We start from the raw sequence: 68,746 nt of genomic DNA on the forward strand, positions 1-68,746 counted from the left end.
GGGGGAAGATGCTATCTAACGAACGTTTGTATATTTTACTTCGATTATTGAAGTTTTCTTATCACCATCATATACAAAACTATAGAATATTGTGGATTATTTAGTTCTTTCCAGATCAGAACCTTTTTGTTTTAGGGTACGAATTTATTATATTTAATCAACCAACGAGTATATACACAATCATATGTATATCCTTATAATATAATATTTAGATAATATACATATAAGTACTATGGTAGCTCCAAAAATAATGATGGTATAATTAGTAATGTAAATATACTGCGAATTCTACATAACTTCCGACAACCGAAATATAAAGGAATTTTATTCATGATATCCAAAAAATTAATGATGGTATTAGTAAATCCTTTACCATCATGATTTGGTGTACCCCTTTTACTTCATAATATAGTGTTATGATTTAGAAATTTAAAATGTGAAATTCTACTTTTTAACTCTTTTGTACACCTTTATTTCATGTATATATGAACAATCGGAAAATTTAAGATTGAAAATAAAATATTTGTAAATTAACTAATTATTTATTGAGCTTTAGTTTTTTTACGCGTTGGTGTGAATTATAGTGTATACTATCTAGTTAATAATATATTGAGTGTAATTTCATAAGTGAGATTTTAAGAAGATATGCACGATGTACGTAAACATTATCTTATTTTTGTGGGGTAGAGAGGTTAATTTTGATAGACCATCGTCTCAAAAAAAAATGTAACTGATCGATGCAGGAAAATAAAAAAGAAAAAGAGACATAAAACAAGTGTAGCAACATATATTAATATATATATTGGAGACAAAGAAACTATGTGATACCTAAATCATATTACTAGAAGTACGTCAACATTCGACAACCTACTAATCTTCTATCCTATTAATACTCAATCAACATACTTTCATTTCTAAGGTCATGTCATTAATTAGCTGAAGCTATGAAATGTCCTTTCTAATCACCCCCTCCCCCGACTCTTCTTCAGCCTACTTCTACATCTTCTAACTCATGCTCCAGCCAACCTACTCTCGCGCCACCTCACACCTCCTTTTTATATGGCTAAACCATCTTAGCTTTGCTTTCTTTATTTAGTCCCCCATGAGATCACTCCCACCTTGTCTCATATAATTTCGTTCTTAATATATCATATTTCTCCAAGTATGCTCACTCATCTATTGAATCATTCTCATCTCTACTATCTTCATCTACTGAATGTGGACGTTCTTAATTGACCAATACTTTACTAATATAATGGTATTGATCAAACCACCACTTTGTAGAACTTATTGCATCATCAGGATATCAAACAAAAAAAAACTACAAGTAATTAGTGTGCTTAAATTATAAAGTTTGAAATCTTGAAATTAAAGTAATACTAATTAATATTATCTATTATAACAGATAAAAATAAATCTAATGGTGCAAACATTATTTACACTAATTATTTATATTACTTAAACTCTTATTTAATTAAGTCTCTTTTCATAATTACATATGATTTGTCCATCCAAAGAACAAGAATAGTATCTTTAAATTTCATGAGACATTCTATTATTTTGTCCGCCTAGTTATGTCTGTTGATAGTTGCCTCTTCACCAGAACACTAATAAAATAAGACAAAAACTAAGAATCATTACTTTCATCGATTTGTTATAAATGTCTATGATTAGTACTCCATGATGCCTCTCAAAATCTTAATTTCACATTACATAAACCAATAACATTAAAAAGTTTATCAAATTAATGTTGTGACATAGTATATGCTCATGATTTCAGCATTTTAATTAAATTTACCCCAAAATAAATTAAAGAACCTAGTATGCTCCAAAGTGATTATGATTCCACCCATGCTTTAAATAGAATGCGATTATTGTGTTTTAAGGTAAACTTGGGGATATTATTTTATGAACTATAATAATTATTACAATAATAAACACCATACAATTATGTGGCCACATATAGTGAAGGTTATACTTCTTAATTATTAACACATATGGTACGTACAAAAAAAATTAATAACAATGCTTTTAAAATTAACACATTTATTTAAATTTAATGTTGAAATAATCTTTTTCAATACTCAGTCGAGATTATTGTCTAACCAGGCTGGAAGCTGTTTAATTATCTATGTAATTTTTTATAAAAATATATTTCTATGTTATTTAAAGAAGGGAAAAGGTAGAAGTACCTCCCTAGACTATGACTCAAATCCCAGAGACATACTTTAACTAAACTAGGTCATATTACCCCCTGAACTCATTTTTTTTTTTGTAATTTTGTACACCCTTTGGCTTATGTAGCACACCCCGTGACTCCACGCAGTTGAAAAGGTGTACAAAATTACAAAAAAAAATGAGTTCAAGGGGTAATAGGACCTTAGTTTAGTTATAAGGTATGTCTCTGGAATTTCCCTCATAGTCTAGAGGGTACTTGTGTCTTCTCCCTTTAAAGAAAAAAAAAACTACTCCATAATGACTTAGGAGGATCCAATAAGAGGGTTGTTGAGATCATAACAAGTACCTTAATTTTGTGCCTAGATCGATAACATACTTTGTTTATGGTTTTTCAACTAATATTTACTAGTTTTTCCAATACAAATATAAGATTCAGTCAAAAATTAATGTGTTTCCAAAAAACTCTCACATAACTTCTGAACCATCTATGGTATGATAATGTTATGGACATATCTAACTCCTGAATCCATCTTCGTTAGCAGGATATACAATGGTAATTCATGTAAGAATACGTTGTGTTATCAGTGATGAAATAAGAAGGTGTTTTATAATTTATAGTAGCATTTGGTGAAATCTTTTTATTTTTTATTATTAAATAATTTTGTAAAAAATAAAAAAATAAAGTATTTAAGTGATGGATGAAATGATTACAAGAAGAATGTTTTGCGTCGCTCTCAGGCTCTGACTCTTAGGTCTCTAAAGAGGGCCCCAGTGTATCTGCACGCGCGCCAGCCGCGTGGACCCATCGTTGACCTGTTAATTAGACAAAACCAAAAAGTCAAAATGCGTAAAATAGCATTTAATCGTGATTTGACGCCGCCGATTTTTGACCGATAGAACCGGTAACCGGTCTTCCTCCACCACCTGCCGCCTCACTCCGCCACTCTACTCTCAACACGAAACTTAATTTCTACCCTAACCATTAAAAAGAAAAAAGATTTATATTTTATTCTGAATTATTGGAATAGTAATATTTTATTATAGTTGGATATCTCTTGAAATAATTACTCCGTTAAAAAAAAAGAAGTAGGAATAGGTTATACACATAACTATCTCTAAATTTTATTTGTGAAATTACACGGGACATATTATTGTTGTTGATTCGAGTAGTATTTTAGTTCTTTTTTTGTTTTCCACCTGATGTTCGATCTGCATTAAAGTTTGACTATTTTGAATTCACGCTGCGTAGAATACCATTCGAAGAAAAACACTTTCTAGCAAAAACTTTTTCATACCCAGAACTCGAACCCAAAAACAATCTCATCCACTATATTAACCACACTAATATATTCTTCTGTGTTTCCCATTGTATGATTATGCCTTTTAGGTACATTTGCCACATGTGTATAAGAGATACTAAGATTGAGATACATAACATATCGGATATACTGAATTTAATTTGGCCTAATTATATAGTCGTACACTACATTATCACTCATGTGACAATCATCTGTTTTTGTTTTCTCTGAAAGAGACAATCATATTATGTTATTATAAGACTTCTTGTTTTAGGTTTGAAGCCAAAAGATTAAATAAACAAAGAATTTTTAAGTTATATATATAGTCAATATTTGAAATAAGAAACTTTGATAACAATAGCTTTTGTTCATTAAAAAACTATGAATATTTATCTTAATATTGAATCTAATTATCATTATATATTAACTTGAGATTGATGTAAGATTAAAACGTAGAAATTTTAAATTATAGATCCATCTCGAAAACGGGGTGTTCTTCTTATGGCTCCTAATGTACTAATACTTTCGAAGATAAATTTGGGACATGGCTACTCATAGAACAACAAAATGTAGTGAGTTGATGTGTCAGCATCGTGTTATTATTTAATTTGAACCAAATAAAAGGATATGATTATATACCTAGCTAGTAGTCCATACATGATAAATCTTCTTGGACACTCCTTCATTTAAATTTACGTTTAAAGGATTCTCCTTTGTTGAGAACACAATATTATGATATTCAATTATTCATGATGATGGCAATTGGAAAGATATATACAAATGAATCGTTTTGATGAGGTTTATGAATGTCATTATAATTATATTGATGATGAGCAATCACTCATTAATACGCGCATATTGGAGAAATATACTAAACTCTAAGGATGTGTTCAATATAAAAAAAATAAGTTGATTTTTTACTTATTCTCTTGTATTTGGTATATAATTAAAAGATATTATTCTAATAATATTTGTATATAATTTAGATAAATACAGTATGGAGGGGAAGCGGTGAAGATGGGTGTGGGGTGTTGAATGTACTTATGGTTCTTGTTTTCCTAGTTAATATATATTTAAAAATCTTTAATCAGTCGAACATGAGAAAATTGAAAACATTTCATAATGCATACACCCTAAGTTGTAATCATCAAATTAAATGTTTGGATGAAATATAATGTATAAGATCTCTCGTTTCTTAATCAAAAGATTTGAATTTGAACCCTGTGAATAAAAATAAAAAAACTTGTAGAGGGCTCTACCTTGCACAACACGAATTCATATTAATCCAGATCCAAAAATATGATCCAAAGTAAATATCAAATATCAGATGAAAAAAAATACAAAACAAAAAGTAGGTGATGCCTAAGATTCACTCATTCACCTACCAAGCTTTCAAAAGCTAAATAGAGTACCTTCCGCCATTGAGGATATATAATTAAGAGCCTAAATGTCCTTTATAATTCCCTTACTTTATGTAAGCTTGTTTTCATTTTAATATATATGTTTCAAAAATAAAAAAATTATTCTAAATTTAAAATGATTTAACTTTAATACCCTTAGATTGCTACCGTAGCTCAAATTCAAGTTGCTTGAGAAATGACATGATGGACGGTCTTAGGAGGTTATATTTGATGCTAAATTCATTGCAACTACCTTTAAGATTCAGAGAACATAATTTAGATGATGGCTTTTGTGAACTAAAATTTGTGGCAAAAGATATTTCAAGACATTGACTTCCACTCCTAATCCAAAAAATGAAAAATAAATAAAATAGAATAAAAAATCTAGTCCTTTTCTATAACAATTGTAACTTTATTAATTTATCCCACTTTTGTTTTGCTTAAAAAATAATTTTGTCCACATCCACGTTCAAAAAAAAATTATGGTGTGACTTAATAAGAGAATATAATGAGCGTTTCCATGAGCTTTATGTAACGACAACACAATATATAAGTATAATCTTACGATTTACGATAAGAATTTGAAGAAAATAATACATTACATACGCTATCTTATAAAGATAAATAAGAAGAAACAATGTTATTTTTAATTGATCCTCTGATCTATTCAAATTGTTAGTTCATGAATTGTGTAATTAATAATTTTTATAAATTATACCCATCGGCCAAAGATTATAGTGGTGTGTGACGTGTACGCTTTTGTCTATTACTATCAATGGTATATTGACTCGACAGAGTATGAGAAAGCTTATTTGGCATTGTTAGCTTTTTTGAAGCAAATATATAACCCTCAAAATTGAAAATAATTTAAAGTCAAAAGTTAAAGTGGGAGTAATAAAAACATTAGTGCTGCTGACTATAAAAGATAATACTAAAAAATTAAAACCATAAACAATTTATTCTTTAAAGTTACGAGTGATAAAATTAGCTCATAAAAATACGATTCGTCCAATTCGCCCCTATTTGAGTTGGTAAATGAACTCATCCCATTTCACCCAAAACCAATTTCTGCTCATAAAATTTGAGCTAATATGTAGCTCAAATTAATCCATAGGAAATCTTATTAAAATATCTTTTTATTATTTTGATATTTCATATAGTGTCATAGTAATACGAAAAAACAAAAGTTTTATTAGGTACTAATTTTAAAAATATACAAGAAATTAAAATTTTATACTCCCTCTGTTCATATTTATATGTCACCATTTTGGATTTCAAGTGCACTAAGAAACTAAGCAAGTTTACTATTCTATTCTTATTTAACTTTTTGAACCTCAAGTTTTCAATCAATGAATATGAATTGATTTTTTTGATTAATTAATTTAACCAATGAACATGAATCATTTACTTAGCTTTTCTAAGTTGGTCAAATATATATTTTCAAGGCTAATAACTAACAAGGGTAAAAAAGGAACAATATGGTAATTTATGCATTGATTTTATGAAATGACAAATATTATTGACGAACTATTTATAGAAAGGAATGACATATAAAAAGGAATGAAGATAGTAAAAATTAAGTAGGTTGAATCATGACTCACTTTTTAGTCAATTTCAGCACAGCTCATTTCAAGCCAAGTAATTTTAGGACAGATGAATAATCTGTTAATTTATTAACTCATCCTATTTTAACATGACAAAATTAAGCCAAATTCACCTATTTAACACCCTTACCTAAAACCAAACAAATTAAATAAATTCCGTTTGGCTAAGCATGAAATTAAATTTTTGATTTCTAAAAAGGTGTGTAACCCTTTCATTTGTCTAATCAGTCACAAAAAAGTCAACCAATATATTGTGGTCATTTTTGAATTTCATTAAACTAGGGGTACTATAAATAGTCATATGCAGCGAAACGAAGTCATTTCATTTTTCTGTTTAATTTTCTTTTCCAATTAAAAAAAAACACACACACACAAGAACCAAAAACAAAGCAATTTCCAGAATAAGAATCTATCTCTACTTGAAATATATTTGGTCAAGTTGGAACATATTAAAAAAAAATATCTCTTCTTTGTTTTTCTTCCTTTTATTTTTTTTCGATAGAAAATCGCGATGGCGGAAGAATTTCAGCTAGGTAGAGGAAATTGGTGGGAATCATCAACTTCAGCTTCATCAACAACAACATCATCGTCTAGAAATAAGTTTATCGATAGCGGAATTTCATCATGTACAACGCCTTCAGCATCGAGTACAACCGGTCTAAGCAGCATGGCAAGTAACTTTGTTAATTGGCCGACAGAAATTCATGAGGATATTAAAGTTAGATCCGAAAATAGTTCTATGGTTTTTTCGGGCACTGATTCCCATAAACGTTACGCCTCCGAATCCTCTGTTGGTGGTGGAGGAGGAGGAGGAGGAGGTGGAGGCGTGGGGCAAGGCGTTTTATCTGTTGATGATCCTAATTTACAAATGATGGGGTTAGGTTTATCTTCTCAAGGACTTGATTGGAATCAACCTTTCTTGTAAGTAGTATAATTATTTTCGTAAAGTTAATGTTTTTTGTTGGTTGGTTTCTATCATAAAATCGAAGCCAAAATTAGCTTTGATTTTAAGATGTAGAACTTATATCGAATCATCATATGATATAGCTATTAGAATTGGGTATATGATTTAAATTTGATAAATTCGGTCTAAAAAATTAGTGATACTCGATCGAACTCATTCTACATAAATTTTTGTGTTCCGACCATAGGAGGCGATGAACCCCTTTGTTGAAAAATTGAACTGTATATCTATATATATATGTTTAATTATTTTTTTTTAAATATATATATATAGTATATGTTGAATCCTCTTGATTACTGATACGATTTTTATTTTTTTCTTCAGTCGGAGTGAAAAATCCGGGAGTGGTTTCCGTTCGTTAATTCAAGAAGGGTTGAGTTCAAATGCAAATTATCAACAAGAAGGAACATGTCATGAACAGGATCATAATAATTGGAGTACGCAAAAAATATATCATGGGAATTCTGATGATTCTTCAGTAGATGATTATAATAAACAATTATTTAGTGGTCATAATAATAATCTTGAAAATTCAGCAGTACCTTATGGAAGTCCATCAAATATGTTACAAGGGTTATTAATTTCTGACCTTAATAGTCAACAACAAGAATCAAATAATTTTTCAAGTGTTAGTAGATCTTTATATTATAATCCTTCATATAATAACCAACCAAATTGTGATGTCAATATTCCTACTTCTTCTTCATCTTCTTCTTGGTCTAAATTTCCTCAATTTCTCCGAACATCGGATCCTTCAAAAGTAGTACAACAATGGTCACTCTCACAGCCGCCACCACTATCTCATAGCCAGTTGTCACATTTCTCTGGTGGCACGCCTTTTTGGAATGCCACATCAGCAGCCGCGGAGGACGTCCGATCGGGTTTCGTCCCTCAGCTCCCCAGCAACCCAACGGTTGATGAGAAACCAAAGGTAATTGAATTAATTTTTACTTTCTTTTCGCATTATTTTATGTGATTGTGTTTGATTAAATTCGATACCTAAGAAAAGAATAATGATTCTTGTCATGTCCTAATATTTCGTAGAGATAAAACATGCACAAAAAAAAAAAGTAAATATTTTTTCTTTAAAATTAAGAGTTCTCTTAAATCTAGAATTGTTCATTCTTTTTGTATTAGACTAAAAAAAGTAAAAAATGTCATACAAAATGAAATAGAAGAATGCACTACTTGAATTTCAATTTAGGTGATACTGTTTCACTAAGCAAGGATAAATAATTTGAAAGAAATGAGATTTTTAAAAACTATTGGTAGAAAACCAAACAAGCCTTAATTAGACACTTGAAAGTAATCTAATTGCGGAAAAATGGAAACTCTAAGGTTATAAAATGGTTCCAAATATAAAAAGGTATAGTAACATTTTCTTAGGAACAGACTATAAAAGAAAGTGTATCATATAAACAACCATCGAAAAAACAATAATTAAAACTCAATTATTATTTTTTTTGCTTATGTGTGGATTTTGATTTTCTCAATATTGGTGCATTTTCTGCAACAGCATACAGGTGAAGTTAGGAATATAAGCACAATAACAAAGAAAAATATCAGTGAAACATCAAATAAGAGACCAAGGAATGAAGCACCATCTCCATTGCCAGCTTTTAAGGTATTTGAATTAAGTTAATTAATTAATTAATTAAGGACCAAATGGGACATTTTGTTTATTTGTTTATTCGATCAGAATTATAATTATGAGAATATGTTTCTTTGTTCTTGATATTTTTATTTATTTTTAGGTGAGGAAAGAGAAAATGGGAGACAGAATCACTGCACTTCAACAATTAGTCTCACCTTTTGGAAAGGTATATATATATAATTACAAAATTGCGCCTCAATATTTTTTCATTTTCACTTTAATAGAAAGGGTTATATGAGCTCTTTTGGATTTAAATGGAAAGTAATTGATAAATTTTAGTGTTAAAATTGATTTTATGAATAAGCATTTATATATGTATAAATAGAAGTGTGAAAAAAATATTTTGAAAATAGAGAGAAAATATTATGGATATAATCGAAAAATACCTATTCAAACTAAAAGTGTTTATATAAGTTTAAAAGCAATAAGTTAGGGATTATTTTAGACTTTTGTTTGATGTTGAATTATAAGCACTCTAAATGTTTTATTTTTTAAAAAATAAAAATTTAAGCTAGTCTGATCAACTTATAAGCTTACCGGCTTAAACATTATTTATAAGACTATATCATCAAAGCTCATCATCCTAATCTCGACTGCCTTAATCCTATCCTATCATCTGTATAATGAAATTTATCATTGACGAATTTTTTGGAATTTTTCTTTCTCCTCTATATATATCCAGAGACTTGAGATTAATTTTCTGAAAATACAAAAAAGACATTTTATTCATTGATTAGATTTCTATTTTTTTTTAATTTCCACAGACTGATACAGCTTCTGTGCTATCGGAAGCAATCGAGTATATAAAGTTCCTCCATGACCAAGTTAATGTAAGTTAGTTTGTTAATTAACTATTTAATTAGAGCCCTTAATTATTTGTTTTATAAATTTTGTATCGCCAATTAATTAAATAATCCATAAGGAAAAATTCAATAAAATTGGAGAGTAAAAGAAAATATTGCATGTTATATATAGTGAATTAACGACTTCTTAGGCATTAATTAATTCTTTTTTATTTTTTTTGTGTCACATAACAGGTATTAAGCACCCCATACATGAAAAGTGGAGCTTCCATACAACATCAACAGGTAAAATTACTATTTAATTTTTCAGTCTAGCTTAATACCAACATTATTAATATTGTATATTTTATTTAACACATAAAATTATCATGTATATACGTAATACTTCATAAAAAGTGAATTCAAAATCTTAAAAATAAGAGGTGTTACCTGTTATACTTAGTAAGAACATGTGCATTATATTTTATTTGTGCAATGTCGATGTATAAATACTGACCGTGTAAAAATAAAATCCATTAGCCATTTACTTTTACTTGTTATAACATGTCTTATTTTCCAGGTTACTGATGATGACCTCATATATAATGAAATCTATAGTTATTTTTTTACGTAATCTGATAGTGTAAAAATTATTCGATATATTGTGCAGAGTACTGGTGATAAATCCAATGTAAATCCAGAAGGAGGAAAACAAGATCTTAGAAGTCGAGGATTATGCTTGGTCCCAGTGTCTAGTACCTTTCCAGTAACTCATGAAACAGCAGTTGATTTTTGGACTCCCACCTTTGGAGGAACATTCAGATAATCAAAGACAAAGCATATTATAGTTGTACGAGTTTAAGTTATATACATCGTCAGTACAAAGAATTTTTTATACTATCAGGTCATTTTTATTTGTTATAGCAGATAATTTGTCTTGTTTTTTTCAAGATTACAAATGTAAGGGCGTACGCTTACCATGTAGGTATCTTTTGAATCATGACCTGATAGTGTAAATGATTCTTTATGTATACTGACGATGTATAAAACTTAAAATTTTTTGTTATCAAACCTTAGAAAAGTGGGGGATGAAATGAATAAAGAGGGCAAAAAAGAAATTATTTAGTATTATTCCAGGTCCATAGCAGGCTGATGATGATGGAAAAAAGAAAAAGAAAGAAAAGAGAATGATAAAAGAGAGGGAAAAAGAAAGGACCAGCTCAGGCAAAATGATGCAGCTTTGGCCAATATTTTTGGACCACTATGTCTATATGTGAGTATGCAGGGGTATACTGTGGTGCAGTGGTGGGACTACTTCGTCTTTAATCAGAGGTTTCGGCTTCAAGCCTTGATATGGAGAAACTCTTATTGGGAGCGTCACCCCCGAATTGGTCCTGCAGTGCACGATCTGAATTTAGTTAAACTCTAATACGGATTTTGAACACCAGATGGGAAAAAAAAAACGTTAGAGGTATGAAAAAAGATTATTATTATTATTTTTGGCTTAATAATGCTAGTTATTAGTTTACAAAAAGGAATTTTGTTTGTAGCTAAATTTAGTTGAAATGAGGGATAAAAGGAGCTTTTAAAACTAGCTGTTTGTATCTATTATTTGTGCATATAGCTGGCACTAGTTTACTTTAATTTAAAACAAAAGAAATGAGAGGAATAATTGAAGTTTCAATGTGAAAGATATATAGATTATTTGATTGGAAATATAACTTTTCATTTGTTTATATGTGTCTGGAATAAGTTAGTGGAACTTTTTAGTGAGTTTCCACTTTTTTTGTTTTCTATTTTACTATATTGATGAATGAGTAATGGAGGGATGTAGGTGAAGGAACCATATATATATATATGCTTCTGTTTTTATAATCACGTGTGAGATTACACTGAGTATATTGTGTTTTTTTTCAAACGATTACGATAACTGCTTCAACTTGAGGGAAAAGAGAAGTTAGAATGATGAAATCGTTCCGCCTTTATTATCAGAAGTTTCGAGATTGATTTTTGACATGAAGAAAATCTTTATCAAGAGTATTTCACCTTAAATAATGAGTCATATATATGCATGACATGAATCTAAAGTAGGCGAGCTTGTGAATTTTGAAAACCATAAGATTTAACAAAAAGAAAAGAAGAACTCAATTCCTCATTCCCCTTCTCCTTTAACTCTTATTTAAAGAATGAAAATAGAAAAAAGAGTAGGGAGAAAGTCATAAAAATCAATCTAGAACTAGAGGAAGAAAATGCAAGATCTAACTTCTTTTTATTAAACTGTGTGTCTAGCTAAATATCACAATATAATAACGAAAGAGGGAGAACTAGATGTATGTATATTTGATCACAAAAAACAATATCTATATAGAATTTAGAAAGACTAAAACAAAAAAAGAAAGAATATATAGGAAAATAACACATATGTTAAATAGGTTTTACTTGGTGATTATCATAGTTACTTAGACTTGATAATGTATTATAATTTTAACCTAGCTAACACTAGCATATTCACAACCTTGGTGATAAATAGATTATAGGCTGCTTTTAGCATTGTCATGATGTACTTTGGAATTATCTATATGAAAAAATGTTTAGGCAAACATTATTAGCTTTACTTAGAAGCTTAATAAACACAAAAAGATAGCATCTATGCAATCATCATAATCATTGTGCTTTTGTGAGTGACAATTTTCATATTCTTATGTATTTATCCAAATTCTCTGTTTTACTTTTATTTTCCAGTGTAATTTTTTTTCTTCTTTTTAATCTTAGATAAATATTATTGTATCTTGTCATGTAGATGCTTGTTCTCTTGTTCCTCTCCAAAAAGCATGGCTCTAAAGGTACATGGCATAAATTCCATCCAATTACGTACCACAAGTCCACCTAGAATAAAAGAACATAATCAAATTCATATATCAAAAACTATGCTAAATTTTGTCATGTTATGTAATTGATAAAAAAAAAGTCCTACATATATGTTTTTTTTTATTTCTCTAGTAACTTATGGATTTTTTCAATTTTAGATCACATCTAAAGAATCCTTTTAAAGCAAAACCAAAAATTGAGAAAACGCTAGACAACGACAACAATATAGAAACACAATAAAATTTCACACAGAAATCTGAGGAAAACAGGTGTTAGGTGAACAGACTTTTACTCATACCATGGAGATAGACACCCTAGACTCAATGATGAGAAAATGATAAATTAAAGAACGGTCTAAAATTTTGTAGAAGTTAGACGTCAGTCTAATAGTTTGTCAATCTCCAACATTTTTATTTTAAAATAGGGATGTTCGACCTCAGTTTGTACTTGGAAGAAAACAGTTACAAAATTCTTCTTTAATTAAATTTCCTACCAAATTAAGAGCATAAATTCTTGTTGAAGTTTAATTTTTTGTTAAAGAATAAAAGAGTGCTCCACTGCATTATTTGAGTAAAGTCAAAATGTAATTATATATGTCTATGCAGAAAGTATAGTAAATTAATAGCGATATACGGTGTTTCTATCGTGTAAGCAAAGACATAAGCAAAGGATCATTACTTTAATGAGGCTTAATTAAACACCTAATTAAGCTAGTAAGATGCCACTAACCTGATTTTTTAGCATAATATTAAAATATCAACCTACATATGCGCAACTTAGCTATCATTAATATTCTCAATTTATAATTTTAGCCAACTGAATATTCATTTAGTTTGATTTCCCACTTGATATTCATTACCCTCATTAGAGTCCAATTACATTCAGATTCATGTATTGTAGAACTCAATCTATAGACGATACTACCGACACNGGTGTTTCTATCGTGTAAGCAAAGACATAAGCAAAGGATCATTACTTTAATGAGGCTTAATTAAACACCTAATTAAGCTAGTAAGATGCCACTAACCTGATTTTTTAGCATAATATTAAAATATCAACCTACATATGCGCAACTTAGCTATCATTAATATTCTCAATTTATAATTTTAGCCAATTGAATATTCATTTATTTTGATTTCCCACTTGATATTCATTACCCTCATTAGAGTCCGATTACATTCAGATTCATGGATTGCAGAACTCAATCTATAGACGATACTACTGACACATTTTTTTTTCATTCTCAAGGTTCAAATCCAAAATGGCTCATTATAACTGGCGAAATTCCAAACATCCCATGACAATCAAGTAGGGGTGTGCAAAAACCGAACCGACCGATAAATCGAACCGAAAAAAGTGTTATTGGTTTATTATTATTGGGTTATTGGGTTAACGGTTATTTAATGGTTTTACAAAAAAAAATTATTGGGTTATCGGTTCGTTATTGGTTTTTAATATTGGGTTAACCGATAACCCATTAAGAATATAATAATTTACTATTTAAATTTTTAGTTATACATATATATAATATATTAAACAAAAAATATTAATATAATTAGTAGTATATTAGACTAAAAATATAAAAATCCTACGCAATAATTAGCACTACTTAACAATTAACTCTCCTTTCTACTTTTAGTTATTTAACCTTTAGGTTTTACTTTTTAGTAGTACTTATTTACTTTAGTTAGTTTATAATTGACAAATATTAGCTTTTGCACGATTGTAAATAGCTGCAATTTGATTAACGTCAAGAATTTAGATTGTGTTTTTTTTTTTTTAGAAAAATAACGTAAGAACTTCATTTAGTTACCATAAGCATGGCCTCATTTGCTACTGTTTTGACTTTTGTCTATGATTTGGTTTTATTTGATTCTCTTTATTGCATAAAGGGGACCTTGTTTTATATATTACGGTGATCGAAAATTGACCAATTCTTTATTGTGATGACCAAAATACAACAAGTTGGTCCTTGTTGTCCCGTTTGGAATGATTATTTCGATGTATGCGTATCACGTCAAATTATTGGATAAGTCATATATTTGTTTTTGAAAGCATTTTCTTATTGGTTAAACCGAAAACCGAACCGTTAAAGACCTAAAATCGATAAACCGAAAACCGATAACAAATATCGTATTGGTTTGGTTATCGGTTTAGCATATTTAAAAACCAAAAACCGATAAACCGAACCGATAATACTTATAACCGAACCGAACCGATCGATACACACCCCTACAATCAAGGTTTGGTTAAGAGAATATTCATTATTCAAGAGGAATAATGTGCAAGTTGGACCGTTAGTTTTTTAAATATTGAAAATAGACTAATAAAAACACAAAGGAATAAAGAGTTCCTCAATGGCTAAAGATTTGTGGCCTCTTAATAAAGCACATAATCTTAGATAGAAAATTGAAAAGTTTAGTGCAAACATTTAGGGTGCATTCGCATGAGGAAACTATATTTTTTTCATGATCTATAAGCAGGGGCGGATCTATGAAGGGGTGTGGGGGTGCCACACCATTCTCGAATTTCGATGGAAACTCTATATATACATAGGTATATATATGATATTTATATAAATATAAAGTGTGCCACCCAGAGAACAAAACTGGCTTGTGGTGCCACGGTAGGAGGGCAACTTTAGAAGGCTAATGTTGCGGGTACGAATCCCATTTGTAACTATTTTTTTGAGAAATTTGCTGCAGACGTTTTTTAAGAAAAAAAAAAAAGGCTCCAAGCACGTTTTTACATTATTTATTTATTTTATAATTGTTATTGACTTAAATTAAATTAATTACATTATTACTCCTTTGACTTCTCACTTGCTTATTTACTTGTAAAGTTGACTTTGATTTTACCTGTTGCTACGACAACTGTGGAGAGAGCATCTTCGTCAATGAAGCACATAAAAAATGAAGTGCGGAATAGTATTGGTAATCAATATTTAAATGATTGTCTAGTGTGTTACATAGAGTGTGATGTATTTATAAATGTTAGTAATGCTGTCATTATCAATCGTTTTCAGAATATGAAAACTCGTCGAGGACAATTGTAAATGAATGATGAATATTTATAATTTTAGTAATATTATTGAAAGTTTTAAATTTGTTAACTTCATGCTTTTAGTGTGGAGTGTGGATTTGTAATATCTTATTATTTATATTTTATTGATTGATTTGTGATATATATCGAAAAGACAAATAATTTAATCAAATATAAAATTAATTTAATCGATAACTCTATTTGGCACCCACGGACTCTAAATCCTGGATCCGCCACTGTATATAAGTGATTTTAATTTCGTATTTATTTTCTTGTATATGATATGTAAGCAACAAATAATATTCCAAAAACATTTTTTTATAATCTAGACAAACACAATGGACGTTGAGGTAGGGATAGTGTCAGGTGTGGAGGGAGCCGCCTAGGGTGCGGGTGAGTGGGTAGTGGACTAAAGAGTACTATTGAAGGATGGAGAGGAGACAATCAGTATTCGATCACTTATGAAATTTGCTTTCCTATTTTTATTAGAGAAATTTTTCTCTTCATTTTTAAGGAGCTCTTTTTCTAGAAAAAATATTCTCAAAAAAATTGATCAACTAAATAGGGAAAACCGAAAAATGTTTCCCTTCCTATCAAACACACCCTTAATGAAAATTAATTAAATTTGGACTGGACTGAGTGAGAGAGGCATGGGCCTAGGATGCTGATTCATAAAGCCCGTGTAGAAGACCAAATAGCTCTATTTAGTGAAAAGTCCAAATTAGCAGAAGTCATGTTTTGTTTTTTTTTCAAATTGTTGATGACACTTGGGCCGACCAAGGTCCATTAGCTAATCCAGACATGGAATGACATAGGGCGTAGTCACACATAACTCAGGGTGGTCAGTCAAACAATCATCGTCAAAAAATTATAATATATATAGAGAAAACTATACAAAGTATATAGATTTAAAATTTTATTCATATAGATATATCAAATTCCGGACACCCTTAACAGAATTTTTGATTTCACCACATAGTTGATGTATACCATGGGGCAAGTACACAAACCACCGTTTCAAATTTCAAATATGTGAATCTGAACTTAATCGGTCAAAGCATAACTTCAAATCTTGAATTTAGACTTCAGACATAAGAGTTTGAAGTTACGCTTTGATAGAAGTTAGAACCCAACTTCAAACTCATATGTCATAATTTGAACTTCAACTTTGAAATATAAAGTTAGCTTCTAAGTAAGATCAACTTCAGGCTCGAAGTAAGCAACAATTACAATTGATTCAATATGAAGTTTGTCAAAATTGTAACAAGCCAAAACCTAGTGCAATCCCTAAACTATTACCTCTTGGGCTTTAGCCAAATAAAAAGATATAAAATTATTAGATACTTTGGATGTAATGACATTAACTCAGTTATCGTTAAAGGAAAATTTTGTTGCTACTAAATATATCTTTTATCGGAGTCATGTCAGTTTGTAAGAATGTGAATTCTTTGACTTCTAATCCATGTTTAATTATATCCAATATTTCTATTGAATAATCCAACTTTCACATTTTATATTTGTGTTTTAGGTACACACATTTCATTTTTTCTTCCTACAAAAATCATGGAATTTGAGTGCCTAAAAGAAATAAAACCCTACATCTCACCTTTTTGTCATTAATTACTCATATTATTTGTTTTAAAGTTGCTTTCAAAGATACCAAACCCAACTAAAAGCAAACTCTTGGAAATCTGAGAAAATCTCAACAGAAGTCAATAACATCCTTTTGATTCTCCACAATTTCCCATCCCCACCACAAAAAGAAAAAAAAAACCACTTTCATTTTAATTTTATTTTTAAAAAATTAAAATTAAAAACATTTATCACCGCAGAAAGAAATCTTTAATTACCTAAACAATAAGAGCGTCATATAAGATAACATAGAAATATATATATTTTTTTTGAGAATTAAAAAAAAATATATATATTTCTATGTTATCTTATATGACGCTCTTAATATATATATTTTTAATGAATAACATAAAGTTCTAAGTTTTTTTTTTCTTACTTTGAAAGTATCTAAGTTCTTGTTAATGTATTAAAGTTCATGATTATCGGTGTGATAAGATGGATAAGATTCATTTATCATTAATTAGAAGTTTCAAATTTAAATTCTACAAATGAATCTTTTTTTTGATAAAGGCATTTCTCCTTAAATAAATTCTACGTGATGTAAATCTAAATTAATCGGACTAGCGAATTCCATGTATAAGATGGCTAAGGAAAATAGTTGATGACTTAGTCATATACTCAAGAGAGTCAAGATTGGTTATGCAGGTCTCTATCAATTTGAGTAAAAGCCAGAGGAGCAAGAAGATCTTTAATGTGCATGTCATTTTATTATATACTTTTAAAAATAATCTTAACCTATATAAGCAATACTATTATTTTCATATGTACCATATAAATTTTCGACAAAACTCATAACATTAGGGTTGAAGTGAAGTATGTTTACCATCTGAATAACTCCCTCTTGTCTAACGATAATAACTTAATTATTACTACTAAATATGTTTTTTAGTTACAATTAACCTTCTTCGTAAATGTCTCTAAAACCTATAATAATATTAAATTTAATGATGCTTAACTAATATCGATAAAAACTTTAACACTTTTATAAATATGCATATATACGCTAAAATTGTTTTTATCATAGTAACTCTAGTAGACCAAATATAGAAAACTAAGAAGAGAGAATGGTATAGACAAAAGAAAACACGTGTTTGACCAAGTAAAACATTTCCAATAAATAGGGGATATATTCCGAAAAAGATGACTATTGCGTGATTCAAAAAGTCCAATAATCTTTAAACATTGTGCTAATAAACTTAGAATTATAATTAATTAATGTACTAAAATTCCGCCACTGATCACATAGTTGAAAGCAACCTATTAGCATATCAAGAGTTTAGACGTGGCATAAAAATCTTCTTTTTTTAAAAAGAAAACATTATTTTATGTAGAGCTCCAAATAATTAAACCGTAATTATAGAATTGGAAGATTCAATGAAATTCCACTTGGGCATTTTTCGTTTATGAGTCGATTAGGTTGGATGATAATACACGAAATATTTAATTATCAATTTTTCAATGCAATCAAATATTTGTTTTATTTTATTTTATACGATATTATTTGATTATGCATGAAGTTGAACAAGTAAAAATAACTTTGCCACATATAAAAAGTACATGACATAATATTTCTACGACTATAAAAGCATGATGTTACGGGCAAAATAAAAAAGTAAAAGTTAATTTTTTTAGATATAGGATTATTTTTAGAAAGAGTAGCACATCAAATGAGTAAGCATAGGTAAGCAAAATTAATTTCTCTCTTTTGGCTATTATTGACTAAAAAATAAAAGACTTCATCTCACTAAATATAAGTATGAATAAAATAAAAGAAAAGTCTAGCCAATCATTTAAGTTTTGAATTAAATAGATAGGACAACAAAGTAGATGGAAACTCTGTGACTATTATTATACCTCCAAATATTTCATATTACATACTATTTCTATTTCAATATTTATGTGTAGTTTAGATTCAAAAAATAATAATTATTTCATTTTTCATGAATAAATATAAAATCTTTAACTTTTGAAGTGGAAATTTTCATATTTAGAATTTACATAATAAATATTCTCTCATTTTAATTTATTTATCTTAAAGAATGTTACTTTCCTTTTTAAACAACTTTTAATTTCAACTTCTCATTTGACATACTTAAGATCATAAATTTTAAAAATTATTTTGATATAGTCAATATATCTTTAGTTTAAGACCATAAGATTTAAAAGTCTTCATTATTTTCTTAAATTTCGTATCAAATTAAAACCAGACAATCAAATTACAAAAAAAGGTACTCTGAACATTGTTACATAATTTGAGACAAAGTGAGTAATATTCTATTTTTTTTAGTTTTCCACTCAGTATCTGATATTCACATTGGAGTCTGACTAATCGGAATTCATACTGCGTAGGGCTTCATTCGGGAAAAATGCTCTGTACCAAGAACTTTTTCATACCTAGAGTTCAAATTCGAGACCGCTGATTAAAATAGAAGCAGACTCATACACGACACCGCATCTTTCGCTCAATAATATTCTGTTTAAACCAAACAGCATAGATAAGTCCTAGTTTGTTAAAATAGACCTGTTTACACAAAATTCAGAACCCAAGTGCCCTTCTTTTGAGGGATATGTACTAATCACCATCTCCCCATAACTACAAACACTAGATTTAGCCAAGTGTAATTCAAGAAGTGGACAACTTTGTCAAAGTTCAAAATTGTCCAAAATCTTGCAAACCCCACTTTGTCTTCCAAGTAATTCAGTCACAAAAATGAAGTCTTGGTCATATTGACATGTTATCACAGCACCAACACCCTTTTAATATTTTTAAATTTTTTTTTGCCTTATTTTGTATAACCAAGAAATGAAAAAGGGCTAGTAGCTATGGAGAAATTTCTACCTTTTTTGCTTCTTTGCTTTTTAATTTTTCTTTTAAAAGTTAATGGACAAGGAGATATGATAACTACCACTAAGTTTATCAAAGATGGTGAAACTATTGTTTCTTCTGATGGAACATTTGAGTTGGGGTTTTTCAGTCCTGGAAATACTTCTACAAATCGTTATGTTGGAATTTGGTACAAGAAAATTTCTGTTATTACTCCTGTTTGGGTTGCTAATAGGTTGGTTCCACTTACTAATAAATCCGGGGTTTTGAAAGTTATTCAATCTGACGGTGTTGCTCTTCAAAATGTTACAAATTCAACTATTTGGTCGACAAATTCATCGAGATCCGTGCAAAACCCCGTTGCGCAGTTGCTGGACACGGGGAATTTTGTGTTGAGGGATGCTAATGATACGAACCCAGAGAATTTCCTCTGGCAGAGTTTTGATTACCCTACTGATACGTTGATTGCGAATATGAAACTTGGAAGGGATTTGGTTACTGGGTTTGATAGGTATCTTAGTTCATGGAAAAGCAGTGATGATCCTGCTCCGGGGGATTACACTTATCATTGTGATCCTACGGGTTATCCACAAGACGTTATGCGAAAAGGGGCTGATGTGATTTATAGAGCAGGGCCATGGAATGGTTTAAGGTGGAGTGGTGCACCTAATATGGTGAACAATTCAATCACTTCGTTTGGTTTGGTAATGAACAATAAGGAAATTTATTATAAATATGAACTTGTGAACAAATCCGTTGTTTCAGCTCTAGTAGTAAAGCCTAATGGGAACACTATGCGTTTGATTTGGATTGCGAAGACTCAGGGTTGGGTTAATTACCATTCTGCTGATGCAGATGACTGTGACACTTACAAATTATGTGGTGCATATGGGACTTGTAACATTTTGAGTGATCCTGTGTGTCATTGTTTAGATAAATTTGAGCCAAAGCATCAGGATGATTGGAATAGGGCTGATTGGACGAGTGGTTGTGTCCGGAAAATCCCATTGAATTGTACTGGAGATGGATTTATTATGTATTCTGGTGTTAAACTGCCTGATACACGAACTTCTTGGTTCAATGTGACCATGAGTTTAGATGAATGCAGGGCGGTTTGCTTGAGAAATTGTTCGTGTATGGGTTATACTAATCTGGATATACGCAATGGAGGAAGCGGGTGCTTGATATGGATTGAGGAGCTGATTGACATCAGACAGCTATCTCAATCAGGACAGGATATCTACATTAGGATGTCAGCTTCAGAAATAGGTAATATGCAATTTACTGAGGTTTTCTTTATCACACAATGCTTGTTATCAAGAATGATGTATTGAATAGTTCAATTCTATAAGGCTGATTAACGAATGAAGAGTAATGCATTTACAGGGAATTTAGGTGTAAACATCCTCAAGCAATGGATCCTTTTGTTGAGAATAAGACTTATATGACCATCTTGTTCTTCAATAAAATAATTTGCACAGGATTTAAAAAGTTTATCGGAAATTCTAATTCAAACAACTACCTGAAGAAACTTTTGGATGGAAAATGTTGCAGGTTCTGCTGGATCAAGTTCAAAGGGAGATAAATCTGTTATACTTGCAGTAGCTTTGCCACTATTGTTTGCGTTGATTCTTCTAGGTTTAGGTGTTGGCCTGATTCTTTATAAACGGAGAAGGAGAGAGGATCCAGTGGTTACGACAAGGGGTAAGTGAACATAACAAGTTTTTATCTGTTGAAAAGCCGGAAGTAATTAATGGTTATTAGTTCTGTATTCCATTAGTATCTCTTTTCAAGCTCGTCGTTTGAACAAAGTCTGCTTGGTTGTTCAAATTGCAGGGAGATTTAGTGGTCACAACAACAAGAACGATAACAGTAATCAAAGTCACCATGAAGATTTTGAGCTACCACTTCTTGATTTGCTTACATTAATCAACGCTACTGACAACTTTTCAATTGCGAACAAGATTGGAGAGGGTGGCTTTGGACTAGTTTACAAGGTAGAAACATTTGATCCTTGAGAGCACATTGAAACCTTAAATCGATTTAACTTTTTTGGTTGAAATGAAAGTAAGTTCTACTTTTACAGGGTGTGTTAGAAGGGGGGCAAGAAGTAGCAGTGAAGCGGCTATCAGAAACATCAAAGCAAGGATTTCATGAGTTCAAGAATGAAGTTAACTGCATTGCTAAACTTCAGCATCGAAATCTTGTAAAGCTTCTAGGATGCTGCGTTCAAGGAGAAGAGAAGATGTTGGTCTACGAATACTTGCAAAACAAGAGCCTTGATATATATATATTTGGTTAGTCTTTCACATCCAGTGTGCATCCATTTCTTTCAAGTGAACTTCTGATGTGATTTCACTGAGCTTTGTTTCATGTTTAGGAGAAATTATAATAAGTTGAAAACATTTGGCAGATGAAGAAAGGAGCGCATTACTTGATTGGCCAAAGCGCTTCAACATTATCAATGGAATTGCTCGTGGACTGATGTACCTCCATCAAGATTCGAGGCTCAGAATCATCCACAGAGACTTGAAAGCTAGCAATGTCTTACTTGATACTGAAATGAACCCAAAGATATCAGATTTTGGGATGGCTAGAAGTTTCGGAGGAGATGAGACAGGAGCCAATACACGTCGTGTTGTTGGAACATAGTAAGATTTAAATCTTTGATTATACATATAGTTATGCACATTCACACATTCATAAAAATAGCTGGCTTTGTCCAGAGTAAAAGCTCCTCTGCCCCATTTAAGATTAAACCCACCCCACTCCATTGCCATCTCTAAATATGTAATCCTGTCATTTCTTTGTTGCAGTGGTTACATGTCCCCGGAATATGCAGTCGATGGGATATTCTCAGTGAAATCAGATGTCTTTAGCTTTGGAGTATTAGTACTAGAGATTGTGAGCGGAAAGAAAAACAGACGATTTGTTCATCCAGACCACCACCTCAACCTTCTTGGACATGTAAGTACTGTGTCCTAACTCCTATGTGTAAAAGGACTTCACTCAAAGCATCTGTTAATGAGTTCAAGGGTAGTATATAAACTATTGACACTGTCAGTAACTTAAATCGTTTGTTAACGGATGAATCATTATATGCAGACATATATGCTACATAAAGAAGGAAGATCATTGGAGCTAGTTGATCCAAAACTGGTGGACTCATGTAATATATCAGAAGTACTAAGATCAATCCATGTAGGTTTATTATGTGTTCAACAAAATCCAGAGGACAGGCCAAGTATGTCAACTGTGATTATGATGCTGAGCAATGAAGGCATTTTGCCATCAGCTAAACATCCTGGCTTCTTTACTGAAAGGAAAATTGGTGATGTTGATCAATTTTCTTGGAGTACACAAACACCAAGTTCTATTAATGAAGTTACCATCACATTGTTGGATGCTCGATAAGAAGAATGTCGAGTGATTTCTCAGATGATCATTCAACTAATAGTTACTATCTTAGAAAGTCACTTTCTTTGTTGAAAGAACATTGAAATGTGATTTTAAGAGATAACAACTATTACTGAGTAACCATCTGAGAAATCAACCAGAAGAATGTCATAGTTGGTTCCATCTTACATCATTTCGTAGAATTGTATTAAAATCGTCTCCTCTTTTCTATTTTATTTATTTAGTTAGAAAATTTTGTATTACAACAATATACACAGTGTGATCCCATTTGTATTCTTTTGTAGTGATATATTTGTCTACATTTTATGTTAGATCTCGAGTTCAAATTTCTACTACTTTGTCCCTCATTCCTACATTTGATCACTTTTTGCTTTCATTAGACCTTTTCATCTAAAATTACACTCATCGTTAGTAGAAAGTCTTTGTTTTTATCTCTTGACCCGAAAAAGAGCTTCAACCTGATTGAGATATTTTAAGTCATATTCAAAACTTAAGGGGTACATTTGGACTTTCTGAATTATAAAATTTGATGCGTGAGTCCACCTGTACGCTCCACTAGCAACTATAATAAAACACAATTTGCTAACGTCAAAGGTATGATTGAAACAAAAGTTCAAAGTAGAGACAAAATTAAAGAACTTGTAGGAAGATCTAGCAAGGACAACAAATTTGTGTAAATCTGGTTTTGTTTGTCATGGTGACGTTAGTCCCACGTCCTAAAAGAAATATAACAATGAATAATTTGATATCCATAAAAAAAACACATAATTTTTTAAAATAAAAAATAAACAACTAGCTAGAATCTTCCCTGTTAATTATATTTCCCTTTTTAAAAAAATACCAGATAATATTTTAAAATAAATTGAGGCAGAAAGAAAGAGGAAAAGTGTGATAGGATGGTGGACTCTATAGCCATGTGCATCTTTTACTATTGTCGTCATCCATTAATTTCTTAATTGACCAAAGTTTATTTTATTATTGATATTGATAAAATGACCAAATAGAATATGTAATTAGTGTAATAGTTATTTAACATATATTAAAAAAAAATGTGGCCAATGACGTTGCATTTTAATTTTGTTCCCAAAGTCTTGCTTCAATAGAGAAGCCAACGTCATGAACTAAATTTTGTTCAATAGACATGTCTTCAAATTCACACACTATTTCTATATTGAATAACCACATTGAATTTTTTTTTATTAATTAAAAATATATCTAGTTTCGCTTATCTAACCCACCAAACACGTAGAAAATTATAGTAACTCAAGTTGATTAATTTCCTACTTTCACCTTGTTGTTGTGTTCATTTTTCTCCATCTAATCTCTCTCATCATTCGCTTAAGATTTATTACCTAATTCAACTAGACTTATTGTTTTTGTGCTTTATTTAATTCGGTCAATCATAAGTTGGTTTGAAAATCTTTTTCATAAATCATAACTTGGTGTTAAGAGCAAATTACTTGTTTATTTCACCGAGAACTTTATTTTTCTAACACTAATTATAAAGTGATAACGTTTTAGGACTTTCTTCTCACTAGTTACATGATGGTTTACAGCCAAATATTTATTCATGATTTGACCGAATTCAAAAGGGTTCGTTGAGTGAAAAATAAAAAAAATGCGATTCCTAACGTCTCCTAACTTAGCCTTAAATAAAAATGCATATTTAAAGAAAAACACACCAATTGGTTGCCCCGACCCGTTATAAATCCGTCTTCGCATTTTCAACTAATTCTCCCGCCAGTATGTGTTCATCTTCCGTCTTAGGGTTTAAAATTGGTGTAAAATTCTGTACTCGGAGAGTCCAATCGAAATTCGGTGTTCATCTGAATCGTAAATCGGCGTCGTCGACGGCGGGGACTTCGAGGTACGATTATTTTTCTTCCATCAATGGCGAAATGCTATTGCTATTGGTCCATAATTTCTTAAATTAACGTGAATACAGGTGTTAACTGTGATTTGTTTCTCCTTCCTTCCAATTTTGATTTATGTGTATGATATTAGTGATAATAGAAGGAAATTTAAATAATGATAAAAGTGATACTTGTTTGATTAAGAAAATTTCTGATCCGAGTTTAAAATCAAAATAATTTTAGCGAATTTGATTTATTTTAATCTTTTGATTGGTATAAAATTTGAATGAACGAATATTTCAAACTATGTCAGATAAACTGGGATCGATGGAGTACACTAGAAGGTGAAAAAATGGATTGTAGTGACTGACAAAACGTGTGGAGAAGTACTAAAAGTAAGTCAATTTGGGGATAGATTGAAATCTGTAGATAATATTGTTGTAGTTAAGAACAGTTTTAGGGACTGGCGAGGCTTCATTATATTTCATGAATCTTGTGTTTGGATTTGAGATTGTTGTTCTTGAATTCGATTAATGTGATTACTCTCTTGCTACTCCGACAGTGTTTTTCCATAAACTGATTGCAGCATCAAATTTTGCTTGAGGTAAATATCATGACTCAACTTATATTGGAAGTTACAAAAAACGAAAGCAAATTATTCTATCAAACAAAGTGATGCCTTAGTACTAACTATTACATATGACAAGGAAACAAAATTTAAATGAGATTGAGAAGTAACAGCCAATTAACACTTTCAAATTTACATATGTTTGAAATAGCTGATATACCAAATATTTTTTTACCACATTTCTACAAAGAATAAAAGAAAAGATTTTTTACAACTGCAAGCTTGTTGAAAGCAAGTGAAACAATATTTTCTTATCGGTCTACCAACATTGTGATGGGGGTCTCAGTATGGCTAGACGAGAGTTCACCATCCGGTGCATCTGTTTCAATGTAAAAACCTGGCCGTTTAGCCTGTGGCAATACACCTTTATTGTTTAACATCATAACCACAGAAGACATACTTGGACGATCTTCTGGACATTGTTGGACACATAATAGACCAACACAGATTGATCGTTCCACTTCAGGTGTTGAACAAGAATTCCCTAGGTATTCATCAAGTAGTTTTGTTGACCTGCCTTCTTTATAGAGTTTCCATGCCTGTAGATTACACGATTTATTAACACTGACTAGATTTGCAGATATCTGTTACTAGAAGATAACATAAGACCAAAGGATAAGTAAAATGAAACTCATCAAATCTTACAAGTCCAAGTAGATTAAGGTTGTGGTCTGGATGAGAGAATCTTCTGTTGCTTTTCCCACTCACAATTTCCAATATTAAGATACCAAAGCTAAATACATCTGATTTTACTGAGTATCTCCCGTGCAATGCATATTCCGGTGAGAGGTACCCACTGCATAGAAATGTAAACAAAAAATAGAATTACTAATGCTGGAAAACGTACCTAATATCTCAAAACTCTTCTTAGGTTCAAATTTCTAGCTATCAAGTATAAGGTTCTTACTGTGTTCCAACAACTTGGTTTGTCTTGTCCCCAATGTCATTCCCATCACATATTTTTGCAATGCCAAAGTCTGATATCTTTGGATTCATGTCCTTGTCTAACAAGATATTGTTAGCTTTCAGATCTCTGTGGATTATCCTCAATTGAGAATCTTGATGCAGATACATAAGTCCCCGAGCTATGCCATTGATAATGTGAAATCGTTTAGGCCAGTCTAATACCTTGCTTTGTATGTCATCTGCCAAATAATGTTGGGTCATTAACACACTAAATAGGTTTAGTGGAAGGTAGTATTAAAACCTAAAACAAAATCAGTTCCTTGCTGATGGAAACATATTACGAGAAGTTTGAACTACCAAGTATGTAATTATTAGGCTCATATACAACTGGGGTCTTAGTTCTCTCCTTACATTTTTTTTCCTGCTTTATGGGGATTTTGAAGTTGGAAGAAAATCAGTGTATGCCTATAGGCATCAATTCACTGAAATGCAATTATTATTCAAATGCATGATATTGGATTGAGAAGTTGTACCAAATATAAATGAATCAAGACTCCCATTTGGCAAGTACTCATAAATCAACATTTTTTCTTCCCCTTCAATGCAACAGCCAAGAATCTTCACCAGATTCCTTTGCTGAAGTTTAGCAATATATAAAACTTCATTTTTGAACTCTTTTTCTCCTTGTGTAGAAGTTTTAGACAACCGCTTGACGGCTATTTCCTGTCCTTCAAGTATGCCCTAAACATCACAATCTCTGCATGTTAATATTTTCAATACCTAAGTTGATCAAAATCTCCGTTAACAAATTTAGGTCAAATGTGCCAAATCTCTATTATAAGTTCATTATATTTTAGTTTAGCCCTAAGATAATCTTCTTTAAAACTAAAACTAAAGTCTATAAGAAATATTCGCCCTTTTGATGCGGGAACAAGTTGCCACTTGTCACCATGGAAAGATGAACAAATAAATGACTACAAAGAACAAATGACTCTCTTCTTAAACAAACTATATCCTCAACACTTTAATCTGCAGTTCCACCCAAAGGGTGATGGGTTACTCTTGCAGCACTTTCTTGAAAATGCTAAAGGCTCTATATTGACTAACTTGGGACAACACTTATTGAAAAGCTAGACTAGTGGTTCTTGGATACATTCTGAGAAGGATATCCCCCATATCCCAACCTTTCTTCCCTTAGCTATTGTATAGGTCTCCTTTTGGTTTCACAAAGCAAAGGCTTATACCTTTGATCATACAACTCCTATATTGTATTTAAAGAAGAAGGTTTACTCTGAAGACCCAGGTCTTAAGTGTATATACCTTGTAAACAGGTCCAAAGCCCCCCTCTCCAATCTGTCTGTCAATTGAAAAGTTATTGGTAGCCTTTGCTATGGTAGATAAGTCGAACAGTGGTATTTCAAATTCTTCAGTGCAATTGCCACGGTTGTAATTCATCTTGTAATTGCCACTGTATCCTGACCTTCCTGCCAAAACCAAATGACATAATTTTGCCTATAAGAGAAAGCGAATGAAGTGAAAGTTCTTTTCAGTATAATTTAAATGTCTTTTCCTCTATTTTGCTTAGACTTTAGATGTCAAGAAAAAATTAAGGGGTATCCAGCTTACCTTTGTTTTTGAGCTCTAAAGCCTTCTTCCTTCTTCTATGGTAGACCACCAGAGTAAAGAATACCAGAATCAAACAAACTGATAATGGTAGAATCCAGAAAAGTACTTTCCTTTTCTTTCCATCTGATTGCTCCAGACTATCTGCAAGTATCAATTCAACAAACATAAATAATAAATTGCAATTATCCTATCCATCGAAGATGATTTTTATTTTGAGTTTTAAAAGGTTCTGCAAGCCTTTGGAGTACTGCACATCCTTTTTAGTTTGTTGAGGTTGAGTTGTCAAGGTTCTTCAATTCCTTGTGTAATGCAAGTCATATCAAATGCTTGTTCTATAGTCATCATGCTTGCAGATTTGGCTTATAAATTCATACCAACTTCACTCAAAAATAGTTGCTTTCTGTACTGCTATTATTTGGTAGTTATGGGCTATATATGGTAGGAGTTGGCAGTAGATAGTATCATAGTAAGCATAGGCACAAAACTACAGTCTGCTTTATTAAAGTGCCTGCAACCTTAAATTCCTTTACTATCTTCAGGCAATCTATCAAAAAAATAAATAAATTAAGTTGCAACAAGCCAACCTGATTCAGAAGAAGCCATTCTAATGTAGATATCTTGCCCTCCGTTGGGCCCCTGCCGAATGTCAAGCAGATCCTTGAACCACAATAAGCATCCACTTCCTCCGTTGAGTATGTCAGAATTGGAGTAAGCCATACAAGAACAATTTTTAGAGCAGGTATTCTTGCATTCTTCTAGTGTCATAGCCACATTGGACCAGGAATTCCGTGTGTCTGGCAATTTGATATGCGAATACTTCAAAAATACATCTTCTTGGAGGCAATTTAGTTCAGTTCTCCGAACACAGCCACCTGACCAGTCTTTCCTCTTCCAAGCATCACTATTGTTGGGCACAAATTTGTCTAAGCATCCACATTCTGGAGAATCTTGACTGTTGCAGCTGCCATATGCGCCACACAACTTATACATATCACAGTTATTAGCGGGTATTAAGAGGAAAGGGATCCAACCTTGGTCTCCATCACCCCAAGTCCAAACCTGTAGGACTCCATTGTGACTTAATGTCAACCTCACGAGAATTGAAGTTGTGAGGTTATATCCAAAATACACCTCTGTCTTACTTGAATATACTCCAAATGTATAGGAAGGACCTTCTCTTGAGTTTTGGTTCCCACTGAAAGAGCGACCATTCCATGGTCCAGAACGGTATACTACATCCGAGCCCTTCTTCAGGATATTCTGTGGGTAACCAGAAGGATCACAGTGGTATGTAGAATCACCGGGAGCTGGATCCTCATCATTCTTCCATGATGACAAGTACACCTCTCTGCCAGTCGCAAAGTTCCTACCAAGCTTCATGCCTGCTAATAGCGTATCCGTTGGGTGATCAAAGCTCTGCCATATCAAATTCCCCGGGCTATCATCACCAGCTTCTTTGACAATAAGATTTCCAGAATCTAGCAACTGCGCTACAGGATTCTGCACAGATCTAGTGGTATTAGTTGACCACACAACATGGCTAGTGCCATTGACAAGGACAAGAATTCCTGGCTTGATTATTTTCAAGATACCTAATCCACCAGTCAAAGGAGCTTCTCTGTTGGCAACCCACACCACTGTCCTAACAGATGTGTTCTTATACCACATACCCACATAGCGATTTTTTGAATTACCTGGACTGAAGAACCCCATTTCGAATATTCCACCAGTTGAAGCAACATTATCATCACCATCTTTCAGAAAATGAGTTGTAGTTATTGTATCTGTAGCGCCAAAGCTTCGGTTGATGAAACACAAACACAGGAGCAAAGATAAGTAAAAACTTTCCCTTAGTAATGCCTTCATGCTTTGAGATCCAATTTTTTTCTATGTCAAATGCAGCATAGTAATGACACTTTTAACTTGTTTTCAGACAGTGAATCTTACAAGAAGAAACTGAACAAACGAGTGTTAAAATAGCCATCACTTGAGCTTTCTAACATATGAAAGAGTATTATTTGAAAGGAGTGAAAGGTCTATGACTATGAAAAGTCTTAGCTTTTTAATGAGAGTTGAGGCTGCTTCAAGTCATGGCTGCTTATAAAAAAAGTTAATGGCTGCTTTTGGTGGACTTTTGAGTATATATTTTACGATTAATTTAGTAAAATGCATATCTGCTCTGAGCAGTATCAAACATGAGGAAAATGTTGCTGCAGTTCAAAGATAATGGGGTCTTCATAGATTGCTATAAAATCTGACTGGATAATAACCAAGACTAAACGGGGGCTGTTGTGGAATTAAGAAATATTATAGGTGGTCAATAGTTCTTGACTTTTTGAGCATGAAAGAATTAGATAATATTTTAATATCTTGTTAGAAATTGTAATAATTTTATGTCCTAGCAAGTTTTCCGAATAAAATTTCAGAAAAAAGTGAAAAGTATTCGTGGTTAAATGGGCATTAATATAAAGGACTATATTTTTCTTTAGAGGTACCTTAAAATTCTATAACATTAATAATTGAATATAACTCGATCGGCCTTACATATTTCATTTCTTTCCTCCTCTCTCCCTATGTATAACTATAAAAGGCTACTAACAATTTTGATCTAATTATTGATAAATTTTAATTCTAATTCTTGTGGTATTTGACGGCACATATTTAACTTTCAATTACTTGAAATGTGCACTATGATCCCTTAGCTTGAGAATAGCACAAAAAATTGAAATTATTAATTTTTCTATCATTTAATTATTCATGTGTTGTGTTAAGAGGATGATATGCCTTTAAAAAAGTTCAAATATCCATATTTCCTACGTAAATAAATCAAAATCACACATTTTAGTCAACAAGATTAAATGTGTTGAGAGTAATACTCACCCCGTTCATTTTTATTAATTCAGTTGCATATTCTTCAAGAAATAATGATCATGATTGACTTAGATTATTTGATGACAATATCTATATTAATTGATGTTTAGTTAGGTAGCCTAAAACATTGAAAATATAAGGACAAAAATGAACGGCACCACCAGACACCTGTTCGCATGAATTACGCATCAGTGGAGGGAAAATCCAACTAAACTCCTCATTTCCCTCTCTTTCGTTTTGCCCGATCATCAACCCTTTGTCAAATCCCCTATCATTTTCATCTAATTCTACTGCCGATATGCATTCATCTGTATCTATGAGGAAGTTCATCTTTGATTCATAAATTGGTGTAAAGTTGTATAATTGAAGTTGTACCTCCATTTCCTTTTTCAGTGCTCGGCGCAGACGAAGCTTTTTTAGCTCATAATCAGGCGAATCCAATCAAAATTCAGTGCTCCGAATCGGCCAACGCTACCGGCGGCTAACTCGTGGTACGAATATTTTTCTTTTATCAATTACGAAATGCTATTGCTACAATTAACGTTATATATAATCTGTGCACATTGTAGAACAGGGGTTAAGTACCGAAACTTATTGCTCCCTCGTTCCCCTTTAAAATGATTGGACATGGAGTAATTGTGATTTGCTATAGATTATAATATGACAGTCCATGGCTCCTTCAGTGTCGTTTTTTTCTTTTTCCCTGAGAAGAGCGTCTATCAGAAGCAACCTCTCTATCTCGAGGTAGGGGTAAGGTATGCATACATTCAACCCTTTCCAGATCATGTTGTTGTTATTATAGTAATGACAATAGAAAGGAAATTAAGTACAAGTAATGACTAAAATGATACTAGTTTGATTGAGGAAATGTCTCATCAAAGTTTAAAACCTGAATTTGATTTATTGAAAGTTGTGAGCTGTATAGAATTGGAATGAATGGACATTTGGGAACGTTTCAAACTATAAAGATGTTGTATAAATTGGGACAATGGATTACATTGGAGAGAGAAATACTGATTGTAGTGACGGACAAAATCCATTAGTAAAGTACTAAAACTAAAACAGTTTTGCGATAGATTAAAATCCATAGATCATATCACCATGTTAAGAACAGTTTTATGGACTGATGTAACATTATCTTTTTCTATGGAGCTTGTGTTTGGGTTTGAGGCTAATGTTCTTGAACTTGATTTGTTGGTTAACCTATTCCTTGTATTGAGAAGAAACAGCCAATCAGAAAGCTTTCATATTTACATATGTGTGAGTCAGTTTGACATAGTTAATACACCAATAAGGCAAAGCCATACACAAAATTTTCACCACACTTCTACAAAGAATTAAAGAAAAGGTTATTAAAACTGCAAGCTTGTTGTGGAAGCGAGTGGACAAATATTTTCTTATCGGGCAGCTAATATTGTGATGGGGGTCTCACTCACTGTATTCTGTGCATATAATTCACCATCTGGTGCATCTCTTTCTATGTAAAAACCTGGCTGTTTAGCCTGTGGCAATTCACCTTCATTGCTTAACATCATAACTGCAGAAGACATACTTGGACGGTCTTCTGGACTTTGTTGGACACATAATAGACCAACACAGATTGATCGTTCCACTTCGGTTGTTGAACAAGAATCACCTAGGTATTCATCAAGTAGTTCTGTTGACCTACCTTCTTTATAGAGTTTCCATGCCTGTAGATTACAAGATTTATTAGCATTTGACTAGATTTGCAGATATCTGCTACTAGGAGATAACATAACACCAAAGGATAAGTAAAATAAAACTAATCAAATCTTACATGTCCAAGTAGATTAAGGTTGTGATCCGGATGAGAGAATCTTCTGTTGCTTTTCCCACTCACAATTTCCAATATTAAGATACCAAAGCTAAATACATCTGATTTTACTGAGTATCTCCCGTGCAATGCATATTCTGGTGAGAGGTATCCACTGCATAAAAATGTGAACAAAATATAGAATTACTAATGCTAGAAAACATGCTTAATATCTCAAAACTCGTCATAGGTTCAATTCCTAACTACCCAGTTGAAGGTTCTTACTATGTTCCAACAACTCGGTTTGTCTTGGCTCCATTGTCATTCTCTTCACATATTTTTGCTATCCCGAAGTCTGATATCTTTGGATTCATGTCCTTGTCTAACAAGATGTTGTTAGCTTTCAGGTCTCTGTGGATTATTCTCAATTGAGAATCTTGATGCAGATACATAAGTCCCCGAGCTATACCATTGATAATGTGAAATCGCTTAGGCCAATCTAATACCTTGCTTTGTGCGTCATCTGCCAAATAATGTTGGATCATTAACACTCAAGTAGGTATAGTGGAAGGTACTATTGAAACCTAAAACAAAATCAGTTCTTTGTCGATGGAAAAATAATACGAGAGTACAATTATTATTCAAATGCTTAATATTGGATTGAGAAGTTGTACCAAATATAAATGAATCAAGACTCCCATTCGGCAAATACTCATAGATCAACATTTTTTCCTTCCCTTCAATGCAGCAGCCAAGAATCTTCACCAGATTTCTGTGCTGAAGTTTGGCAATATATACAACTTCATTTTTGAACTCATTTTCTCCTTGTGTGGAAGTTCTAGATAACCGCTTGACAGCTACTTCCCCTCCTTCAAGTATGCCCTAAACATCACAATATCTGCATGTTAATATTTTGAATATTTAAGTTGATCAAAATGTCGGCTCACTATAAAGGTTTAAGATGCAGAAGAGAGAGATAATTTAACTCGGAAAAATAGATCCGGAGAATGTTTAGATATGTACAAGTTCATGCACCATGCACCAGAAGGATATCCCCCCTAAAGACTCTAGACTGACTAACTTGAGCTAATTGTCAACAACACTTTGGAAAAGCTAAGATAGTGGTTCTAGGACACATTCTGAGAAGGACATCCCCCATATCCCCACCTTTCTTCCCTTAGCTATTGTATCTGTCTCCTTTTGGTTTCACAAAGCAAAGGTTTTTGTCATTACACCTTTGATCATACAACTCCTAAATTGTGTCTAAAGATGAAGCTTTACTCTGAAGGACAAGGTTTTAAGTGTGTGTATACCTTGTAAACAGGTCCATAGCCTCCCTCTCCAATCTGTCTGTCAATTGAAAAGTTATTGGTAGCGTTTGCTATGGTAGATAAGTCAAACAGTGGTATTTCAAATTCTTCAGCGCAATTGCCCCCACATCCTGTCCTTCCTGCCAAAACCAAATGATGTAATTTTGCTTCTAAGATATAGAAAATGAAGTGAATGTTGTCTAAGTTGCGAATATCAGACAACTATGAAGATCTTTTTACTAATATTTAAATGTCTATTCCTCTATTTTGCTTAGATGTCAAGGAAAAAAAAGGGGGATCCAGCTTACCTTTGTTTTTGAGCTCTAAAGCCTTCTTCCTTCTTCTATGGTAGATCAGCAGACTAAGGAGTACCAGAATCAGACCAACTGATAATGGCAGAATCCAGAAAAGTACTTTTCCTTTCTTTCCATCCGATTCCTCCTGATTATCTGCAAGTATCCATTTAAACTAAGACAAATAATGGATTTCAATCTCTCTCAAATCCATTGGAGAGATGATTTCTTATTCTGAGTTATTAAGGGTTCTGCAAGCCTTTGGAGTACTGCATATCAAGTGCTTGTTCTATAGAAAACTAAGTGCTTACCAATTAGTTCTAAAAAATTGAACAGGGTCTAACCAGTCATATGCTTGTAGATTCAGCTTATTAGTTCAGACCAACTTCATTCTAAAGGAGTCGCTTTCCGTTCTACTATAATTTGTTAGTTCCTGGCTATATAAGGTAGGAGCTGGCAGTTGATACTACTAGATGTTTACAAGCATAGGCACAAAAATACAGTCTGCTTTATTCAAAGTGCTTGCAACCCCAAATTCCTTTACTATCTTCAGGTAATCTATCAAAAATCTTTAAGTAGCAACAAGCCAACCTGATTCAGAAGCAGCCATTCTTATGTAGATCTCTTGCAGTCCGTTGGTTCCCTTCCGAATGTCAAGCAGATCCCCGAACCACAATAAGCATCCACTTCCTCGTATGTCAGGGTTTGAGTAAGCCATACAAGAGCAATTTTTTGAGCAGATATCCTTGCATTCTTCTAGTGTCATAGTCACATTGGACCAGGAATTCCGTGTGTCTGGCAATTTAATATGCGAATACTTCAAAAATACATCTCTTTGAAGGCAATTTAGTTTAGTTTTCCGAACACAGCCACCTGACCAATCTTCCCTCTTCCAAGCATCACTATTGTTGGGTACAAATTTATCTAAGCATCTACATACTGGAGAATCTTGACTGTTGCAGCTACCATATGCGCCACACGAATTATAAACCTCACATTTATCTGCTGGTACTAAGATCAAAGGTACCCAACCCTGTTCTCTGTCACCCAAAGTCCAAATCTGTAGAATTCCATTATGACTTACTGTCAACCTCACAAGAACTGAAGATGTGAGCTTATACAAAAAGTACACCTCTGTCTTACTTGAATATACTCCATATGTATAGAAAGTACCTAGTCTCGAGTTTTGTGTTCCACTGAAATATCGACCATTCCACGGTCCAGAGCTATACACAACATCTGAGCCCTTCTTCACAATAGTCTGTGGGTAACCAGTAGGATCACAGTGGTATGTATAATCACCCGGAGCTGGATCCTCCTCATTCTTCCATGATGACAAGTACACCTCTCTGCCAGTTACAAAATTCCTCCCAAGCTTCATGCCTGCTAATAGCGTATCCGTTGGGTGATCAAAACTCTGCCATATCAAATTCCCCGAGTTATCATCACCAGCCTCTTTAACAACAAGATTTCCAGAATCTAGCAACTGCGCGACAGGATTCTGCACCAATCTAGAGGTATTAGTTGACCACACAACATTGTTAGTCCCATCAACAAGGACAAGTCGAGACTTAATTATTTTCAAGATACCTGATCCACTCCTCAAAGGAGCTTCTCTATTGGCAACCCACACCACAGTCCTATCAGATACGTTCTTGTACCACATACCGACATAGCGATTTTCCGAATTATCTGGACTGAAGAACCCCATTTCAAATATTCCACCAGGTGAAGTAATATTATCATCACCATCTTTTAGAAAATGAGTTGTAGCTATTGTATCTGTAGCACCAAAGCTTTGATGGATTGAATGCAAACACAAGAACAAGAATAATAAGAAACTTTCCCATAGTAATGCCTTCATGATTTTACATCCAAAAAAATTATCTAAGTTTATTTGATTTAATTAGATATTTTTGTTTTTCTAGAAACACTTCTATACATCCCCTTTTCCTTTCCGTGAGACCAACCAAACTTTTTGGACCGCACATTTTTTCCCTTTGTACTACCTCCCCTCAAAATTGAAAGTCAAAGCATCAGCTTGACCACCTTTAAAATTTTACATTCGTTTCAAAAAGACTAATCTTGTTTGACTTAATACGGAATTTAAGAAAATAAAGAAGATTTTCAATCTTGTAATTCTAGATTGAAGTTATGTAGATATAGCGAAATGTCTTTTAATCTTATGGTCTTAAACATGCTACGTGAAAAACTGAAATTAAAGTGTTGTCAAAAAAGAAGAGTCATTTTTTTTAAACAGACTAAAAATGAAAGTAAGTCATTCTTTTTTAAACAAAAAGAATCATCATATCATATATCATATATAAAAGAGAACTTTAGGCTCGCCTACGTGGCGCCACTACAAACTAGAATTCCCTTTTAATTTATTTATTTACAAAACTAGCCTCCCCCCTTCATGAAAAGTTATGAAATTTATGAAAAGTTGTGACTTCAATGAAGAGTTGGGACTTTTATGAAAAGTTGCCATTTTAATGAAGAGTTGCGATTTTTATGAAAAGTTGTGACTTTTATGAAAGGTTGTGACCTTTCCGAAGGGTCGCAACTTTTTCAAATAGTTGTAACCATTTCGATAAGGCACAATAAACATTTGTTCACACTACCCTTTGTTGTGTATAAATAGAGGGATTTCATCTCATTTTAAAACAACGGAAATTATGAACCTCTTCTTCTTCACAATTAAATATTTGTGTACTTTCCTCCTATTGAGTGACTCACTGACACCATTGCTTATGTTACAGATCCTGATATGTATTTTTATAATCATTAATTTATGCTTATGTTATTAAAGATAAATGATAAGATGTAATAATTTTCATTTTCCTTTACATTATTAATATTTATTACTACATAATCTTGTATGTAAGATAATATAATGTTTTAGTTTTAATGATCGATAGGTTTTAAGTGTTATTTTATAATTTTCATGATATTAAATTCCCGCACGAAGCGCGGATAATTTTACTATTATAATTTTATAAATTACATTTATAACTATAGATGACTACCTTTTATATTATAACAAAACTGTTATTATTTGAATATTTTCAAATGCGTGTAAATTTCATATATGACATATATTATAGTACTATTTTCAGGCTATAGCAGTAGATTTAGACTTTCAAGCTATAACATTAAAAATTTTAGGTTATAACAAATTCACAAATAAAAGAAATGTTTTTATTAATTCGAAAAAAGTTTTTAAAAAAACGAAATTTAAAAAAAAAAGGGAATTATAGATAATAAAGTAAAAAACTGAAAGTGTGGCTTGTAATTTAATTTGAATTTATTGTAGATAATAAATGATTAGCATGAAATAAGGGATTCAAACAAATTAACAATATTTTTTATCCTTAATTCACTCAAAATCAGTTAAGATAAATTAAAAAATCAGATCATATCATTCTTTTGTAGATAATTAATAATAGCACGAATTAAGGGATTTAAACTAATTAAGATTATTTAGTATCCTTAATTCACTCAAATCAGTTAAAATCAAATAAAAATTCAGATTTTATCTTCTTTTTTCAACGTTTCTCTCTCTTCAATTTGCAACAAAAAAAATTCAACGTTTCTCTCTTCAATTTTCAACAAAAAAAAATCACACATTTGAGTAATTGAAGTTTTTTTCATCTTTGAAAATTCTTGATTTTGTTGTGATGGACAACTATGTATCAGTTTTAATCAAACATGGTGAAAGATGGGATCCTTCGGGTTAGTATTTATTATTGTTTAACGTTTGTTTTAGAATGATAGCGAAATGAAACAAAAATGATCAAATTGTCGATTAATTGAAGGTGGAGTCATATTTTGTTAACTGTTGATATCATATTATGTTTACTGTTGTGAAATGTAAAAAATTTAGTGTTTTTTTTGTTTATTTGTTTATTTTTTATATGGTTATTGTTTTGTGAAATTATAACTTTAATGTGATTTTATAAATAAATTTGATAGAATAAATTAAATGAAATTTGTATGAAAGTGTGTTAATTATTCTGTAAAAATAATTTAATTATAATGTTGACGAATTTGAAAATTTATTTTATTTGATAATGAATTTGATAGTATAAGTCGAATGAATTATGTATGAAAAGTGTGTTAAGAAATATGTAAAAAAAATTTGGAATTCTTGACGAAGTGTATTACAAGTGTTTTAAATTGGTATTAAATGTGAAATTGTTGAGTTTATATTAGTTTTGTTATTTCTGTATAAAGTTGGGTGACAGTAATTAATTATTTGGGACGAGAAATGTATATAGTTTGAATGAATAATCGTTTTGTATGAAATGTGTATTAAATGAGTATGAAAATGTATAAATTTGGTATGAATGATGATTGTTGTATGAAATGTGAATTAAGTGAGTATTAAATGTGAAATATTATGTTTTGTATGAAATTTGTTTTGTAATGTACTGTCTGAATGATATTTGTATGAAAAAATAATGACGAATGTGTATAATTTAGTTGTTATTATAATGCTTTTTATGGATGAAATTTGTATTGTCTTTGAAATGAAAAGTTAATATTAATTAACATATTTCTAATTGATTTGTATAATTATAGACTAATTGTTTTTTTTTAATGAAACAGAAAATTATGTTGATTTTCAAATGAAATGAATTATATATGAAAGAGGGTTGCTGATGTGAAATTCAAAAGGTCCAAAGTTACTTGCAGTAGATGTTGTCAAGTTGGCCACAACATGAAGCGTGTTCAAATTATTCTGTGCAAAACTAATGATTGTTTATTTGTTTAGACTATATATAATTTTTATTTATTTTGTCATTTAGATTAATGTTTTGTTTTGATATGAAACATAATTGATTTGAAGTGCATTATAAACTTAGTGTTTAATATATCATTCATTCTTTATACATTGTTCATTCATTAATCATACAGATTGCATACTGTTAAAAATAAAATTTATTACAGCTTAATACATAAGATAGTGTAAATATTAGTGATAATTATAAAAGATAATTATGGTATCTTGAGTATTTAATTTAATGTAAGTTTACATGAATATTAATTTGGTTTTCAACTCGTGTCGTACTATAAATAAATTTAAAACAAATTGCAGTTAGTGTTTCATTCCCACACTAACTTCAGTTAGTGTCATACACATATTAATCAAAATTGATAAATTCATATAATCACACAATTTATACCATTTGTATATCAATATTATATCACAATTCATACAATATCCAACAATAAAATATTAAACTCATAGGCATACACGTATTAATCAGATTTCATACATGTTTCATCCAAAAACATGTTTAGAATATAAAGTAAGCATAATGTGATTTTTTTTAGAAAAAATCAGTAGTTTGACAAATCATACCATTTTCATACCAATTTAATAATTTATACCATAAACACAGTTAATAGACAATCATATCAATGTTAAAACGCAATTCATACCATTTGTATACATTATTATATCACAATTCATAAAATTTTCAAAATCAAAACATTTAAGCGTAGTCATACACATATTAATCAGATTTCATACAAATTTCATCCAATAAATGTATAGTTTGGAACACACTAATATTTTCAAAATAGTATCTTGAAATTGTAATAGGTCATCAGTAATTCATATGTAAACGGTATCTGCCTGAAAGAAAACATATGATATTATATATCATCAAATACTTAAACACAAAAAAATTGTCCAAAAGTTAAAAAAAATAACTTTTTGTTGTTCTTCTTGTTGATGGTTTTGAAGATGCTCCAACTTCTACATTTTTTTTTCTTTTTTTCTTTTTGATTTCAGTAACAAAATCAAAATCGGAATCAAAAGAGGTTTCAATAATTTTCCCCTTCATCTTCTTTCCCTTTTGATTTGCAGGGGTGGCCTTTTTTTTTCTTCATTTTTTCTCTCTTCGTCGCTCCTTCAACTTAGATGAACCATCTGTCGCCAGATTTTCAACAATTTCACCCAATCTGGGACTCTTTTGAGGTGTTTCAATGGGTTTCTTAGACATAATTTTGTTGGGAAAAAAAATTGGACGAAAGATTGAATGTTGGTGTAGTTGGCTGGTGAGAAAAATGGGAGAGAAGAAGGTGAAAGTGGGGTAATAGCGTGTATAGTTGGATATGTGTGGGAGAAGGGTGATGGGATTGACTAATGGGAGGTTATGAGTATAACATTAAATAAGGAAGTGTAATCAATGTAAAATCCCTATAATTGTGTAAGAGATAATTATGGGGTATTCTTTATTTAAATAATTTAATAATAATATAAAACTACAAAAAATTACTTATTTAATAAAATAAAATTTAATTAATTTATAAATAATTAGTGATATGTTATAACCCGTAATTAAATTGTTATAAACAAGAATTTTTTAAAAGTAGATTTAAAACCTGTAATATTGATTCTTAAATGTGTATATGGGGTGATTTTTCCTTCATGGAATATGACTCTTGGTGCAGCCATCAAATGGTATAATTGGAGATCTGCACAAATAGAATTTTTTTCGTGTCTCGTGCAAATTGACCTTATTTTAAAAAGTCTTGCAAAAAATTGCAATTAGCATTACTTAGCAAATTCAAATTTCAAGTTGATAAAACAGAAGTTGTCTTTGTCACAAATTCTGACAGATTGTCAGGATTTAACAACCAAAAAAAAAAAAACTGGATAATTATGTAAAAATTTTGTCAACAAGTTTTTCACTTTAAAATTGGTTTAAGCAACTCCAAATTTGATATTCAATTTTTTAATACTAATTTCAACAATTTTCAATGGATAGATTCAACCCAAAAATTTCAAAGCTCAGTAGATACACTTTGTCATATTTTTAAAGCTCAACAAAACCCATTATTAGTGTTCTTTGACTTTCTTCAACTAAATCAATTCAAATAATTGGGGTTAAATAATATAAATTACTCTAATAGTGTAAAGAAAATTACGCATGTAGAATAGCAACTATTAGGAAATAGACTATTAGAATTGCATTTAAGTGTATAGTTGTCCATCAAATAGATTTATTTTTAATTTTTGCTCCTAGTAATCTAACTTATGCCTAGAGGTTGTGGTGTAACTAGAATTTTTACTAAGTAGGTTCAAAATTTGAAGAAGTTTGCACGAAAAATTCTAAAGGGATTTAACATCTACTATATAAACATAAAAATAATTCTAACCATGTGTAAACATTGTAATTTTTCACCTAAGAGGATTCGGATGAACCCTCGATCCTATCTAGCTCCGCCCCTTCTCTCGAAGTTAAGGACAATGATATGTCCAAATGATTACAAACTAATATTGCTTTGTCTGAGAATGTATGTTAACGTCTTATGGATATCTTAATTAATATGGACTCTATTTTCTATGTTGGATTGATCACATGAACACTAATCAGACATCCACATGCTGCTATATTAATTTATATCTATAGGTGCGTCCAGAATATATAATACTACTTTCATATGATAAAAAGTACAATCATTTCGACTACTTTTAACGTAGTTCTAGTGTTTAGCTTGTTGTTAAAACAACCTCAAAGTTCGAAACTTTAATCAAACTATATTAAACTCCATACCATTGTGTCCTATAGTCAGGCCATTAACTTCATAAATCTATATGGAGATGCATGTTTCAATTATTTGTTCATCTCCCAGAAGAAATATTAATTAGTTTTCATGAATGCATTACTAAAGAATGATTTTTACTTGTTATTGCTATTGTACTTTTATTCTATCCATCAAACTTTTGGTGCTACAGATAGTACTATAACGACGACTCAGTTTCTCAAAGATGGTGATAAAATTGCTTCACATAGTGGAAGCTTTGAAATGGGGTTCTTCAGTCCAGGTGATTCGGAGAATCGCTATGTGGGTATATGGTACAAGAACATATCTGTTAGGACTGTGGTGTGGGTAGCTAACAGAGAAGCTCCTTTGACTGGTGCATCAAGTATCTTGAAAGTAATTGAGCCAGGAATTCTTGTCCTTGTCAATGGTACTAACAGTGTTGTATGGTCAACTAATACCTCTAGATCTGTGCAGAATTCTGTTGCACAATTGCTGGATTCGGGGAATCTTGTTGTGAAACAAGCTGATGATGATAACCCAGGAAATTTCCTCTGGCAGAGTTTTGATCACCCAAGTGATACACTATTACCAGGCATGAAGCTCGGTTGGAACTTTATAACTGGCCGAGAGGTGTACTTGTCATCATGGAAGAACGAGGAGGATCCAGCTCCTGGTGATTATACATATCATTGTGATCCTTCTGGATATCCACAAAACATCCTGAAGAAGGGTTCAGATGTTGTGTATCGGTCTGGACCGTGGAATGGTCTTCATTTTAGTGGGGCAATTAGCTCAAGAGACAGTCCTTTGTATACATTTGGGATATTCTCAAGTAAGACGGATGTGTATTTTGGATTTTATCTCACATCTTCGGTTATCACAAGGTTGACACTAAGTCAGAATGGTGCATTACAGCGTTGGATTTGGGGTGACCGTGCACAGGATTGGATCCCTTACCTCTCAATACCCACAGACAACTGCGATGTTTACAAACTCTGTGGCGCATATGGTAGCTGCAACAGTCAAAATTCTCCTGTATGTGGATGCTTAGACAAATTTGTGCCAAAACATGATGAAGATTGGCAAAAGGCAGATTGGTCAAGTGGCTGTGTTAGGAGGATTGAACTAAACTGCCTCCAGGGAGACATATTTTTAAAGTATTCGCATATGAAATTGCCAGACACACGAAATTCCTGGTCCAATGTGACTATGACACTAGAAGAATGCAAGACTATATGCTCTAGAAATTGCTCTTGTATGGCTTACTCAAATATTGACATACGCAATGGAGGAAGTGGATGCTTATTGTGGTTCAAGGATCTGCTTGACATTCGACAGCTATCTAAAGAGGGACAAGATATCTATATAAGAATAGCTGCTTCGGAATTAGGTATGTTTGTTACTGAAACAGTTAACAATGATTTGTCATTTGCAACTTGAAAATAAAAACCTAAATTTATGGTTGCTGATACTTGGGGTTAAGCAGAGGTAAACTTAAATTTCAACTGTGCTTATGCTTATAAGTATCTAGTACTAGAACGAAATTTCAAAGTCTTGCGTGCTGTATATATATATATATATATATATATATATATATATATGTATAGCTAGGAACTAAAACTTTAGTAGAATAAAAGGCTACTACTTAGATTGAGGTGTTGAATTTTAAAGCTAAATCTTATTGCATCTGTCAGCTAAAAATCTAAGACGAAACAAAAGAGGAATTTAGTTGGAAAAACTCATTGAGAACTAAAAATATGATTTGCAGTACTTCAAATGTTTGCAGAATACCTCTACTAAATGTCAACAAATTAAAAATGACGTACCGTACTTCAAAGTCCAGCATAATGTTGTAACTCAATATCAGTTATCAACTCCCCCAAGTGATCAACAGGTAGAGACAGTCAAATTTATTGATTACTTTGTTGGAATGGACCTTGCAGATAGTCTGGAGAAATCAGATGGTGAAAAAGGAAGAGCACTATACTGGATTCTTCCATTATCCGTTAGTTTAGTTCTAGTAATCCTTAGCATATTGCTGATATGCCACAGAAGAAGGAAGAAGGCTTTAAAGCTTACAACGAAAGGTAAGCTGGATAGGTCACTTTTTTGCCTGATCGTTGAGCAAAATAGAGGAAGTGAAATTCAATTAGAAGTGAAGACGGTCTTTGCTGCTTTAACACAATTCAATCAATTTCCTTTTAGCTGCAGAAAAATCGAGATACAGCGGAAGTATCAAGCAGGATTACAACAGTGGTAGTTGCACTGAAGAATTTGAGATACCACTGTTTGACTTATCTACCATAACTAAGGCTACCGATAACTTTTCAGTAAACAGAAAGATTGGAGAGGGGGGCTTTGGTCCTGTTTATAAGGTAAAAACACTTGTTTCATGGGCAATTTTGTACAAGAAAAATACCAGCTTATTACACAAAGTCTAGATGACGGACAGAATCTTCCTGGTCCTCCAGAGCAAAGCCTTCATCTTTAGTAGGCAAAATGTAATGAATTAAGTATATGCTGGAGCGTTTTTTGACCTAAACTATACTTAAACTGATTCTCATAATTTCTCCACTCCTTTTTCGTGGGAAGCAGCTTACTTTGACCTTATACTTTCAATTTAGATATTATTTATTGTTTTTGAGAAAAAAGATATAAAATATATCGGAAACAATCTCTCTACCTTCAAAAGGTAGTGGTAAGGTTGTGTACACACCAGTTACCACCCTCCCCAGACCCCACTTGTGGGATTACACCAAGTATGTTGTTGTTGTACGATATGTAAAATATTTAACTTGCAGATTTTGATGTTTAGGGAATACTTGAAAAAGGACAAGAAATAGCTGTCAAGCGGCTGTCTAAAACATCCACGCAAGGAGAAGATGAGTTCAAGAACGAAGTGGTATATATTGCCAAACTTCAGCATAGAAATCTTGTGAAGATTCTTGGATGTTGCTCTGAAGGAGAAGAAAAAATGTTGATATATGAGTACTTGTCAAACGGAAGTCTTGATTCATTTATATTTGGTAACAAATTCCCATACCAATATTGTGTATACTGAATTATCTTCTCCCAGTTTCGAATCTCCCATCAAATAAGAAAAAAAAAAACATGTAAGGAGTGAACTAAGATTAGAGCCTAATAATAATGTACACAGTAGCTCAAATTGATCTTTACGTTCAATACGTGAATGGACGGATTTAGTTTGATGTTTTAGAACTACTTTCTATCTATAGCTTAGTAAACCAACAAAATTTGGCAGGTGGCAGACAAAGCAGGATATTAGACTGGTCTGAGCGATTTCACATTATCAATGGGATTGCTCGGGGACTTGTGTATCTGCATCAAGATTCTCAACTGCGGATAATTCATAGAGACCTGAAAGCTACTAACATCTTGCTAGACAATGATATGAATGCAAAGATATCAGACTTTGGTATAGCAAGATGCCATGAAGAGGATGGTAATGAAGCCATGACAAACCGAGTTATTGGAACATAGTAAGAATCTATTACTGGGTAGTAGGAAATGCTTGAGATAGTTATGTTTTCCAGCATTAGTAACTATATTTTGTGTACATTTTCTGCAGCGGGTACCTCTCACCAGAATATGCGCTATATGGGCAATACTCTGTAAAATCAGATGTGTATAGCTTTGGTATCTTAGTACTGGAAATTGTGAGTGGAAAAAGCAACAGACGATTCGCTCCTTCAAACCTTAACCGTAGTCTAATTGGGCATGTAAGATTTTTAAGTATTTTTCTTATTTATACATTGGTGTTAGCAACTAACAAGTATCTTGCAAGGCTAGTGATGCTTATAAGCTTGTAAAATCTACAGGCATGGGAACTCAACAAGGAAGGTAGGTCAATAGAACTACTTGATGAACGCGTAGGTGATTCTTGTTCTACACCTCAAGAAGTGGTACGATCAATTGGTGTTGGTCTATTATGTGTCCAAGAACGTCCAGATGATCGTCCAAGTATGTCTTCCGTAGTTCTAATGTTAAACAATGAAGGTACGCTGCCTCAGGCTAAACTACCAGCTTTTTACATGGAAGGAGATGCATCAGATACTGAATTACATTCTAGCCAATTTGCACATAGTACAACGGGTGACACCCCGTTAGAAATTAGATGAAAAGCAGAGAACACTAGTTAACTTGTTTGAAACAATTTCTTTCCAAGCTTGCAGTCTAACAAAATATAGTTGACTCTTCCTCTCAGAATATATATTTGACATTTTTTCCACCCATAACATCTCTTTTTTTTTTTGAATGACATGCATTTACGCCTTTTAGCATTTCTTAACGAGTTGAAGGAGATGTTACTGGAGATCTATCAGTAGCTAGCTTTTTTGCATAGAATTTGTTTGGAGACCGAAAAATATGCTACTTTTAACATAAAGGGGACTAAGAAAAGCAATAGCCAATAAATAGGAATCCAGCAAAAAGTTAGTAACTAGAAAATTTTACCATAAAAAATATAAAACATAAATTTTGACAGAATCTGCAGTTCATCCATGGTAAGACAACGTACCAAGAAGTAAAAAGAAAGCAAAAAGGCTACTTAAGAAAATAAAAAAGAAACGATAGAGGAGTTTGTTCAATGAAAAAGTGTTGTTGGTTCGTAGCATACTCAGATCAACTGGCTCTAAATCTGATCGAAAAGGGAAAACTTCTTGAACATCACGGCATTTATTCAGTTTCACCTCGTTAAAGCTCTTATCTTGCAGCTTGTAAAAGTAAACTTTATAGTAATCCTTCATCAAAGCAATGTCTGCATTATAAATCCCAGAAGGAGTTGGAAAATTTGTCACCTCCTTTATACTTTCAATGCCTACTTCCTTTTTCAACTCCCAAACATGATTCTCATTCTCGAAAACCCAAAGCCCTGTCCCTCTTGGTGACAAACAGGTAAACCCAAGCTTCCCATTATACTCCACAAGTTGGTTATATCGATAATCTTCATAATCAAAAGCTTGATTTGGAAGTGAAAATCTGGGGAAAGCCTCTTCCCCATTATAGTCTAGAGCCATTACTAGATCATCGCATAGTTTGAAATAAACCAAACCACTTGCATTAACTGCTGGAGCAAACATGTCAAAGCACAATAATTCAGGGACTAACAAATCTTTTTCTTGCTTCCACTTCCAATGTTCTGAATCAAAAACTTCACGACGATAGTAATCCTTTCCTAATACTCTGTAATGATGATAAGAAGTCTTAGGTGATGACAACCTTATGATCTTGAAATGCAGAGGATTCGATTTCAGCACAATGAGGGCAACTTTGACAGTTTCAAATCGTACTCTAGGATTCGGTAGTTTTATCCATTGTTTAGTACTTGGCTTGCAAATATAATATCTATATCTGCTTCCAATTCTTCTAACACAACAGAGTATGCCCTGCTTTGTGGAGGCGACTATCTTCATGTCAAAATCTCCGCAAGGCATTGCTGTAATATCATTAATAGGAAGATGGAACGGGGTTTTAGTATCCCCTGAACACCCATCCATTGATACAAATTCTGTAACATGCTTGTTATTTAAGAGAGTTTGGACAAAATATCCAGAAATATTTTGGGTTCTTTGACAGAATTGTGGCATGAAATTCGATTCGAAAACTATATCATGACATTCTTTATTAACGGCCTTGCATGCATCTAGTGTTTTCAAAGATGTTCGAGTTAATATTTCAAATATTATTTCTGAAGGAAGTGGAGAAGAAGAAGAAGAAGCCATTGTATGCATGGAAATAGGAGAAAAAAATAATTCTATGGTCTATTTATAGAAGCTTTGAGATAAAGAGCATTCCTAAATTGAGTAGGAAAAGGAGGTGAATATTTACACAAATTCAATAAGAATTTGGAAATTAATTAATAGCTTTTCCTTTTTTAATTCCTGAAGGATTAGGAGTAGTATAAATTTAATTATTAGGGTAACAAAATCTTGTAAAGAAATTATAGTATTTTTTTTGTAATTAAGTTAATTTTATGGTAATATCACAAATACATAATACTACCTCCGTCCACTTTTATTTGTCGTGTTGCGCTTTTCAAAAGTCAATATGACTAATTTTTAAAGTTAAATTGATTACATTAATTCAATATAGATATTCAAAAACTATACTAAAAGAACTATAAATTGCAATTTCTTGCATATCAATATGATGAAAAAATACACCATAAAACGTTAGTCAAAGTTCTTATAGTTTGACTCTAAAAAAAAACCATGACAATTAAAAGTGGACGGAGGGAGTATATATTTCTCTACTCTTTGTTTTTTGGGAAAATTGTATGAAATAGCAAACTATTAATTCAAATTGTATGAAATAGCCATAGTTTATTTTAATTGTAATTTGCAGCAAACATCCCTTTTTTTTTGCCATCTGGTTCGATATACAATTAGCCATTTTATACATTTCAGTATAAAATGTATAAAATGCATTTATGTTTGTATAAAGCGAGAGAAAATTGTATATACAAATACAAATACAATACATATATTTTCGTCTTATACACTTATAATTATATAAATACAGACCTTATTATACAAATTACAATGCATAAATAAATTTATACAAAATTGAACAATTTGTATAAAACTGGATGTTTGTAGCGAATTATACAAATTAAAAGCTCCATAGCAAACATAAAATTTGCTATGGAGCGCAATTATGCAAACTATAGCTACAACATACAATTTAAGATTATGGTATTATTATTTTTCTTATAAAATATTAACATAGTTAGAATCTTATATTAATCAATTAAATCTTAGCCATTAATTTTTATCTGTCATGTGTCTCACATCCAAGCAAGAACTTGGGAAAATGGAGAGGAGCAAGATCGTTCTTGAATTTAATTATTAGGGTAACAAAATCTTGTAAAGAAATAATTATAGTATTTTTTTTTTTAATCAAGTTAATTTTATGGTGCAATGACAAATACGTAATATATATTTCTCTACTCTTTGTTTTTTTCTCTTAGTTTTTCTCACATAAAAAATTGGATCCACAAAATTTAAGATGAAAGAATATAGTTTAATTATACTCCATAACTATAGTTTGCTAACTACGATTCTTAGCTACATGTTATAGGGAGGAGAGTGGCGAGCGAAACTGGGAGAGAGAGGAGAGAGGCGAGCGAGAGAGGGAGGGGTGAATTGTATAGGTATATCGGTTAGATAATTGTATATTTACACATATGTATTTGTATATTCTGGCGAGAGATTGGGAAAGGGATGAGAGAGGCGAGCGAGATTGGGAAAGAGAGGAGAGAGGCGAGCGAGATTGGGAGAGGGAGGAGAGAGGCGAGCGAGAGAGGACAATAATTTATATAATTCACATCTCGTTTGTATAATTCACGTGTTTTTGTATAATTGGGTAATATAAAGTCTGGAATTATACAAATATAATAAAACTCGAAATAACGAATTGATACAAACATAAACGTATAAACATTAAACAATTATACAAAATATATTATACAGATTACATTATATAAATTATATTATACAAAATCCAAAAACTACACATTTATACAAACTTTAAAAAGTTATACACAAAAAGATTGAATGTATATGATGACAAAATTGAAAAATCAAAGGAAATCATCATCATATACAACTACAAACAATCGTATACAAATACAAATCAAACAAGAATTGTTAGCTGTGAATTATACAAATGTGGCGAATTATACATATACAAACGTGGCTAATTATACAAACTCAAAGTCAGCCCACGTAATTAATGTATAATGTTAGTCGCGAGTGGTAATTATAGCAAACTATTGCTATGATGAATAATTAAGTAGTATAAATTTGCTTAACCGCATAATTTTTCCCATATATATCCAAAGGGAATTTTTTAGCTAAATAAATACTAATTAGACTCTGCATGCCTGGAATGGATCATAAAAAAGTCTACAAGAATTATTCAAATCAGACAACAATATCTATGTAATTTTTTTAAAGAGTTTGATGCAATATAATTGACAGAAAGTTGAGGTAAATATTGGCAAATCATGAATGTATTTTAAAAGAATCCTATTTAAAAATAATAAATAAAAAGAGAGGAGAATGCTTATACACGACAAAGTAGCAACATTAAACTTAAACGATAAAAAAAATGCCAGTTTCAATGTTTCATAGCTCGTGATTCCATTTTATCTATTATTGGTTCAATTTATCAATTTTTTATTTTTAATAATTCAATTTTTAATTTAATCGATAACAAAATACTCATTAATCATATACTATACACTATATTCATAAAATAGAAATCATAGTAAGAATAAAAGTACGAGACAAATTTTTACACATTAATCCATATCTTTTTTTGCTTCCATTTCTTTCTTTTTTACATAATTGTACCTTGCATTTTCGATGGGGATATCAATATCCACCGAGTGTTTTAATCATGACAAACTAATTGACAGTATTGAAGTGTGAAGCGGAAAAAAGCGATAAGGCCTTAATGAACGCTTTAAGCGATGAAGCGCTGAGTATTAGAGGCTCGCATCACTTCGCTTTCCTGAACACTGCTAATTGAATCCTTGAAGTGAAACATATACTAAAAACATCATCTATAAGAAAGTATTAGGTAAAATATAAATATATTATATGGTAGTGCCCAATAACATCAAAATCGCAAAACATTGTACATTTTAAATACAAAAATAATTTTGTTGTTCAAATTTTGCAGGTACGTAGAAAGTTAAAATTATTTTACGTTCAGTTAAAAAAAGTCATTTGCATTGGCTAATTTTGGTATTTACTTTTCCATTTTAAATTTAGTGTTTCTCATTAGCAATTTTAATGACTTATTTCGTACATACTATTTGTTGCATGCATGTGCAACACACATCTAAAAATACTTTGAATAAAATACACTGATTAATATGAACGTCGGTGCATGGAATTGAAAACGTAGCATTTATATAGTACCAAAATGAATCATAATCTGAGAGGTCCATTTTTATTTTTATTTTTACTAAATATTGGTCATTTATAAACAATGCTGATCAGATGTTACATCCCTAGTTGGGACCAGACGCTCAGTTTTGGACACATGAGTACTTGAAGTTACTATGATGAAAAAGAAAGGAATGCAATATTATTATTATTATTATTTGAATAGACAACGACCTTTTGACTAGTCTTTTCTTTCTGAATGGAGATGGTATAAAATCCAAATGCAGAGTCTAAAAAATTCTGAGAACTAACCCAGATAGCCGTACCACTAACTGATTAAATTAAAAATAGCTACATTGGGATAAAACGCTTTCTAACAAAGGTGACTTCATAAGACTCAAACCCGAGACTTTTAATTAAGAATGAAGGAGTCACATCACCACAACTGTGTCAGTGATTTGATGTTGTTGTTGTAAGCAAATAAGATAGAGCATGGCCCCAATATCCATGTGTGGCTGTAATTAAATTCAACTATTCATTATAAACAAATAATCTCAAAACCAAAGAATACGATGAGTATTAATCAAACCAGCCAAGCTAAGGTGTGTTCAAATAGGACTCAGGTCAAGTGTCATCAATATGCTGCATGAACTGGTCATAAGAGTCGGAAGGCAGACTTGCTAAGCACTTCGACATAGAGGAAAGACAACACAACGTCTATTGGATCGCGAAGCATGAAGGAATTGCTAAGGGAGAGTTTTCACTTATTCTTGCTCATGTATTTGTATTTTGTTCAACGCAGCATTGGCGCTACAGATACCATAAGTACAACCCACTTTCTGAAAGATGGTGATGCCAATATTACTTCACCTGATGGAACCTTTGAAATGGGGTTTTTCAGTTCAGGTAGTTCCAAAAATCGCTACGTGGGTATGTGGTACAAAAGCTTATCTGTTAGGACAGTGGTGTGGGTTGCCAACAGAGAAGCTCCCTTGACCAGTGGGTCAGGTATCCTTAAGGTTATTGAGCCAGGACGTCTCGTCCTTCTCAATGACACTAACAATGTTGTATGGTCAACTAATACCTCTACATCTGTGCAGAATCCCATTGCACAGTTGCTGGATTCTGGGAATCTTGTTGTGAAACAAGCTGGTGATGATAATTTCCTTTGGCAGAGTTTTGATCACCCAACTGATACACTATTACCAGGCATGAAGCTTGGTTGGAACTTTTTAACTGACAGAGAGGTGTACTTGTCATCGTGGAAGACCCAAGAGGATCCAGCTCCAGGTGATTATACATATCACTGTGATCCTTCTGGATATCCACAGAACATCCTGAAGAAGGGGTCAAATGTTGTCTATCGATCAGGACCGTGGAATGGTCTTCATTTTAGTGGAACAAGAAACCCAAGAGGCAGTCATTTATACAAATATGAGATAATCTCAAGTAAGACACAGGTTTATTTTGGATATAAGCTCATATCTTCAGTTATCACAAGGTTGATACTAAATCAGAATGGTGCCCTAAAACTTTGGACTTGGGGTGATCATGTATCTGATTGGATCCCTCAACTCTCAATACCCGCAGATAACTGTGATGCTTACAAACTGTGTGGCGCATACGGGACTTGCAACAGTCAAGATTTTACTGTATGCAGATGCTTAGACAGATTTGTGCCCAACAATAGTGAAGCTTGGAAGAAGAGAAACTGGTCAGGTGGCTGTGTTCGGAAAACAGAACTAAATTGCCTTCAAGGACATAGATTTTTGAAGTATTCGCATATCAAATTGCCAGACACACGGAATTCCTGGTCCGATGTGACTATGACACTTGAAGAATGCAAGAATACCTGCTCTAAAAATTGCTCTTGTATGGCTTACGCAAATCCTGACATACGCAATGGAGGAAGTGGATGCTTGTTGTGGTTCGAGGATCTGCTTGACATTAAGGTGGTTTCCGATGAAGGTCAAGATATCTACATAAGAATGGCTGCTTCTGAACCAGGTAGGTTTTGTTGTCACTTAAAGATTTTTGATGGATTACCTGAAAATAGTAAAAGAATGTATGGTTGCAGTCACTTCTTTGGAACCAATTGATAGGTATTTAGTTTTCTGTAGAACAAGAAGTTGAGATGCATGTGGCTTGAATCAAAGAAAAAATCTTCTCAAAATTAAAGATATTTATAGTAACATTCAAAAATTAAAAATGACTTGCATTATATTGAATTCTAGAACCCTTACAACTCAATATCAACAAATTCAAAATGATATGCAGTACTCCAAAGGCTTACAGAATCTTTTTTAATTCAATATAAAAATTATCTCCCCCGTGGATTGGACAGAAAGTGAAATTGATTATTTTTGCGGAATGGATACTTGCAGATAGTCTGGAGAAATCAGATGGAAAGAAAAGAAAAGTACTTTTCTGGATTCTGCCATTATCAGTTGGTCTGATTCTGGTAATTCTTAGCATGTTGATCTTCCATAGAAGAAGGAAGAAGGCTTTACAGCTCAAAAGGAAAGGTAAAATAGGATAAATCTCATTTTGTCTTGACATCTTAGCAAAATCAAGGAACATAATTCAAAGAAAAGTGAAGAACTTTAATATTTGGTCTGGATCACAGCTTAAACAAAATTCACTTCGTTTGCGGGCAGGTAGGTCGGGACGCAATGGCAACTACAAGATGGATCATAGTGGTAATTGTGAGGAAGAATTTGAGATACCAATGTTTGACTTATCTACCATAATGAAGGCTACCAATAACTTTTCAATAGACAGAAAGATTGGAGAGGGGGGCTTTGGACCGGTTTACAAGGTATAACTGGTGCACAGGCAAAAACTTCCTGATCCTATAGAGTAAAGTTTCATCTTTAGATTCAGTATAGAAGTTGTATGATGAAATGCATAATGAAATAAAGCTTTGGCTTGTGAAACCGAAGGAGACATATACAATAGCTAAGGAAGAACAAGGATATGGTGGAACACAACTGATTGTCTCTTTCTAATTGGAACACAATTGACTCTGTGTACTTCCTACATCAAGTAAGGTAATGAAAATATTAACATGCAGAAATTGTGATGTTTAGGGCATACTTGAAGGACGGGAAATAGCTGTCAAACGGTTGTCCAGAACTTCCAAACAAGGAGAAGGTGAGTTCAAGAATGAAGTTTTATATGTTGCAAGACTTCAGCACAGGAATCTGGTGAAGATTCTTGGTTGCTGCAGTGACGGGGAAGAAAAGATGTTGATCTATGAGTACTTGCCGAACGGGAGTCTTGATTCATTTATATTTGGTACTATTCTCCATCCAATATTGTGCAAATTAAATAAATAATTGTGTTTCAGTGATGATGCCTATAGTAATACTTCATTAATTTTTTTTATTTTGAAGTAAAAGTAACTAGTAGTACTTTGGTAATTTTGTTCCAATTATGAAAGCCCCATAAAGCAGGAAAAATATTGATAGACCAAACCTGTTGTGGGAGTATTTAATACTACTTTCTCCTATAACCAATTAGTCAGTTAATGACCCAACAAAAAAAAATTGGCAGATGACACACAAAGCAAGGCATTAGACTGGCCTAAGCGATTTCACATTATCAATGGTATAGCTCGGGGACTTATGTATCTGCATCAAGATTCTCAATTGAGAATAATTCACAGAGACCTGAAAGCTAATAACATTCTGCTAGACAAGGACATGAATCCAAAGATATCAGACTTCGGCTTGGCAAAAATATGTGAAGAGGATGACATTGGAGCCATGACAAACCGAGTAGTTGGAACATAGTAAGAATCTTCCACTGGATAGTATTATTTTAATAAGATTTACTGGATAATAATTTGAACCTAAGAAGAATCTTCGTTAGTTAAGGCATGTTTTCCAGCATTACTAATTATAATGTTGCGCACATTTTAATGCAGTGGGTACCTCTCACCGGAATATGCATTGCACGGAAAATACTCAGTAAAATCAGATGTATTTAGCTTTGGTATTTTAGTATTGGAAATTGTCAGTGGGAAAAGCAACAGAAAATTCTCTCATCCAGATCATAACCTTAATCTACTCGGGCATGTAAGATTTTACTTGTTTTATTTCTTATTTTTTTGATAACCGAGGTGTTGGAGCCAACATACTTGAGCCGAGGGTCTATCAAAAATAGTCTCTCTACCAACGAGGTCATGGTAAGGCCTACATACACACTACCCTCCCCAAACTCCACTAGTGGGACTATACTAGGTATGTTGTTGTTGTCGTGGTGCCGAGGCCAGCTTGCGCACACCTCAACTTATTCCACGGGATACCTACAAACTCCCACCACCAATAGGTAACGGGTAACTCTGTCTAACAATGTTAGGACTGATGGGAAGAAATTGCCTAGTGTTTTTTGTCTCTGCTGGAATTAGAAACTGATCATCGACCACTAGGTCACACCCTTGGGTTGTTTAGTTTTATTTATTCCTTGGTGTATGTTATATACTAGTAACAAATATCTTGTAAAACGACCCCTGCTAATAAGCTTGCAATATCTACAGGCATGGAAACTTTATAAACAAGGTAGGTCAATAGAACTACTTGATGAACGCCTAGGTGATTCTTGTTCAACATCTGAAGTGGTACGATCAATTAGTGTTGGTTTATTATGTGTCCAACAATGTCCTGAAGATCGTCTAAGTATGTCTTCCGCAGTTCTGATGTTAAACAATGAAGGTGTGTTGCCGTTGGCTAAACAACCAGGTTTTTACATAGAAGGAAATGCACCGGGTGGTGATTTCACTCCTAGCCAATCTGCACAGATTACAGTGAGTGACACCCCCATCACAATACTAGCTGCTCGATAGAAGATATTGGTTCACTTGTTTGCAACAAGCTTGCAGTTGCAATGATCTTTTCTTAATTCTCTATAGTAATGTGGTGAAAAAAATTTGTGCATGATTGTGCATTTTTAGGTGTATCAACTATGTCAAACATATGTAGGAAGCTTGCTGACTGGCTGTTACTTTGATTTGCGCAGTCTATCTGATACTACGTCTCACTTTGTTTGATTTGAGTATTTTTTTTGGTTAACTTTCTATGTAAGTCGAGTGAAATATTTCCGTTAAGCAAAATTTGATGGCTGCAACTAATTTATTAGAAAATGTTGTGGGATTAATAAGGAAAAGGTCACATTAATAAAGTTTAAATCATTAGTCTCAAACCTGAACACAAGATTTAATTAGAATATGATGACGTTACACCAGTCCCTAAAACTGTTTTGTTATGTCATGTGTGTGCTTATTGGATACATTTTAGATATTATGTTTCTTCCATAAAGAATTGACCTCAGAGTTCTCAACCACTTCATTAACCACTAGGTCTCACCCTTGGGTGCAGAAGGTTGCATTATTTTCTCAGTATATGACCATCTATCCCGAGGCAAAGATGTCTCATCGTTTTTTGCAGTTTAGTTGTTACTTTAACTGCAGTATTTTGTTCATTTTCTATTGTAATTCAAACTTGACATACAAATTGCTCAAAGGGCAAAGAGTCAAATTTGCTCAACTATATGAAATGGTCTATATATACTCTTCATTAATTATTGGCGTCAATGGTGTCTTAAAATTGGGTTATATTTGCCCTAATTGACCAACAAAACTGATTAGCACAGTTTACTACAACTTTTCCATTATATAATGACGGAAAAGCATCACTAAACTACGGAAAACGTCTAGCCTCGTAATTAATTTGGGTGAATCACAATTAATCAAGCTTTGATGCAACAAGCCCAACCAATTAACAAAAATTGAATAGCTAATGCATGTCAAAACTCAAATGACAACAATGTAGATGATATTTTCCATTTCACAAGTATAGCTCTAGCATAATACTAAAACACTTAGAATAAGCAGGAACTAAAATCATCAATAAGCAAGGAGAAGAGTACCGTAACCATAAACTCGCCATATTTAGCCTCTGTCGTCATGTATATATCACAGTCCAGAATTCAATTCAGAGCTTCACCAAACTCAACGTTGCATTAAACTAGCCATAGATCTCAGAGAGTGAAATCGGAGCGGGAGGGAACGCAGAGAGGAATTTAGAAACAAAGAGGAGGAGCAGACATTGAACGTAGAGAGAGTAGAGAAAGGGGAAGCCGAAGCACAGAGAGAGGACACACTTTTCGCACAATAATAATAATAATGCATTATGGTCCCTAATTATTGGTGAATTCTTTTTTTGGTCCTCCTAATAGGTGATTTAATACAACGGAAAAGGGTCAAATATACTATGTAGGCATGTAGTATAGAAAATAGTTCAAATATACCCTTTCTTATACTTTTGATTCAAATATATTTCTACCGTTATACTTTGGTACACATAATTCCCTAATTTTAACGGAGGGACACATGTCAGCTTAAGAATCAAATAACTTACTTTCCATTTTACTTATCACTATGTTTAAAAATAAATTTTCATTTTTACTTATTAACATATCAATTAAAGATAATAGTATTTTTTTTTCTATTTTTTACCCTCAAGATTAGTTACTTATTCCCAAATTATTTCTCAAGACCTAAAGACCTTCAATTAATATGGATATTGTAATAAATACTCACATTAGTCATTATTTTTTTAAGGCGTGCAAAGTCTAAAATGGATTAATAAAAGTGAACGAAGAGCCTATTTAACCTTTGATTAATTAAAATAATGTGTTTTTGGTTCCTTTAGGTAGAAGAGGTGTTATATTAGCCTTAGAGATGAAATAAATTAATCTTATATTTTATTTGAAATTATGATCCCTTATCAATAACACACCAAATGGTTTAAACATTGTGGTCATGTTAACATATTGGAATTTGACAAATGGGGAACTTGCTAGATTTTTTTGGCTAGCTAGTGTGAGCAAACTCAAATTATATAGATACATATTAAAATGTTCATTGAATATTTATAAATATCTAAAAAATAAACCTTTATCAACTCAAGATTGCTTTAGGAATCCACCAACTTTAAAACTTGAATTTGCCACCGCAAACTAGATAGTACGTATTTCCGAGTGCAATAACATACTATTTTGTAATAATGCATAATAACTACTCCTAAAATAATAGTATTAAGATGCTTAAATAGAAACAGACAATGGTAAAACGTAAAAACCTGATGCATGCATGCATGTGGCAACTTTTCAAAAGTGGCGGGAATGAAAATGAATTTGAAACACTCAGAAATTCATTTTTTTTAAAAAAGATATCAAACGTGCGTGAATAAAGAAATGGAGACTCACAAGTGGGGGAAAAAATAAATTGTTAAAGGGTACAAATATTATCGAGCAAATTATAATAAAATCACTCTTTTGTTTCAGCCAATAAAATTGATCCATTGTGATTACCTGACAAAGACAATATCCAATATAAAATTACAAAGTATAGATCATGCTTGGCTTTTTAATTTTAAAAAATGTTTTTTCATTATTAATGTCCTACTAGCCATAATTAACCAAACTACTTCTCAATTAAGCAAACAACGCACACAAACATTAGTGGAAATGACAATCATTTTGATGTAGAGATAGATTTGCTATTTTCCTTGGTAATGATATATAATAGGACTCTGACTGTGATTTACTGGGAAGTCGAAGCATGAACGTGCCATTAAACGCAGTTGTTTTTGGCACATTCATGCTTGTAGTCTTTTCTTCCATCTACCTATGTTTTTGCGCTACAGATGCAATAACTACGACAGATTTTCTCAAAGATGACAAGGACAATTTTATTGTATCACGTGGTGGAACCTTCGAAATGGGATTCTTCAGTCCAGGTAAATCCAATAATCGCTATGTGGGGATATGGTACAAGAACATATCTGTTAGGACCGTGGTGTGGGTCGCGAATAGAGAAGCTCCTCTGACAAGTAGAACTGGTATGTTGAAGGTCATTGAGCCAGGAATTCTTGTCCTTCTCAATGACAGTAGCAATGTTGTATGGTCAACTAATACATCGAGATCTGTGCAGAATCCGGTTGCAGAGTTGTTGGATTCCGGGAATCTTGTTGTGAAACAATCTGGTCATGGTGTTAGTGATGGAAATTTGCTTTGGCAGAGTTTTGATCACCCAACTAATACACTATTACCAGGTATGAAGCTCGGTTGGAACTTTGTAACAGGACGAGAGGTGTACCTGTCGTCATGGAAGAATGAGGAGGATCCAGCTCCTGGTGATTATACATATCATTGTGATCCTTCTGGTTATCCACAGAACATCATGAAGAAGGGTTCAGATGCTGTATATCGCTCTGGACCGTGGAATGGTCGTTCTTTCAGTGGATCACAAAACTCAAGAGAATGTCCTTACTATACAATTGGAGTATTTACAAGTAAGACAGAGTTGTACTTTGGATATAAGCTCACGTCTTCAGTTATCGTGAGGTTGATATTGAGTCAGAATGGTGTGTTACAACTTTGGACTTGGGGTGACGGAAAACAAGGTTGGGTCCCTTTCCTCTTAATACCTGCAGATAACTGCGATACGTATAAGTTGTGTGGTGCATATGGTAGCTGCAACAGTCAAGATTTTCCAGTATGTGGATGCTTAGACAAGTTCGTGCCCAACAATAGTGAAGCTTGGAAGAAGACAGATTGGTCAGGTGGCTGTGTTCGGAGAACTGAACTAAATTGCCTTAAAGGAGACGTATTTTTGAAGTATTCACATATCAAATTGCCAGACACACGGAATTCCTGGTCTAATGTGACTATGACACTAGAAGAATGCAAGGATTTCTGCTCGAAAAATTGCTCTTGTATGGCTTACTCAAATGCTGATATACGCAATGGTGGAAGTGGATGCATATTGTGGCTAGAGGATCTGCTTGACATTCAGCCGGAATCCAACGGAGGGCAAGATATCTACATTAGAATGGCTGCTTCTGAAGCAGGTATGTCTTTTTGCTATCTAACATGTTTTAATAGAAACACAAGCAGCTATTACAGAGAAAGGGATACTTGCAGATAGTCTGGAGAAATCGAATGGAACGAAGCGAAAATTAGTACTTCACTGGATTCTGCCATTTGCAGTTGGTGCGGTTCTGGTAATTCTTAGCATGCTGATCTATCATAGAAGAAAGAAGACTTTACTACTCAAAAAGAAAGGTCAGCTTGATAAATCCCTTTTTGTCCTGACATCTTAGCAAAGTAGAGGAATACAAATTCAAATAAGAGGCATAATACTTAAACGTGTCCTTTTAACTTGGCTTCATCTATGCCCTCCAACTTTGGTCATGCATATGCAGACACTTAAACTTGTATATAGTTGAAAAAGTAGCTAGACACACACATCCTACTTGGTAGCCTACGTTGAAGGGCATGGATGCGAGACCAAGTTAAAGGGCATATTTATGTATTATGCCTAAATAAAAGTTAGAAGAACTATCAGATTTGTCTGGTATTCACACCTTAACAACATTCACTTCATCTGCTTTTGGCAGGTAGTTCGGGATTAAATGGCAGCTCCAAGATGGATTACAGTGGTAGTTGTGCTGAAGAATTGGAGATACCGCTGTTTGACTTATCTACCATAATGAAGGCTACTAATAACTTTTCAATCGACAGAAAGATTGGAGAGGGGGGCTTTGGACCTGTTTACAAGGTAAAGATATCTGGCATAACTGATTCTTTCTTACATCAATTTAGGTAGTGAAACTATTAACGTGTGAAGATTGTGATGTTTAGGGCATACTTGAAGGACATGAAATAGCTGTCAAGCGTCTGTCGAGAACATCTACACAAGGAGAAAATGAGTTTATGAATGAAGTTGTATATATTGCCAAACTTCAGCACAGAAATCTGGTGAAGATTCTTGGCTGTTGTATTGAAGGGGAAGAAAAAATGTTGATGTACGAGTACTTGCCAAATGGGAGTCTCGATTCATTTATATTTGGTATTATTCTCCAGTCTACTAAGTGCATTTTATATAATAAAAACTTCATTTCAGTGAACTGATGCCTATAGTACTACCGTTTAAGTAGCACATCTAATTAGGGTGTTGATGACAAAAAACATTTGACAGATGAGACACAAACGAAGGTACTAGACTGGCCTAAACGATTTCACATTATCAATGGTATAGCTCGGGGACTTATGTATCTGCATCAAGATTCACAATTGAGAATAATTCACCGGGACCTGAAAGCTAACAACATTCTGCTAGACAAGGACATGAATCCAAAGATATCAGACTTCGGCTTGGCAAAAATATGTGAAGAGGATGACGTTGGAGCCATGACAAACCGAGTTGTTGGGACACAGTAAGTACCTTCTGTTGGATAGTAATTGTTTGGTGGATATGTTTTCCAGCATTAGTAATTCTATTGTTTGCACTACATTTTTATGCAGTGGGTACCTCTCACCGGAATATGCTTTGTACGGGAAATACTCAGTAAAATCAGATGTATTTAGCTTTGGTATTTTAGTATTGGAAATTGTAAGTGGAAAAAGCAACAGAAAATCCTGTCATCCAGACTATAGCTTTAATCTACTTGGCCATGTAAGATTTTTATTTTATTTATCCTTCGTTTTATCAACTAGTAACAGATATCTTGCAAAACTACTCGTGCTAATATATAAGCTTGTAAAATCTACAGGCATGGAATCTCTATAAAGAAGGCAGGTCAACAGAACTACTTGATGAATGTCTAGGTGATTCTTGTTCAACATATGAAGTGGTACGATCAATCGGTGTTGGTCTATTATGTGTCCAGCAATGTCCTGAAGATCGTCCAAATATGTCTTCTGTGGTTCTGATGTTAAACAATGAAGGTGTGTTGCCGTTGGCTAAACAGCCAGGTTTTTACATAGAAGGAAATGCACCTAGTAGTGGTGCATTTTCTTCTAGCCAATATGCAGAGAGTACAGTGACTGAGACCCCTATCACAATACTAACTGCCCGATAGAAGATATTGTTTTACTGTTCGTTACAATCTTGCAGTTGTAATAATCTTTTCTTTAAGTCTTTGAAGCAACGTGGTGAAAAAATATTGTTCATGATTCTGCTTTTTTGGTGTATCAACTATGGAAGATCTTCTTCATGAAGAAGAGATAGTCCAAAACACCCAAGGGTACCTGTGTTGGTGGAAGGTAACAAGTAACAACAGTGCGCGTAAGGTGGATAAATTTATATTTCTTATCAATTTACCAATTTCATTAGTAATTTCTACTCATATATGCATGATTTAGAGAACTTGAGAGAGATTTATATTATGAATGTAAAGAGTAAGCTGTTGCTAAACGCTAGCTGAATCTATTCTGAAATTGAATTCAAGGCCTTAAAATTTAGACATACTTCAATACAATTCCTGCAGATTTTGCTTTCTAATTTCTTAAAGAAAACAAGGGAGAATTTTAATACAATTCTGAGAAATGAATGACACTCACAATCGACAAGGATGGAGCCAAGTTGATGCAAGGGGTTCACACTGTATATATAAAGGTCTACAATTAATTGTTTATGTATATACAATACTTATTGAATCGTCTTGACTTTGTGTGTTTACTTCTTTCATATTTTGAAACTCTTAGTGAAAATCCTGGCTTTGCCACTGACTATGGACATGGACATGCTTCTATCGAGCATTCAACAGCGTGATGGTAACTTCGTTTATAGAACTTGGTGTTTGTGTACTCCAAGACAATTGATCAACATCTTCAACTTTCCTTTCAGTGAAGAAACCGGGATGTTTAGGCAATGGCAAAATGCCTTCATTGCTCAGCATCATAATCACAGTTGACATGCTTGGCCTGTCCTCTGGATTCTGTTGAACACATAACAATCCCACATGGACTGATCTTAGTATTTCTGATATATAGTATGAGTTTACGAGATATGGATCTACTAGTTCCAACGTCCGTTCTTCATTATGAAGCATCCATGCCTGCATAAAACGATCCCTCCATCAACAAAGGATTTAACTTATACAAACTAACAGTACAATGACTTTTTACTCTAGAATTGTAGTTTAACTTGTGATAGTAGGTTAGTTAACAAGCCCTTATAATAGAGATTTACATGTAATTTACTGTCGGCACATAAAACTTAAACGCATTAACAAACACTTTCTCTGAGTCTTTTTACCGTTAGGAGTTACTGTACTTGCATGTCCAAGAAGGTTGAGGTGGTGGTCTGGATGAACAAATCGTCGGTTCTTCTTTCCACTCACAATCTCTAGTACTAATACCCCAAAGCTAAAGACATCTGATTTCACTGAGAATATCCCCTCGACTGCATATTCCGGGGACATGTAACCACTGCAATAAGGAAACTACAGGATTATATAATGCAGCATGTGTTCATGACTACATATATAATCAAATATTAAATCTTACTATGTTCCAACAACACGGCGTGTATTGGCTCCTGTCTCATCTCCTCTGAAACTTCTAGCCATCCCAAAATCTGATATTTTTGGATTCATTTCAATATCAAGTAAGACATTGCTAGCTTTCAAGTCTCTGTGGATGATTCTGAGCCTAGAATCTTGATGAAGATACATCAGTCCTCGAGCAATTCCATTGATAATATTGAAGCGCTTAGGCCAATCAAGTAATGCACTCCTTTCTTCATCTGTCAAATGTTTTCAACATATTACTAAAGGTTTCTATAACAACAAAACCAACCTTTGTGAAATCACAATTGATTGCATTGAAAGAAATGGCCGTTCAGTAGATGTGAAAGACTAACCAAATATATATAATTCCAGGCTTTTGTTTGGCAAGTACTCATACACCAACATCTTCTCTTCTCCTTGAATGCAGCATCCTAGAAGCTTTACAAGATTCCGATGCTGAAGTTTTGCGATGCACTTAACTTCATTCTTGAACTCGTGAAGTCCTTGCTCTGATGTTTCTGAAAGCCGCTTCACTGCTACTTCTTGTCCACCTTCTAATACACCCTGTAAAAGTAGCACTCCTGTTAGAAATTCGATGGAGTGAATCGTCATTTTTTCCTTACTATTGCAATCAAGTTCTTGTTCAGGCAGCATCTACTTGCACATTTTATTCCACAGCTTCTCCCATGGTTGGTAATCTTTCCAGCTGATATTCCTTTTCTTTGAATTTGAAACCTTTATTTTATAAAACATTATCGGACTTGAAACAAGGCTCTCAACTTAACACTCATTCCGCTTATCATACTAGCAAACGCTGCTGTATGTACGGACTCCAAGAGTTAATATTCCTTTCAAGAAAAGCAAAGAAATTAAGTCTCGAGTATCATTACTTGGGGTCTGAGGAATGTTTGTACCTTGTAAACTTGTCCAAAGCCACCCTCTCCAATCTTGTTTGCAAATGAAAAGTTGTTGGTAGCATTAGTTTGCTGACACCCAATTTTGACCCTCCCCGATAGTAATTAATTCCCGAGCTTCTTAAAATTCTAAACAATTTGAAATAATTAGCTTTATAAAATTCAAAATAATTTTCAAGTCATTTTAAGTAGTTTTGTCATTTTTATAAATTTTAAAATAATAAACATGATATTCTATATAATTATGTGTCTAGTTAGTATATTTTATGAATGTTCGAAAATTGTCTCAAAACGATTTTAGTTTTATTTAAATATTTGGCTATTTGGTTTAAATTAATTAATAACTTATATTTCAAGTTAATTAGTTTATAATTAAGTCAATTATTATGTAATTACGTGTCTAATTAGTATATTTTATAAATATTTGAAAATCATATCAAAAGATTTTTATTTCTTTTTAGCTAAGTGTTTTACTAACTTAGTTTAATTTAGATCATAATTACGAGTTTGAATTAATTAGTTCATGTTTAAATTAATTATATTATTATTAAGTTAATTATTTTATTTCGTTTAAAATTTAGAAGCTCGTTAATTAATTTATATTAATTTTAGTGATTAGCCAAGCTTACTAAACTTGATCAATTTGGCTAAGGCCTTAACTTCCATGGGCCATGATTGCAATTTTTTTTCAATTTGCCATATTGGCCAAGCCTCATCTCCAATTTTATACCATTTTTGGGCCCAATCTTGCATCAATTGCAGCCCAATATAATGGCAACCAGCAACCCCCAATTCTGTCCAGCATTACAACATCCCACAACACAACAATACATACACCAGATGACCCCAACGTCTTTCTCCTCCAGCGAACAACGACAAGAAACACAGAGCTCGTACAGCAGCAGGCAGCAGAGGAAGACACACGCGTTTTCCCCCCTTTCCTCTTCCGGAATGGGGTGAAAATTGCAAGAAAAAGGTGTTCGCCTAATTTGGTGAAAGAAATTTTGAAGTTCGAATTTGAATTTGGGCTCTTTTTGTCCGATTTTGGATCCATTTCCCCCCATTTGGAGCCCTAATTTCTCCCCTATAAATACTTCATCTTCTCCACTGTGAAAGGGGGCCGAAAATTTTGGGGAAAAATTTTGAAAGGCAGATTTTTTGGTTGGATTCGTAGAGCAAAATCATAGAGCAACTTTGAGCCAAAAACAATAAAAATACAAACCAAAACACATTCGAGATAGAAGAGAGATTAGTGCGACTATAGTGTGGTTTCTTTGCCTGTCCTTAGGAGTCTTCGTAATCTCGTTTTGGCGGTGGAATCGTCTTGTGGCTAGCTCGTTTTTGGCTCAGTTTGCTGCCTCGAAAAAGGTATACGGCTTTCCTCCTCTCACAGTCTATGTCTTAATTTAGATCTGTATTTGTTTGTTTAGTTGGTTATGTTGTTCTGTTGTTTCAACCATTTCGATGTGAAGTGTTGCTTCCTGTTCATGTGGTGTTAATTACATTTGGTTGTTCTCATGATGAAATTAGGTGGAATCGATGTCGACTTTTTTTTTAGTTAAAAATTCTGTCTACATAATCTTGAATATTGCACCCTCATCACCTAGTTAGTCCATTTTTGTTATTTATCATGTTTGTCGCCTGCCTGGATGTTCATTATTGCGATTGGTTCCCATTGTTGTAAACATAATTCCGTATTTATGCCACTGATTCACAGAAATATTAGAAGTACTCCTCAAGCATGTGATTAGCTCAAATCCTCTGTTAAGATCACTGTCTTATCGCCTACATGTCTTATTAGCATTTTCTTTTGTCCTAATGCTCATATTTGCAAGTCAAGTCCGTATAAAGTCCGAGCTTCTCGTTTTATTTTCCGTTTTAGTTGTATTGGAGTAATAGTGTTCAAGGTCATTTGAAGTGTGATTTCATCGGTGTTAACTTCTCATTGTATGTCTTGCCATATATTCGGCCCCTATGCATTCCCTTGGTTTTGATGTGTCATATTTATAGCTTCCGTTTTGAAACAAATAAGGTCCATTTATGTTTGATGGCTTTCTAGTAATGTGTAAAACTGAGATCCCGTAAACCATTGTGTGAAGTTGTGTTGTTGTTAAGTTTTATTATTTCTTCTAGTCGGATGTAGATTCTTGTCTAATCTATTTCTTGCCTCACTGTAAGTTATTAAGTATTCAATTAATAATAGCAAATAGCTCATATGGGTTTGAATATTTCGTACATTTTACTATATTTCAAACACGTTATATTATGGGATGTTATTTGATATACCTTGCTAATATTTGTCCAAATATTTCCTTTAGAATGATTAGGTGTGAGGTGTCTTTCTAGTATGATAGATAGGGGTACTACTTTATTGTTTAAAATAATTTTTTTAAAAAAAGTGATTTCCTCTTGTCAAATGTGTGCTTTCTTTTCTTTTGAATCTTGTGTTTATTTGGAAATTTGTCAAAGTTCATTGGCAGTAGCTTTTTCTTTCGTTTTGAATTGTCTAGCTTGCTTTGTTATGAATTAAAATCATATTTCTATTATTTCCTTATCTCATACGCTAATGTTGTCTTTTCTTCCATATGTTGTGATTGTCTCCGAGTCCTCACGGACTTCTTTCCCTCCCTTGCATTTTTCTCGTTGGGCCATGGAGGCCTAACAATCGTTATCGAGTCAACCAGATCGGCGAGATTGGTGTACAGGTTCCCGGAGCTGAAATACAGGGCTGGAGATTAAATTTCCAGATTCCTAAAAGCTGAAAATGGACTGATATACCTACTGTATACATCGATATACAGTCAAAAAATACGATATATAGGTCTGGAATGACGATACAGGTGCTGAAAAATTGAAGTGGGCTGTCCACATTCGATAGACAGTCCGATATACACAAAAATGGGTCAAAATATGACCCATATACAGCGATATACCTTTTCTGTATACACAGGTGTTTGGGAGAGAAAATGGGCTGAAGGAGGCCCAAAAACGCAGCAAAGGCCCAAATTCAATTTTCTTGCCTACGCTTTGTTTTATTCGTTCGACTAACGCTTTCATTTCTTATGGTTAAATTTAATTAAACCCCAAAGGTAGTCATTTCTCTTTTATATTAAATATTCATTCATATAATTTGTTTACTTAGCTTTTTATTGAATTTTGGTCTTGCTATCTCCTTAAGTCATTTCCCTTAGAAAAATTCCCCTTTAGTTCATCCCCCCTTAAGATAATAATAATAATAAAATAATAATGAATAAAAAAAATAGTCATAAATGAGTTCTTTTACGTATTTAAATCTCAATGAGTCCTTTTTACCTAGTTAAAATTTCAAAAAGTTGGTTTAAATAGATGAGTTTTTTTTTTTTTTTTTTATTTGGTTAGAATCTCAATAAAATTAGTTAAAATAAATTGAATTCTTTTATTTAGTTAAAATTTTAAAATTAGTCAAAGTCGTTAGGAGTTCTTTTACTTAGTTGAAATTTCAAAGTTAGTCAAATCACTTTTAGTCAAATCGCCGGTCAACCGCGAGTTAGCGGGCATTTCGAGGGCCTAACACCTTCTCGGAATGTATATTGAACTTCGAACCCATTTTCAATCGATTTTATCTGTTTAAATCTTTTAAAAACCGTAAATTTTTTTTTCTTGATTTCTTACTAAAAATTGAGTGGCGACTCTGTCCTTTTGGAAACCCGATTTCTCTTAAACTATAAGTTTAATCGGCTTTTCGAAAACTAAGTCATTTTTCCTTTTATATATCTTTTTAAATAAAACAATACAAATGTGCGAATTATACAAAACTAAAAAGCTGAGATGCGTAGCTATAGCTAAAAGTAGGTCGTGAATTGTAATTAAGGCAAATTATAGCTATGTTAACTAATTACCTAGTATATGTTCGCTTATACGCGTAATTTTATTAGTATAAGGCTTTTTTTCTGATTTGATATAGAATAAATAATTAATATGTATATCAGTTATATTTTATATTGATATAAAAATAAAAAGCTATAAATGTGTGTAGAATTAAACATGAAAAAACAAAAAACAAATGATTTGAAAACATTTAAGGGTAATTTGTGG

The 68,746-nt window shown here is 32.7% G+C and overlaps 6 protein-coding genes and 1 pseudogene across 8 annotated transcripts in view; 4 read left to right on the plus strand and 3 right to left on the minus strand.

The window, feature by feature from the left end:
* The first annotated feature begins 6,844 nt into the window (after nt 1–6,844).
* LOC125877840 (transcription factor bHLH123-like) lies at nt 6,845–11,004 on the plus strand. The gene is made up of 7 exons (XM_049559111.1): nt 6,845–7,401; nt 7,769–8,375; nt 8,961–9,068; nt 9,199–9,264; nt 9,863–9,928; nt 10,136–10,186; nt 10,551–11,004. Exons 1-7 carry the CDS (start codon nt 6,992–6,994, stop codon nt 10,704–10,706), a joined length of 1,464 nt encoding a protein of 487 aa, XP_049415068.1. The 5' UTR covers nt 6,845–6,991; the 3' UTR covers nt 10,707–11,004.
* A 9,182-nt stretch (nt 11,005–20,186) lies between these two features.
* On the plus strand, nt 20,187–23,967 carry LOC125876975 (G-type lectin S-receptor-like serine/threonine-protein kinase At4g27290). Of its 2 annotated transcripts, XM_049558267.1 has the most exons (7): nt 20,187–21,515; nt 21,801–21,950; nt 22,083–22,243; nt 22,333–22,543; nt 22,660–22,897; nt 23,063–23,213; nt 23,352–23,967. In XM_049558267.1, the coding sequence occupies exons 1-7, from the start codon at nt 20,246–20,248 to the stop codon at nt 23,658–23,660; spliced, it is 2,490 nt and encodes an 829-aa protein (XP_049414224.1). In that variant the 5' UTR covers nt 20,187–20,245; the 3' UTR covers nt 23,661–23,967. The 2 variants fall into 2 exon arrangements, with proteins under 2 accessions (XP_049414224.1, XP_049414225.1); XM_049558268.1 differs by lacking the exons at nt 20,187–21,515; nt 21,801–21,950; nt 22,083–22,243 and having other exon boundaries at nt 22,349–22,543; nt 22,627–22,897.
* A 2,276-nt stretch (nt 23,968–26,243) lies between these two features.
* On the minus strand, nt 26,244–36,803 carry LOC125877707 (uncharacterized). The gene is made up of 15 exons (XM_049558934.1): nt 35,516–36,803; nt 34,940–35,080; nt 34,635–34,771; nt 33,996–34,203; nt 33,607–33,844; nt 33,346–33,496; nt 32,948–33,238; nt 31,716–31,958; nt 29,261–30,563; nt 28,677–28,817; nt 28,371–28,534; nt 27,584–27,791; nt 27,052–27,289; nt 26,790–26,940; nt 26,244–26,683 (listed from the first exon to the last, which is right to left on the minus strand). The coding sequence occupies exons 1-15, from the start codon at nt 36,786–36,788 to the stop codon at nt 26,396–26,398; spliced, it is 5,175 nt and encodes a 1,724-aa protein (XP_049414891.1). The 5' UTR covers nt 36,789–36,803; the 3' UTR covers nt 26,244–26,395.
* Nucleotides 36,804–42,745: 5,942 nt separating this feature from the next.
* Nucleotides 42,746–46,733, plus strand: LOC125877708 (G-type lectin S-receptor-like serine/threonine-protein kinase At4g27290). The gene is made up of 7 exons (XM_049558935.1): nt 42,746–43,874; nt 44,428–44,571; nt 44,690–44,859; nt 45,300–45,510; nt 45,747–45,984; nt 46,074–46,224; nt 46,324–46,733. The coding sequence occupies exons 1-7, from the start codon at nt 42,746–42,748 to the stop codon at nt 46,621–46,623; spliced, it is 2,343 nt and encodes a 780-aa protein (XP_049414892.1). The 3' UTR covers nt 46,624–46,733.
* Nucleotides 46,734–46,830: 97 nt separating this feature from the next.
* LOC125877709 (uncharacterized) lies at nt 46,831–48,000 on the minus strand. Its single transcript, XM_049558936.1, has 2 exons — nt 47,052–48,000; nt 46,831–46,943 (listed from the first exon to the last, which is right to left on the minus strand). The coding sequence occupies exons 1-2, from the start codon at nt 47,998–48,000 to the stop codon at nt 46,831–46,833; spliced, it is 1,062 nt and encodes a 353-aa protein (XP_049414893.1).
* Nucleotides 48,001–51,951: 3,951 nt separating this feature from the next.
* The window catches only part of LOC125876977 (G-type lectin S-receptor-like serine/threonine-protein kinase At4g27290), a 59,608-nt gene continuing 42,813 nt past the window's right edge, over nt 51,952–68,746 (plus strand). Inside the window, exons 1-7 of one of the 2 annotated variants that reach the window (XM_049558269.1) lie at nt 51,953–53,406; nt 53,784–53,924; nt 54,057–54,217; nt 54,489–54,696; nt 54,955–55,192; nt 61,771–61,921; nt 62,019–62,480. In XM_049558269.1, the coding sequence (XP_049414226.1) occupies nt 52,134–53,406; nt 53,784–53,924; nt 54,057–54,217; nt 54,489–54,696; nt 54,955–55,192; nt 61,771–61,921; nt 62,019–62,327 (2,481 nt within the window). In that variant the 5' untranslated portion in view covers nt 51,953–52,133 and the 3' untranslated portion in view covers nt 62,328–62,480. Of the gene's footprint in view, nt 53,407–53,783; nt 53,925–54,056; nt 54,218–54,488; nt 54,697–54,954; nt 55,193–61,770; nt 61,922–62,018; nt 62,481–68,746 lie in introns of those variants that run through there. The other variant, XM_049558270.1, reaches the window with a different exon arrangement.
* Nucleotides 62,875–68,746, minus strand: part of LOC125876974 (G-type lectin S-receptor-like serine/threonine-protein kinase At4g27290) — an 8,210-nt pseudogene continuing 2,338 nt past the window's right edge.

Source organism: Solanum stenotomum, chromosome 9, assembly GCF_019186545.1.
Source record: "Solanum stenotomum isolate F172 chromosome 9, ASM1918654v1, whole genome shotgun sequence".
NCBI classification, from domain to species: domain Eukaryota; kingdom Viridiplantae; phylum Streptophyta; class Magnoliopsida; order Solanales; family Solanaceae; genus Solanum; species Solanum stenotomum.

Bases quoted from the DNA above. Each gene is read 5' to 3' on its own strand.
- LOC125877840 (XM_049559111.1), top strand. From the start codon at position 6,992: ATGGCGGAAGAATTTCAGCTAGGTAGAGGAAATTGGTGGGAATCATCA. The intron at 9,265-9,862 runs GTATATATATAT...TAATTTCCACAG, and splicing joins TAGTCTCACCTTTTGGAAAG to ACTGATACAGCTTCTGTGCT. The intron at 10,187-10,550 runs GTAAAATTACTA...TATATTGTGCAG, and splicing joins CTTCCATACAACATCAACAG to AGTACTGGTGATAAATCCAA.
- LOC125876975 (XM_049558267.1), top strand. From the start codon at position 20,246: ATGGAGAAATTTCTACCTTTTTTGCTTCTTTGCTTTTTAATTTTTCTT. The intron at 21,516-21,800 runs GTAATATGCAAT...AAAATGTTGCAG, and splicing joins GATGTCAGCTTCAGAAATAG to GTTCTGCTGGATCAAGTTCA. The intron at 22,244-22,332 runs GTAGAAACATTT...CTACTTTTACAG, and splicing joins GCTTTGGACTAGTTTACAAG to GGTGTGTTAGAAGGGGGGCA.
- LOC125877707 (XM_049558934.1), bottom strand. From the start codon at position 36,788: ATGAAGGCATTACTATGGGAAAGTTTCTTATTATTCTTGTTCTTGTGT. The intron at 35,081-35,515 runs GTTGGCTTGTTG...GGATACTTGCAG, and splicing joins AATGGCTGCTTCTGAATCAG to ATAATCAGGAGGAATCGGAT. The intron at 28,818-29,260 runs GTTGGCTTGTTG...TGATACTTGCAG, and splicing joins AATGGCTTCTTCTGAATCAG to ATAGTCTGGAGCAATCAGAT.
- LOC125877708 (XM_049558935.1), top strand. From the start codon at position 42,746: ATGGGGTTCTTCAGTCCAGGTGATTCGGAGAATCGCTATGTGGGTATA. The intron at 44,860-45,299 runs GTAAAAACACTT...TTTGATGTTTAG, and splicing joins GCTTTGGTCCTGTTTATAAG to GGAATACTTGAAAAAGGACA. The intron at 45,985-46,073 runs GTAAGAATCTAT...CATTTTCTGCAG, and splicing joins AACCGAGTTATTGGAACATA to CGGGTACCTCTCACCAGAAT.
- LOC125877709 (XM_049558936.1), bottom strand. From the start codon at position 48,000: ATGGATGGGTGTTCAGGGGATACTAAAACCCCGTTCCATCTTCCTATT. The intron at 46,944-47,051 runs GTAGCCTTTTTG...AAAATTTTCTAG, and splicing joins TTTCTTTTTTATTTTCTTAA to TTACTAACTTTTTGCTGGAT.